General features: G+C 31.6%; 4 protein-coding genes and 1 non-coding gene across 6 annotated transcripts; 3 read left to right on the forward strand and 2 right to left on the reverse strand.

The window, feature by feature from the left end:
- The first annotated feature begins 15679 nt into the window (after positions 1-15679).
- Positions 15680-17035, forward strand: LOC116023200 (calcium-binding protein KRP1-like). Its single transcript, XM_031264186.1, has 2 exons — positions 15680-15927; positions 16505-17035. The coding sequence occupies exons 1-2, from the start codon at positions 15818-15820 to the stop codon at positions 16755-16757; spliced, it is 363 nt and encodes a 120-aa protein (XP_031120046.1). The 5' UTR covers positions 15680-15817; the 3' UTR covers positions 16758-17035.
- Positions 17036-37820: 20785 nt separating this feature from the next.
- Positions 37821-39676, reverse strand: LOC116023339. Its single transcript, XM_031264333.1, has 2 exons — positions 39227-39676; positions 37821-38698 (listed from the first exon to the last, which is right to left on the reverse strand). The coding sequence occupies exons 1-2, from the start codon at positions 39512-39514 to the stop codon at positions 38042-38044; spliced, it is 945 nt and encodes a 314-aa protein (XP_031120193.1). The 5' UTR covers positions 39515-39676; the 3' UTR covers positions 37821-38041.
- Positions 39677-40818: 1142 nt separating this feature from the next.
- Positions 40819-44619, reverse strand: LOC116022161. The gene is made up of 3 exons (XM_031262754.1): positions 44569-44619; positions 43333-43938; positions 40819-42668 (listed from the first exon to the last, which is right to left on the reverse strand). Exons 2-3 carry the CDS (start codon positions 43914-43916, stop codon positions 40919-40921), a joined length of 2334 nt encoding a protein of 777 aa, XP_031118614.1. The 5' UTR covers positions 43917-43938; positions 44569-44619; the 3' UTR covers positions 40819-40918.
- A 2812-nt stretch (positions 44620-47431) lies between these two features.
- LOC116021593 (diacylglycerol kinase 5-like) lies at positions 47432-52652 on the forward strand. Of its 2 annotated transcripts, none has more exons than XM_031262025.1 (13): positions 47432-47684; positions 48246-48453; positions 48741-48863; positions 48940-49068; positions 49194-49279; positions 49487-49610; positions 49997-50045; positions 50628-50710; positions 50842-50909; positions 51318-51392; positions 51546-51633; positions 51719-51835; positions 51962-52652. In XM_031262025.1, the coding sequence occupies exons 2-13, from the start codon at positions 48268-48270 to the stop codon at positions 52301-52303; spliced, it is 1470 nt and encodes a 489-aa protein (XP_031117885.1). In that variant the 5' UTR covers positions 47432-47684; positions 48246-48267; the 3' UTR covers positions 52304-52652. The 2 variants fall into 2 exon arrangements, with proteins under 2 accessions (XP_031117885.1, XP_031117884.1); XM_031262024.1 differs by lacking the exon at positions 47432-47684 and adding an exon at positions 47740-47890.
- Positions 52653-63999: 11347 nt separating this feature from the next.
- On the forward strand, positions 64000-64080 carry TRNAL-AAG. Its single transcript has one exon. It is a non-coding gene; the product is annotated as a tRNA-Leu (tRNA).
- Positions 64081-70656: the final 6576 nt, after the last annotated feature.

The following is a 70656-nucleotide window of genomic DNA, read 5'->3' on the forward strand; positions in this document are numbered from 1 at the left end:
TTTTTTTTTTTTTTTTTTTTTTTTTTTTTTTTTTTTTGTGCAATAGAGGATCGAAGTCTGCTGGCCAAGCTTGAGAAGTTAAATGACTATGTGTATCAGTGTATGTATAGGACCCCCGGTTCTTCGAGGTTTATGTAAGAGTTAATTCTAGCAATGGTCTCCCAATTATGTTAATTTTCTAAATTAAAATTGGTCCTTGTCTTTTAATTTGGACGGAAAGACACTTGACTATTGAATTTATTCTGACAATAGTCCTTCCGTTTGTGGCCAGTTAGTGGGGCGTTATGTGTGGAAATAAATGAGTCTTTTCATTTTATTGCCTTCTTCTTTTCCATAACCCTAGTGCCATTTTTGGAAACTTGTGTAATAATCCTAATGTCTTAAATGAAAATGTATATTTTTATTCTAGATAGACATGACCATTTGTATGTGTATGTATGCATAGGATCCACAATTTTTGAAGGCTTGTGTAGTGAACCTATCCGTAAGTGTTCATGCCTCTTGCTTGTCTCCTTGAATGTGTTTGTGTATGTATATATACGACACGTACTCAATAAAAATAAAAATGTACATTTTAACCCGGTCATGTCCACGGTCACTGCATACACAATTCTTCAAACATTGAGGGTCTATATATATATAGCATACAAATTATTCTAGTATATGGACTTTCAAATCTTACTCCTTAAATTTACTTTCTGATGTGACGGACACTGATCAGTTAATTTTTTCATGTGGTTCCCAATATAAGTATATACATTAAAATTTTGTGTCTAGAAATAAAAATTGAGAATATAAAATGAGATTACACATGCTATCTTCCTAAATTATATATATATACTCCGTATAACTCATCTTGTAAAATTCAAATTAGATTAAGGCCCTGTTTGATAAAATAATTAGTTTATCAGTCAATTTTAGCATATTTGACCATTGTTAGTTGTTTGACTTGGTTAAAAAATTAATATAAGTGTTTGGTTAATAAGCTTTTTGTAACTATAAAATATTAAATTTCAAAAGGCTACTCAAAGCAACCTTTTCAATTAGCTTTTGAGAAAAGAAATTATACCAAACAACTATCAACTAACAGCTAATTTTCCAAACACTTTTCTACACTCAACTAATATTATCTATTAATTATGGCCATGTTTGGTCGCTGCTAGCTGATTGGGTTGGCTGAATGTGTTAGAAGATATGATTAGTTGATAACATTAGCTGATTGTAGAAAGTTGTTTGGTAAATTAGCTGTTAGCTGATAGTTGTTTGGTATAATTTATTTTCTCAAAAAACTAATTGAAAAGGTTGCTTTAAATAGCCTTTTGAATTTTAATATTTTCGAATTACAAAAAACTTATTAACCAAACACTTATATTGATTTTTTAACCAAGAAACAATTAATAGTGATCAAATAGACCAAAATTAACTGATAGACTAATTATTTACCAAACAAGACATATACCTCTTAACTCAATTAACTAACAGTTATTTATCAATTATCAATTATCATACCGGGCCTAAAGGTACAATAATGTGATATGAGTGCCGGTCACATCAGCGGCGCTCCAAAGTCGGATTATATAAGAAAAGGGACATGGATTATCTGTACTACGGAAGTGATGATAAGTTGCACGGAATTTAATATGGGAATCTTTTTTTTTCCCTCGAAACGATGATAACTTTAAGTAATATGGGAATCTTGAACAACTTTTTTTAATTACGTAATTACGTATGATCTAGCAATAGTAGCAGCCCGTGCATGAACAGTGTTGAGCAGCCATCCCGACCCACATGTTCCCATTTCCATGCATCTCCATCTCATCTCATCACATCAATTTTTAATGCTTACAAGCAATAATTAATAAAAGATCCAAAACTCCCACAATCATAACTCAGTAATTTGAAGTACTTCGCAAAAAAGTAATGTTAAATAACCTTACTTTAACCTGAGCAACAGTAAATTTTATCAGTTGAACAAAATTTGAATCAATTTTATAGTGATTTGTAAATTGTAATCAACCAAATAAAGTTACAATAATTTAAGAGTTGATTCCAGTTATGATCCTACATTTATAGGGGACATTTTACTTTTAGTTATTTTTTAGAATATCTATTGTTGGTCCTAGCTAGAATTATTGTGACATTATCATTTTTGGTCTTCTGTTAATAAGCATATTTAAATGGTGTTAAATATGAGAACGTTTCCGCCTATGATTTTTTTTAATATTATTTGGAGGGGAATACCCAAAAATGCATGATGAATTATACATTACAGGTGTCTCGCCAAGTTGGGAGACCACTACTATCATCCTCTAAAAGGCCTAGAATTCTATCTGGTGGATTTTCCAGAATATGCAAACCTCTAGGAAGACCCCTAGACATCTTGGCTAGACTGTTCGTAACTTGGTTTTGTTCACGTGCAATCTGATTCCTGCCAAACCTCAACGTATCGCAATTCTCTTTTGCAGGGCTCGAGAATGTTATGGGCTACAATTGTTGGAGGTTTGGCCGCAACAAAATAGCTTGCAATTTCACTCGAGTCGCTCTCAAAAATAACTCTGTTGAACCCCAAGTGAGATGCTAGTTGATCCTAGATTTATGTGTCATTTTACTACTACGGAGGCTTAGGTTGTAGAGGCTTGCTTCCAAAATACAATTGAAGAAAATAGAGGACTCCAGAAGTGAATTAGGAATTTTGTTTTTTTTTTAAATAGAAATAAAAATATAGCATATCAACTCACTTTGTGTGTGTACAAAACTAAAATCCCGTCGTATTTAACGTCATTTAAACATGTTTGTTGACGGAGGACAAAACATGATCAATCTATAATAATACTGGAATCAATATAAGATTTTTTTAAAAAAATAATTAAAAATTAAATGGTACCTATAAATATAAGAACTAGAATAAAATTAACACGTAATTGTATATATGTGGTCTGTAGCTCATCTCCAGCGTCAGGTGAAACACGTTTGGATGGAAGAAGCTAAGGAAACTGCATTGAACTTTCGTTTTGTCCGACTATACACTATAACCAATTATCTTGCAGTAAGTGTGATTAAAACAGAATGAAATCTTCTTCTTTTTTTTTTGACAAACAAATCTTCTTCTTCGTTCTGTCTTTTACTTTTCCCCTTTTTCTTTTCTTCCGTCGGCTTCCGTCATCAAAGGAAAAAAACAGTTACACAGTTATATATATATATATATACACAGGAATCTAATCGACACATCTTCACAAGAACCAAAAACGTGTCTCCCAAACAGCATTGTTATTATGACAAAACCCTATCGAGTCGCAAATCATATCGTCTCCAAATTCGAGATCGATATTATTTTATTAATAGTTTTAGGTTTCGTTCTATATCTTAATTGAGTGTACACCTATTTCAATCATGATTGGATATACTATTTATATTATTTCTATAATTTTATATATGTCACCAGTTAATTGTTTATAATTTCTTATATTTATTAATTATTTCTAAATTAATTAGTTATACATCAGTGATGATGACGTCACAAGAGTGATCAATCATTCAATCTACTAGAAGAGGTTGGCTCAGCTCATTTAAAAAGATTCCTAAAATATAATTCAAATCATCATCTTGAAAAACTTAAACAAATCAACCTATCTTGGAAGATCTAAACAACTTTAACTTGTCAAGCACTTTATGTTCAAATGGTATGCAGTAATTCTCTCATATGTGAGGTCATGAGATCGAGCCTTATTGAGGCAATGACATTAACTTTTTGTGCTCTCAACAGGTTGAGATCAGGATCATTCTATAAGACGAAATGTCGAGCCTTATTGAGGCAATGACATTAACTTTTTGTGCTTCAACAGGTTTAGATCAGGATCATTCTATAAGACGAAATGCTACGTTTGTCTATGAATGTTATTACACGTGGAACATATGTGAACAATGTTTCATGTAAAAAAAAAAGTGGAATAATCTCATTAGTCCATCTAGGTTGATCAACGTTGAAAAATAAAGAGTGGAATAATCTCATTAGTCCATCTAGGTTGATCAACCTCTGAAAAATAAAGAAATAAAAAGCAGATAAAGAGTGGAATAATCTCATTAGTCCATCTAGGTTGATCAACCTCTGAAAAATAAAGAAATAAAAAGCAGAAGTTTATAAAACTGACATCACATTTTTTTTCCTTTATTTTTTCAATTATTGGACAACTCGGATTAATAGAAGAGCTTATTATTATTATTATTATTTTAACAAAAAGTATCGGTCTCACTTAAACATGCCGCTACATGTATGACTTGAAAATTGAAAGCATATCTTTACAAAAGAATTCCTCATTTTTCATTCCAAGAAATAAATGTGAAATTTCACAAATGAACGACTTTTTCTATTCTTTTATGATTTGAATTTGATTCTTAAATACAAAAAATATGTAAACAAACAAGATAATTAAATTCAAAACTCATGAATTAAACAGACCTTTATATTGTTTTGATACAATGTTCAATTATTCATTATATTGTACTCTACGTACTTCTGGTATATTATATCATCATTGTTTATTTGTATATTACGTCGTTTCTGTCGCTCGTGTTTCTCTCAGAAAGATTGAGACTTCAAGCACGAAATAGGTAAACAATTCTTTTCTTTTCTTTTTATTTTATTTTTTAATTAGAGAATTCCTAAAGGATAGCAGCCATGAAATCTTATTTTATTTTCTTTTTTATATACATACATTAGATTTCTTAACTTGAACTAGGCTAATTTTACCGTTCTTACGCATTCAAAATTCTTGTTCAAAAGTTTCGGGAGGAGATAAATTGTGAGTTGCTCAACTACTCAAGCTGCCTCTCAGCTGGTTATTCCTATCATTGACATTATGCAAAAGCGATTCATCTTCACACTTTGATTAACTTGAAGAATCCAATCTCTACGAGGAAGTCAGTTTTATTAACTAGTAACAATGAAAAGCTAAAGAAATTCCGTAAACGAAGCATGATCCATGAGAATCTATTGGGAATAAGCATATTGAAAGAGTAATTTTGCACAGCTCTCTTAAATTCCATTTCTAATTTTGCCTCTTATAATGACATCGCCTTATTAGATTTTTTAGTACTCCATATTTTTTAACTGGTAAGTGGAATCAACTAATTCATATGCAACTAATGAACATAAGACACATAATGAGTGAAAATTAGGAATAAAGAACACCTCTCTAATAAATAAATTTAATAAGAGCCAACCAAGTTAAGTGTCTAAGTAGAACTAAATAATGTCGGTGTAATTGTTTGTTAAAATGAATGGTTCATATTATTTTGATTTTAATATTTTTTTTCATAAGGTTCGAACCCATCCCAATCAAAATTGACATAATTATTAAACATATACTATGAATATGTAGTGTATTAAAAAATATAATATAAACTTTAATATGAGCTTTGTTCAATTAATTAGAATCACGCATTGAGCATTAATAAAACGGTACACATAATTTACAGTATATATTCAACACAGATGAAAAACTATGCATATTATCATTGTCTTTTTGAAGGTGCACTGCACCAAAGCACTAAAATTGCAATGAAGCACACCAGGGGACTAAATCAAATCAAGAATTTTTTTTTATGGCGGAAATGGCAACAAGAGGAAGCATGGGTCATGCCAATTAATAAGATTTTAATTGTGTTGCAAAAGCTATGCTTGGGTACTATCCAGTGAGGGTGCTTCCCTCTAAAATTGCTATTGTACCAGTTAATTCAACATTTCTGACACAGCTCATAGTTATGTATTCTTGAAATATTTACTTTTATAAAAAATTTGATAATCTTTCATAGATATATGCCAATATATCAAATAATACTTTGATAAATTCTAAAACCCTAATTTAATACACATTAGGTATTAGACTATTCGCGCAATGCGCGTGTGATAACTAGTTTTACAATAATAGAATACACAATTGTTGAAAAATGAGCTAAATTGGCATTTAGAGGTTATTTAGTACTTTCCCTCATTTAAATTCTCGTGAAAATATTTCCATGAAATATATTTGATAGGAATAACTTTACAAAGAAAATTAATTAATATGTCAAAAAAAATAATTAATATGTTTGGTCTTACACTGAAAACATGAGAACTGAATTACCTAGAAAATTAAATAAGATGTTTGGTTCGATTAAGCTTTCATATGAATTTTTTTTTGAATCTCTAATATATATATATATATATATATATATATATATATATATATATATATATATANATATATATATATATATATATATATATATATATATATATATATATATATATATTCTTACTATGTACAAATGTAAAAAAAAAAAAAAGTAATAATTGTGAGTTTAATAAATCACTTGTAAATTAATAAATCTTATTCCAAAAAATTATAGTCTGCAACAAGAATATTCAAAATACAAAATAGTATGTATGTAAGGAAGTGTTGAGATTGATAAATTTCTTTGATAAACAGTGATGGTCAAAGAGACAAATTTCTTATATTTATAAGACAATTTTAACTTGGGGTGTAGATTCCCATTCACCTGAAAAAGAAATCCTACCCCCTTATGTGTGATTTATTTCCCTTGATGTCATTGAATTAGATTCCCACTGACCGAACAAATTTTCCTAATTCAAAGAGTATACCAAAGGTGAGAATAATTTTTACTTTTTAAATTCTCAGGAAATTTTGAACTTTTTTGGCTACTAAATTCATTCTTAAAGTTGTTGTTTTGTGATATAATTTTTAGTAGAGTCCATTTTTTATATGGGTTAGTTCAAAGTATATTCAGATTCTCCAAGTTGAAATGATGAATTTGATATATTATACGCTCAAAATGAATAATAGGTGAATGAGAAATTGATTCTCAAAGTGTACTTATTTGAGTTGTGAAGACTTTTAAGTAGTATTTGGTCTACATAAAAAAGAAGTAGTTATTAACTTTTAAGTAGTACTTGATCTTACCTGGGGCATGGTCTTCACCTTGTTATGGACCTATATATATAGGCACACGTACACTCGAGCCTAAGTTTGAACGTTGACTTTTTAAAATCAAAATTAGTTGTACTCATTAAGATAGCATATTGATATCAACCACTCGACGGTGTGAGAGACATCCTGGATCGTAATGCAAGAAGTATTTCTACTAGAAAAATTTACTAGCTCTTTCGGACCTTCCGGTCCCTCCTTTACACCAAAAAAAAAAAAAAAAAAAAAAAAAAAAAAGCATATTGATATTGTTACAAGAGGTTCACTTTTCTTTTTTAGGTTCATCACATAACCATGAATTTGAGCATTAATAAAATGCAACTTCTAGATATATGTACTTTTTTACATAAAGAGAATTAAATTTGAGATATTATAAAGAGAACTTTACAATTATGAAAAAATAAAGAGATCTTTACATTTATACAATTGAATCCTAAAATTTTTAGGAATAATTATTAACGAATGACATGTCATTCGGAAAGGTAATAAGTGTGCTATTTTTAATCTGAAATAAAATTTCGATTGGAGTATTATAGTCATATAGTGCTTACTGCTTAGTCCCCCAACCAGACAGTTTGGACTTTGGAGGATCAGCTTTGGGTATCCAAACTTTAGAAATTAGGATCTAGGTGATCTATTTTTATTTTTATTTTTTTTCTCTCTCTTTAATGTTATTTAAAAAAAAAAATCTACAATAAATTTCTCTTTAACCTTACGATTTCGTTGATCCCAATGAATTATTTGTCCTTTTCCTGGTGATGACACAAGATTTTAGATAAGAGGAAAAAATTGGCGTACATATAATTGAGATGTATGTAACTTAAAATTAAATTTCATAATGTAGTACGAGCTAAAAATTGACTAGTCACGCACTCACTACACCTGTTATGTCATTTTACATTCCAACAAAAATAACAAAACACGAAACTATTTGGTGGGAAAGGAATTTAACAAGAGAAATGATAAATTACTAAATCATGTGAGACAAAGATATTAAGTTTTCACCAACCATGCACATACAATTATTGGATAACGGAATCGATTGAAGGAATAAAATAAAAAAAAAATTGCACCAAAAGAAAAACGTTGTAAGTACCGATCAAATTTAATAAACAAAACACTAAAGATTAGAGAAATTGACGATTAGCCGATTAGGAATTCTCGTAGTACATTAATTTATGTTCTTATCAATTATTTATGTTTACTAGAGGATTGGTGGGCCAAATTAAATCCTCCCATCATTGAAACATTATGCTGATGGTTATGTGAGACACTGATAAACATTTGATTCAGATAATTTAATAATGCTTAAAAGGAGAAAAAAAAAAGAAAATTTTAAGTTTATACATACATACATACAATATATAAAAATAATAATGTGGAGAATGTTGATGTGGGTGAAGAACAATATAATATAATAAGAAGAATTTTATGATATATTATAACATGCTTTAGTTTGTAAGAAAGTTTTAAAAGATCATAGAAAATTTGTAACAATGTATTTAATTTATAATTTCAGTGACTTTTGTAGACTTTTTAAAATATAAAAGTTATAATAGTTTATGAATATGTTTTACATAGACTTTGTAGAGTTATACAAAATTTTAAAAAGTTTTGAACAAATATTTAAAAGTAATTATTTTAAAATTAATAATTTTAAAAATTATATTAACAAAAGTCATCACTCATATCGCTGTAGCAATCAAATCAAAAAGATGAATGGGAATTTTTTTTTGCGGCAACGACATTCCAAAATTATTATTTAAGTTGAATTGAATTGAAATTATATTCACATCCAAACAAAAAATCCACAATTATTATATAAAAAGTAGATGTTTAAATATATATCATTTTTTAATAATATTAGTTGGTGATGAAAGGGAAGATCGAAATAGAGAATTGTTAGAATATAAGGCGAAAACGATAATTTGCCAACTTGCACTAGCTAATCAATGAACAGTGAATCAGAGTATAAATAAATAGAGAGTTAATTCCAATAATGGTCCTCCGATTATGTTGATTTTTCAAAATTAGTCCCCGATTTTTATTTTGGACAATTTAGGTCCCTTGACTTTCAAATTTTTTCCAATGTTGGTCATTTCGTCAAATTTTGGTTAAATTGAGGTCAAATGAAGGGGTAAAATTGTCCGTTCACTTGTATACTCGTATTTCTTCTGTCCTATACGATATATATATGAATATAATATCAGTCGAAGAGACATTGAATGAGATTATATGACTTCGATTGAGACTTCGACTGAGATTATATTCATATATACAGCGTATAGGATAAGAGAAATACGAGTAATAATACACTAAACATGTGAACGGACAATTTAATCTCTTCATTTGACCTCAATTTAACCAAAATTTGACGAAAGGACCAACATTGGAAATAATTTGAAAGTCAAGGGACCTAAATTGTCCAAATTAAAAGTCAGGGACAAATTTTGAAAAATTAACATAGTCGGAAGACCATTGCTGGAATTAATTCAATAAATAGAGGGGTTCAAGTGTGAATATACTCTTACGTCAATAGAAAATGTTAGATCTGAGCCGTTAATCAAATATAGATCAACGGTTCAAAACAATGAAAATTAAAAAAGAAAAAAAAAAAAAGCCTCGTATGCCGGAGAGAACTTGGATTGCGTTGGGGTTGAGTGCTTTCAATTGGCTTTCATTATCATCACTATCGTCACGGTTTTTGGAGTTCTTGTTTCTGTAGTTCTGGCCAGGGCCATTCCAATCAAAATAGGGGTCCTGTGTAATATTCTAATTTGGTCTCTCTTTTATATGCTTTAGTCATGCTTAGATGCAAAATCATATACCAAACTTTTGATATTAACCTTTTCCGAAATCTCATTTTCAATTGCAATTAAAGTTAATACATTGGCTCTCTCTTACAATGTAAGATACTTGATCGCAATTAAATTTTCAACAATTTCAACATTGAATTTTTTTATTCTATTTTTGTAATGGCAATAGTAATTGAAATAGTCGATTATTCTTTTTTTTTTTATGCTTCTCGAACCCAACCCAAATAGATATTTTCTAGAAAATATAATTATAAAATCCTATTGATACCAAAAAAAAAAGTTATATAAAATTATAGATATATGAAAATCTTATTGATGTTGTTCAATAAATAGTAAAAAATAAATAAAACTTATCAAATTATGTATTACCATAATTAATTGATGTTTTGCAATTTTATCGTTTGAGACTTAAAAGAGTTGAAGAGATGCCAAAATCAAAATTACAAACTTGTTTGAAAACCAAAATTACCCCAAAATCAAAATTACAAACTTGTTTGAAAACCAAAATTACCGAAAAATTGTTATTACAAACTTGTTTGAAAACCAAAATTACCGAAAAATTGTTGACTGACTTCCGATCTTCGAAGAACTTGCCAAATAACTTGCCCTTACATATGCTAGGATTATGAATTTATTCCAAAATCAAAATTACAAACTTGTTTGAAAACCAAAATTACCCCAAAATCAAAATTACAAACTTGTTTGAAAACCAAAATTACCGAAAAATTGTTATTACAAACTTGTTTGAAAACCAAAATTACCGAAAAATTGTTGACTGACTTCCGATCTTCGAAGAACTTGCCAAATAACTTGCCCTTACATATGCTAAGGTTATGAATTTATTCCAATTTATCTCTATGTCAACCTTCCATAACCATACCCAAATTGCCCTGCCTATTTCTAATCATGCTCAAATTAACAACTTTCATTCTTGTTTATATTCGATGCTTTCAAGTGTTTCGACCCCAATTTTCATGTAAAATTTTTACATAAAAAATACTACTATATCTAATATACATATATTTATTTTATTTTTTTACAGTTGGCCCCCCAAATTTTGGGGACCCTGTGCAGTGGCACTGGAAAAACATGCTCAAGACCGGTCCTAGTTCTGGCGGTCAGTACTAGGAAGTTTTACAAGGGTGATATATATAAGAAGTTTTGGGAGAAGGCAAATTGTAAAAAATAGCACTTTAAAAGGAAAGCCACACACCTCAAACTTTAGACCGGCGCACTGTGTCTATATATAGGTGCACGCTCAAGTGAGAATGGTTGCCTAGGAGAGAAATCATAATCACCTACAGTCGTCCACGTGTCCATATTCAACGAGTCAGATGTAATTTTTAAAAACAACGCCGTAACATTTTTATAAATAACTCGAACTTTTGAGCAAGTAAAATGTGTTACAAATATAAGTAACTGGTGCCAGTTTGCAAATAAAAATTGCAAGTAAAATCAGTTACAAGTGTAAGTAATTTATCTTGATAATATTCATGACCCTAATGATAAAGTTTTTCACATAGGTGCACTTAGTGATAACGTTTGGTGCAACTTGTGATAACGTTATGTGCATTTAATATTGATGCTTAGTTACATTTTATTTGCACTTGTAATACATTTTACTTGCACTTAGGTGCACTATATGAAACTATTACTTGCACTTTTAACACAATTTACTTATACTTTGATGAGTTAATTCCACTTTTGGTCCTAGACTTATAGTGGCTTTGACAATTTTAGTCCTCCATAAAAAATTTTGCCACATTTTGGACACTCTTATTGTGACATGGACAATTTTGGTCCTCCGTCTATAATTCTGTCAATTGACTGTGTAAATGGGGGGTACTTTTGTCAATTCAGCGCACTATCTCCTTCACTGCATTAATGCCTTCCAGCTGTGTCTGCAATCATGAAAACCCACTTAGTGTCCATGCTCATTTTGGGTCAAGAATCTTTCAATCTTGGGTTTTCAAAAAATCATCAATATTTTTTCAGGACCCAATAAATCAGCTTCCAAATTCTTCTCAGCTAAGTTTACACAAGATATTAACTTCCAAATTCTTCTCGTACCTGTCGTTCTTCCTCTCTGTGAAGTCCTGCTTGGATGCGCCGCCGCCGAAGAGGAATTTCTACCAAGGGGGTTGGCATCTTTGGGAAGCGGCGACGGAGCAGCCGATTCTGGCTCTAGCCTCGCATTGTTGAATGTTTTGGTTCTCGCAGGCCCTGTAAGCGGATTCCCATGAAACTGGGTTTTTGAATGGCAGAGTGAATTGGCTGGCACTTGGGTTGTCTTTCAGGTCGATCCGAATTGGTCCTCGGAGCAACGGGACCAGGCGCTTGAATGGAACGAGAATATTGGCTGGTGAATACTCGATTACTCGTTGGCATATGTTGGCGGTGACTCCGGCGGTTTGGACCAAAATTATAGTGAAAGTTTATCACCGGTGTTACTATACTCGATTACTTTTGACTATAGGTGATAAAGTTTCAGTATCTAAGCTTTAACGTGTGCAAGTATGCCACGGTAGTACAAGACCAATTCGTATTACCAACGCCGCTGTCGAGGAAGTCCTCCAACTGTTTATGCTCTTGCGGTGGCGGGTCGAGGAAGTCCTCCAACTGTTTATGCTCTTGCGGTGGCGGCGGAGGCTGCCATGTTTTCAATCCAATATACAAAATGCCCTCAATTCAACTACCCAAACTACCCAGATCCAAAATTAATGTACAGAGTGGTGGAAGCAAAAGAAGAGAAAGAAGAGAGATGATGGTGCGGGGTGGAAGCAAAAGAAGAGAAAGAAGAGAGATGATGGTGCGGAAGCATTCTTGGTCGGCGGTGTCCCAGACCTGCGCGAAAGAGGAGCAGTGGCAGCTTTCTTGGCCGGTGCGAAAGAAGCCATTAATGTAGTGAAGGAGATAGTGCGCTGAATTGACAAAAGTAACCCCCATTTACACGGTCAATTGACAGAATTATAGACGGAGGACCAAAATTGTCCATATCACAATAAGAGTGTCCAAAATGTGGCAAAATTTTTTATGGAGGACTAAAATTGTCAAAGCCACTATAAGTCTAGGACCAAAAGTGGAATTAACTCTACTTTGATGATCAATTATTTACGAAAATGCATATCACCGTGTTTTTAAAAAATCAGTGTTTCTGATCGGTTAGATTTGGACACGTGAGCAACTATGACTTGTTCTTAGTTCTCTCCTGGGCTACCCTTCTCACTTGAACGGCCTCCTATATATATATATATATATATATATATATATATATATATATATAAAAGATCAAATGAGAACTGATTTTTAAAAAATACGATTACTTTTTTGTAAATAATTGAACTTTGAAGTTCAAGTATATTGCGTTAAAAGTGCAAGTAATGGTTTCCCTATTAGTTTATGCTAATAATTTTCTTAATTTGCACAGATGGATGTGTAAATTACAGATGCACATCACTAAATTCTAATGGTCAAGATTAAATTACAGCTCTTACTTGGGGGCATGATTCTCATAGGAGTTGAACCCTATATATATAACGATGAAATAACTGAAACAATATACATAGTACATAATTAGAAAAAAAAACAATATTAAACCATAATTATAAATTAAAAAAAAAAAAACTAAGATATAGTCTTAAAAAAGTGATTGAGTAGTTGATCAGGATTCGTGTACATTAGGTTACCTTACAGTGTTGCAAGAAATGTAGTTTTTACTGAAACTGTGTTGAATGCTTGAGATGGCAAATAGACTGGCTTCAGCAACTCAGCTCAACATGCATGTAAGGAGAAAGGCTGTACAGGCAAACTGTATATATAAAAGAATGAAAGTCATTAACTCATGATTAAAAGAAGTGAAAAAGATAGATGAAACTTTGAACTCAAACGACCCATCAACGAATAGAAATATATAAAAGCAATTAAGAATTGGAATGTATGACAAAATAAATAAATAAAGAAATATCAACACAAAACAGTAATATTATAATTTGCCCAGTAAATGTTGTCACATCGATCCACAGCAAAACTGTATGAATATGACAACTACATGCTGCAATCCATGTTTAATCGGAGTGTTAATTAAGCATAATTACGTTCAAGTAAAATATAATTGATCGAATATTTCAATTTTTTTTTNTTAATGTACAGAGTGGTGGAAGCAAAAGAAGAGAAAGAAGAGAGATGATGGTGCGGAAGCATTCTTGGTCGGCGGTGTCCCAGACCTGCGCGAAAGAGGAGCAGTGGCAGCTTTCTTGGCCGGTGCGAAAGAAGCCATTAATGTAGTGAAGGAGATAGTGCGCTGAATTGACAAAAGTAACCCCCATTTACACGGTCAATTGACAGAATTATAGACGGAGGACCAAAATTGTCCATATCACAATAAGAGTGTCCAAAATGTGGCAAAATTTTTTATGGAGGACTAAAATTGTCAAAGCCACTATAAGTCTAGGACCAAAAGTGGAATTAACTCTACTTTGATGATCAATTATTTACGAAAATGCATATCACCGTGTTTTTAAAAAATCAGTGTTTCTGATCGGTTAGATTTGGACACGTGAGCAACTATGACTTGTTCTTAGTTCTCTCCTGGGCTACCCTTCTCACTTGAACGGCCTCCTATATATATATATATATATATATATATATATATATATATATATAAAAGATCAAATGAGAACTGATTTTTAAAAAATACGATTACTTTTTTGTAAATAATTGAACTTTGAAGTTCAAGTATATTGCGTTAAAAGTGCAAGTAATGGTTTCCCTATTAGTTTATGCTAATAATTTTCTTAATTTGCACAGATGGATGTGTAAATTACAGATGCACATCACTAAATTCTAATGGTCAAGATTAAATTACAGCTCTTACTTGGGGGCATGATTCTCATAGGAGTTGAACCCTATATATATAACGATGAAATAACTGAAACAATATACATAGTACATAATTAGAAAAAAAAACAATATTAAACCATAATTATAAATTAAAAAAAAAAAAACTAAGATATAGTCTTAAAAAAGTGATTGAGTAGTTGATCAGGATTCGTGTACATTAGGTTACCTTACAGTGTTGCAAGAAATGTAGTTTTTACTGAAACTGTGTTGAATGCTTGAGATGGCAAATAGACTGGCTTCAGCAACTCAGCTCAACATGCATGTAAGGAGAAAGGCTGTACAGGCAAACTGTATATATAAAAGAATGAAAGTCATTAACTCATGATTAAAAGAAGTGAAAAAGATAGATGAAACTTTGAACTCAAACGACCCATCAACGAATAGAAATATATAAAAGCAATTAAGAATTGGAATGTATGACAAAATAAATAAATAAAGAAATATCAACACAAAACAGTAATATTATAATTTGCCCAGTAAATGTTGTCACATCGATCCACAGCAAAACTGTATGAATATGACAACTACATGCTGCAATCCATGTTTAATCGGAGTGTTAATTAAGCATAATTACGTTCAAGTAAAATATAATTGATCGAATATTTCAATTTTTTTTTTTAAATTTTGTGAGCTGCTATATATGCTCATATTTAGTTATTAACTCTAATTTTTCGTGTCATTGAAACAAAATATAATTGATAAAATAATATTTCATCATAATGACACAATTGATGGTCAGAGATTTTACCATAAATATAACCGAAAAAAAACAGCTTTTGTTGTAAAGTGGTTTTCAAAGGATTCGTCATGATCCCATGCAGCAGCTTCCAGGAAGGACAACCATCCCCTACAAACTAACGAAATATCCTCATTTCAATCCAAACTAATTGAAAGCCACATATTCACTAAACTCCACAAAAATCATTTCTCCTCTTATATATATATATACACACACACAATCACCCACCTCTCTGCTCTGATAAGCTCCCAAAACCAAACAAAAAACATTTTAGCCGTCTACAACCTTAGCTTTTTCCTTCATCGTTGCTGCTGCGGTCGTACTGTTCGTACCACTATCATATCCTTCTTTTTTTTCTTCTTCTTCTTCTTTTTACTGTCATGGCTTCAGGAGCAAATATTGATCACGATCCATATGTATTCGAGGATTTCTTCCCATCAATGATTCGGAGATTGGGATCAGAAGGGTTCATGGGGGAGCTATGCAACGGGTCAGTGGAGATGCATATTTATTACTCCGTATTTTATAGTTTAACCAAACGTCAAGGGGTCAATCCTTGAGTTTGAATATGAATCAGCCTTAAATCTCCAGGCCAGTCATTTATCTATCCCACTTGAGGTGTTGTCTCTTGATTTTGAGTATGAACCGACCAGTTTAAATCTTCAGGCCAGCCATCTATCTATCCCACATGAGGTGTCTACAATTCAGCAAGGGAAAAATCTTGGATTACACCCAAAAGAATAGTTTAATATGAGGAATCTTTTAAGTTTATTATTTTATAGTTTAACCAAACGTCAAAGGGTCGATCCTTGAGTTTGAGTATGAACCAGCCTTAAATCTCTTGGCCAGCCATCTATCTATCCCACCTGAGGTGTTATCCCTCGATTTTGAGTATGAACCAACCAGTTTAAATCTTCAGGCCAACCATCTATTTATCCCACATGAGATGTCTACAATTCAGCCAGGGGAAAATCTTGGATTACGCCCAAAAGAATAGTTTAGTATGAGGAATCTTTTAAGTTTATTATTTTATAGATATGTGCTAATAATGGGGAATTGAACAACAGGTTCTACTTGCTGATGGATGTGAGCACGGGGCTGATAACGTTTGAGAGCTTGAAGAGGAACACAGTTCTGATGGGGCTAGAGGATCTGAGAGATGAAGAGCTGATATGCATGCTAGCAGAAGGGGATTTGGATGGGGATGGGGCTCTGAACCAGATGGAGTTTTGCATACTCATGTTTAGGTTAAGCCCTGGATTGATGGATAGTCCCAAGAAGTGGATAGATGACTATGGAGTAATCCATATGCAACCCTAGCTAATTCATCATTTGGTTGGTGGTGCATGTACTACTACTTATTTCTTTTCATTTCTTACTTCTTAATTATCATATTATCTGATCTCTAATAATCAATGTTAATAATCTTCCTTTAAATACTGCCTACTGAACCAGTGAACTAAGCTCGTGTATGCTTAATTTGATTAGTAGTATAGTGAACATTATACTAATAATGTTCAAGTGTGAAGAAGTTCATTATGTAGTTTGATTGTAAGTTACATCTTATTTAAATAATAAATTTGAATTTAAATTTTCAATCCCCGTCACTCATCAAATCAGCAAAAATTTATTCGGTATTTGTGCAAAATGATTTAAGTGTAATTCTTGGAGTCGGTGGCTTTATTTGGTGGACAACTTGTGAATTTCATGTCAATTTTTAGAGAGCTGTCCTGAATAAGACCTGACTAAGACAGGAATATAATTAGCTAGTTATACCCCGTAGAATACAAATCAATACTACTATACTAGTGCAATACTACACAAAAAAATAAAAATAAATCAATCAATTAATTACTAGCAATTTCAAGTAAATAAATAAATACAGGCGCACTAGTGTAACTACAAATTAGTACTATGTGGATATAGTCAGGTGATTTCATTGGCCCCTACTTAATGTCTTAATCGTTATTCTTCCCGTTCGCACAATATATGTACGTAAATTGTTTGCTTAATACTGAGCCCTTTAATTTATTGTCCCTATTTGATGGATGGTTTTTCTTTTCTTTTTTTGGGTTTTAAATGAATAATAATCTAGCAACATAAATGCGTGATTATTTATACAAATTTATATGTACATTATATTCTTCATGTTACTTCTTAATAAAAAAAATTATTCTGTTTAAAATAATTAAAGTCATTTTTTTAGTCTCCAATAATAATAATAATAATAATAAATATATATATATATATATATATATATATATATATATATAAAACTTTTTTCACATTTCTTGTTTTTCCATTTCCATGCAACCTAGATCAGAGAGCATATATAAAAGACAAGGTCTAGCTAGCTAGGTAGCTTGTACTGTGTTTCAATGAATATTATTTGTATTTACAATATTATAAAATTTTCTTATTTTGCTATATATAGCTATTATGTTTTACCATATTAGGAAAATAAAGAAGAAAATAATTACAAGCACAAAGTAAATTATTCAATTTTGTAGACCATCAATATCATATCATTTAGTCAATTTGAAGGGGTTTTCATTTAAATAGAACATCCACTCTAAATAAATTCTACTTGAAAAGTTTCATTTTCATGTGAATGCCGAAAGATTGTATAGCACATGCATGCATTTACTTAAGTGTGTCGTCTACTCTTTAACGGTACTATGCATGCGTATGATGCTTACAATTTTGTCACCAAACCTTAATGCCAAAATAGCTGTAGGGTTGAAATTAAATGTACAATATGGTACAACGTAATCTATCGACACGGATAATGCATGCCCCGAGTAGTCATACTATATGCATAGTTATTATCAGCTATGGATCCAGAATTTTTTTTGGGCGGGAGTGAAAGATTAAAACAAAAGATATAGTTTGAAAAATAAAAATGAAACACTTGGAAGTATAGACGTAAATATTGTTGGATATGGGCGAAAAATCAAAACACATCAAAAGTTTATAAAAAAAAATTTATAAATAAATATGAAACATAATTAATTTGATAAAATATTTCGAATAGAAAACACATTATAAATCACACATCTCACTATTAATATAAGAGAAGTCTTGCACATCTTATATACTCTAAAGAATAAAATGAAAATAAACGCCTTTGGCATTTCCTACATTAAGGGCATAACTTACCATCTTACCTAACTCATCTTTTGATTACTTATATGTTGTATCTGTATATTTTATTTATAAGTAAGCATGTACTTTATATATGTATATATACAACACACAAGGGGCTATTATATATAGTGTTAGAAAATCATGTGGTCCTCATTCTTCCAAGACAAAGTCTGGACAAAACACCACCATATTTTCCCTTCTTTTTCTCTTATTATTCATACAATTGCCTATTTTTCCTCCTTTTTTTCTTTGTATAAATAGGCTCATGGAATAGCATTACAATCATCCCATCATTACAAGATTTGTCCTTTCATTACATTTACCTCCTTTTCCTCTTCATTGTAATATCTTCTCAATTTTGTAATATCATATTTTGTTATTTTTATATTTTCCCTATTATTTAACTTCTCTATAGTTCTCAATTGTTTGACTATTCACTTCCGCATTATTCCGCTATATTCCTAACATATAGGGATGAGGTGGGGGAGAGGGGGAGCAACTTCCCCCACTGTGATCCGCCCCTGGTTATTGTTCATGCAATGCGCGTAAAAAGGTTATCCAATAATGCTATTATTTATATATAGTATTTTTTGTGTAAAAATATTTAAAGATTTATTGTTAAAAAAATTTACATATTTGATAAAGAAATAGATTAATGCTTATATTAATTTCAACACATTAATGAAATTTTAGAATGGACAAGGTAAGCCATCTCCAATTAACACACCAATACACGAATTTGGTACAAAACTTCCTCCAAAAGAACACAACTAATTGGTGTACTTAAAAAAATTAATTAAAAAAAATTGTTTTGCCCGGCCTTCTTTTTCTTTTTAAATTTCTTTTATATTCCCATTTCATTTTTATATATTTACACAGTTTATTAAATACTTCAGTTTAACATTTTTATTATTAAACATATTATTATAGAGTTTCAAAAAAAAATACATTAAAACGTTTAAAGCAAGACTTATATATATATATATATATATATATATATATATTAAAAATTAAAAAATATATATAACATAATTTCAAACAAATTGTACATTCGAAATTAAATAACTAAAGTAAAAAAATAAATAAATTATGAGAATACAAATTATGTTAATGTATATATGATTAAAATTTCGTGTAGAATTTAGTATAAATAGGTTAAAGAAGAATACAATTTAGCGTAATAATATACTGAAAAGTTATGCTACACAAGATAAGTTTGAAAGCCTTATAAGGTCAAAGAAGAAGAAGAAAAAGAATCTTATGGGGCTGTGCCTGAAATTCCAATCATTTTAGGGACACGAATAGTCATAATTTGAGAGATGAGAAGAATAGTCGTAATCACATTAAAGTTCTATTTAAAATAAAAGTATTTTAATATTCTCCTTCCTTTTCATACACAATAATTAGCCTCAATTTGTATATTTCTTTCACACGAGTCCTTATATTGAATCATTGATTATTGAATAATTTACAATATAATGGGATAATAAATTAAGCAGTGAGATTGCATATGATTGATAGCCACATATATACATGAATTGATGAGATTAGTAGCCACATCAATTGGTGAGCACTTATCAACTTTTGATTGATGGAACGTTGACTCTGAAGCTTTGGCCATATTTTATTAGTTGTTGGACATATACAAATGAATTAATTAAGATTCAATAAAAATGACACAATATTTATGAACACAACAATCAATTATTGTTGTTCGAATTTCAAATGTCTAAGCTACGCACGTACATACGGGGTGGTTACAATACTTTGTTGTGAGGATGATTGAGACACTAGCCTGCAGTAGACGTAAACATGTTGAGTTTTAATTGTCTATTATCATCAATATGTTTCTCTATGTTGCGCCATACTGATATTGGAGGGATTCATAATTAAATAGCGATTATAATTGAAGGAAAGAATCATTAGATTTGAATTAATCTCCATCTTTTATTTTAAAAGTAACAATGCGGTGGGTGCAATACTTTATTGTGCGCTGAGGATGATTGAGACACTAGCTTAGGACGATGCAATAGACATAAGCATGCTAAGCTTTAATTGCCCATTCTCATCAATGTCTCGATATGTAACGTCATACTAGCTGTGGAGGGATTCATAATTAAATAGCGATTATAATTGAAGGAATGGATTATTAAATCTGAATCAATTTCCATCTTTTCTTTCAAAAGGGAGCAATCAATTCCTATATAAACGTACATAATGGGATAAATGAAGGGCTGGCCTTGGGCAAGGGCATGCCGGAATGGGGCCCACCCTTCCCCATCCCCTTTGTATATGTATAGTGTATATATATATAAGTATAAGTAAATAATATATACAAATTTTAAATAAAGACCAAGTAGCTTAGTTGGTAAGCCATGTGGTTGAGCATTTTTCCCTACACTTATTACTTGTATAAGAGTAATTTAATACTTATATTTATAACTACACTTTTAATAAATTTTCATCTTACACCATGGAAGAGTAATGTAATAGTTATATTTATAACATATTTTTTTGTGAGCTTTATAATGAGTAATGATTTGTAAAGGTTATTTAACTTGATTAATTAATTTACATGAAATATATTTTGTGGTTTAGTTATGGAATAAATAAATAAATAAATAATTTTTTTTATGAATCATCTAGTCAATGTAATTTAGAAGTTTCTATTATGTGTTATCGTATTTAAATTACTCTATAAAAATTTTAAGTTGATATAGCTAAAAGAAAAAGTATTTATAAATATCATATCAATATTAAAGATTGAGACTTATAATGTGTTTTCTATTCGAACCATTTTATCTAATTAATTATGTTTCATATTTTGTTGAATAATTTTTATCATGTTTTGAAATATATATGTTGATATCTCGCCCTAGTCAAAAATAGTTTTAGCTCCGCCAAGTTTGTAAGTTTTGTTTTATAAAAATAGTAAATGAAAATATAGAAAATAGAAGTATTTTATTATATGTATAATAATGATAATATGTATGGTGATGGTCGGATTGGGTATATAGGTTCTAGTGATATGTGTAGGTAGATAAGAATTTTTCTAATAATATTACTTTTTTTGTGTGACAAGGAAAACTTATCGTCAATGCATGAAGGTGTGTACGGAGTAAATCCAACTATTGTGTAATCGTTAGTAACTGGTACTAGAAAGATCAAATGTGATAGGTTCTACTAAGAGAATGTTGACAATGCAAGAATCTAACTTGTGACATCCGGCCTGGTATGAGAATCATCTCCACACACTTGGTCACCCCTTTCGTGTTAATAATGTTACATATTTTATTTGGTTGATTAAAAAAAATAATCGAGTTACAACTTTTTTTAAATTTTTCTTTCTTTAATAAAATAAAAACATATGGTACAAATTTTATTTCCTAAATGTGATGATTCGAGGACTTGGTTGAAACTATTGAGACCAACTTTTTATGTTAAATGAAAGAAATGTTTCTTACGTTATTTTGCAAGACATTCATCCCACAATTGTTTAACATTGAATCACTAAAACATAAAGAAAAATTGCTTTAAAAAAATATAATGAAAAATAGTGTTTGGACTCTCAAATGTTATTTTTTAAATAGAAACTCTATTATATGAGTTAATGTATTTTAAAAAAAAAAAAAGGGAGAGTTGTAATTTTCATCTTTAAATTATTAGGTAATGCTATTTTTATTCTAGTTCTTAACCATGTTTTTATTTCGTCCTTAAATTTTTATCCATGTTATTCTTTTCATCTCTAATTATTGGGCCTTATACCATAATTTTTTTCAGTCCAAAACATTTTAATTGGTTGCAACTCTCCACATCTGCATTGCAAATATTTAATATAGAGTATTAAAATTTGAGGATAAAATAACTAAATTTAATGGCATCTTACGCTCCTTGGAGGTGAAATATTAGGAAATTCAACTAATTTGTCCTTAAAACTTTAAATTTAACATTCGCGATGTAGATGTGGAGAGATGTAACCAATTAAAATATCTTTAAAGGAAAAGAATCTATTGTTCAAGAATTAGAGACAGAAATAATAATTAACTAAAAAGCATGGATGAAATTAAAAGAGTAACTTGGTTAAAGAATTAAAGACAAAAATAACAATTACTCTAAAATTTAGAGGCAAAAATTTCAATTTTTTTTAAAAATTATTATTTTTATTGCTTGTCATATGGAGAATAGTATTTCATTTATCTCATTTTATATATCTAGTTCGGTTAACAAGGTTTGATTGAAATTATTTACAATTTATTTTTTTATAATATTAAGTTTAGTATTACTCCGTAGTATATTAAATTTATATATTTAGAAATTATATTAAGAGTACTATTAAACATTAAAAAATTAATATAATAAAAATACTAAAAAATAAGTAAAGATGAAATAATTGATTTGATTAATAAATAGTGAACCTGATAAAAAAATAAAATAGATAAAGTATACAAATGTACATGAAAAATACTATACATAATTCTACTCCAACACCCGAAGTTTTGAAGTAAACTATTGATGAAAATCACTTATTTTTATGAATTAGATGTCACTATCAAGAAATTTAATTTAAATACTGTAGTTAAATATAAAACTAAAACAGAAATGGTCCACAACACAAAAAGCATAAGGACGATCATGAAATGGTAACGTGAAAATTGCAATTCAACCTTTCCACGTGTCCATGCCTAGCTGGCTAGCGATATACTAATTTTGTATCCTTTCAGCTGGTTCGTACATGGTTGCGTCACTCTTACGCCACACTTGTGTGGGTCTCACCGCCAATAATTCACGACCATAACTCCTTCCCTTGGGCAGTTGTGCCTTTATCGCTACCAACCAAAACTAACAGTCTATACACGTCCATATATCTACTATTATATTAATGAAAACAATATACTTTATATCCGTATAGTATATTTTTTTAAAAAAATCACTAGTATATTCTCATAATACTTGCATGGGACAACCACCATTCACAAGACACTACAACAAAAAGTATATATATATATATATATATATATATATATATATATATATATATATATATATATAGTACATACACAGATACACGAAGATGCAGTGGCTAACTGCCAATAATGAACCAATCAAGACCTAATTTTTCAGAGTAATACTTAGAGCAATCTCATTAGAGTGTTTTTAAGTGATTTTTTGTAAAAATAAAAATTTGGTGTGAGTTTTTTAAGTGGATTTTTCTCATGCAAGGAGTAGTTTTTTGCGGAGCTTTTAGACGCAATATCGCGCCCAAACATGGTGCGCGCCATGCAAGGCGTATGAAAGACGTGCTTATTTATTTATTTATTTATGAGTTCTATTACATGAACTTTGATTCTTTACTCCATCACTTTTACTCCCTAACGTGGCAAGATATGATAGGTTATCTTCATCCTGGGTCTCAATGAAAGTGTCAACTTCAAACTTTTGTGTGAGGGAGTACAAGTAGGGAGTAGAACTTGGGAGTCCAAGTAGTCTTTTCCTTTATTTATTTTAAATTTGTCTCTTTTTTCTTAGGAGCAACCTCTAGGAGATTTTTCTTAATTTTTGCAAGTCCAAGTAGAAGAGAGAAACGGGAGGAAAAAATAATTAAAAAAAAAAAAGAGAAAGAAATTCAGTGTCAGATTAAAAAAAAAGGTTAGCTTTGATCTGGGCAAATTATTGTGTCGACCATGAATGCAATATACATTTTTAATATATTAAAAGTATATTATTTTTGTACTCAATGTACATTATTTGATAATATATAAAAAATCATATATTTTCAAATAATGTACTTTATATATACAAATAATGTAATTTTAATATATTAAAAATGCACATGTTATTTATGGTTCACAAAAATGTGTAGACCATAATCCATAGAATAATGATTGTTTAATCAGGGCACTCCTGGGTGCATCTTTTAGCTTTAATTTTTATTTTTTGGATGGAACCCACAAAAACCATTTCTTGCATATGGTACCCAAATTTCTCTCTTAAACTCTCATTCCNTATATATATATATATATATATATATATATATATATATATATATATATATATATATATATATATATATATATATATATATATATATATATATATATATATATATATATATATATATATATATATATATGCTATTTCAAATGACGCTTTAAATGAGGCATAATAAATAAATAAAATTAGTGCTAGAATCTAGCAAAAAATAATTCTTGAGTTTTGTGGTACAGAAACCTAGGAAACAGCTTGGATTTATCGACGCTGCTAGAGTTTGGCAATTACATATTTTAAAAATTGCCTTTTAATGTATTAAAAAAAATTGCCTTTTAATCTTCTTATTTTTCATTTTATCTCCTTTTCCTACTTTTTTCTTCATTATACACCATTTTCAGAAAATCGTTAGATTGCCAGAAGTGTTTCAACTTGGAGAGCAAAAGAAAAAACTAATGAAAATAATTTTTGATAGAATGTGAAGTAGAATCAAGAGGAGGCAAATAGAGAATAATTCAAAAAAAAAAATTAAAAAAAAAATAATTTTGAATTGGATAGTCAAAACGTTCTGATCACTAAAAAAATTGGTTAGATATTTTGATCACTTTGATAGTCAAAACTTTTTTTTTTTGTTGATATTTCTAAATTTTTGCCTACTTTGTTTTACCACCTTAACCGGTAGTTGAAACCTGTTTTTAGAAAATTTCAATTTTCAATCATTTTTTTTTGAATTATCGGAAAAGTGATATGATTTTTGTAATTTTTCACCATGTTATCTAAGGATAATGTAAGAAAATATAATTAATTTTTTAAAAATTTTTTTCAGTAAAGCAAACAATTTTTGAAACAAGGAAAATGTGGACAATTTTATTTTGATGGAGGAAATATAATTTTACCAATTAGACTAATTGAGTAAAAAGTTTACAACTACTATGTAGTGTGATAAATGATAATACACTTGTTATCATTTCAAAAGAGTAGTTACAGAATTGAACTCCGATAGTGGTGTATTATTGAATATTACCTTATAAAGAATTTTAAGTGTTAAAAAAAAAAAGAATAAAAAAGTTTAGTTTGATATTTGTATATTTTCATATTTCTAAGGTGCCAATTTTTTTTTATAAATTCTTTTTATGATTATGAAATGATAGCACATTTCCAAAGCACAAAGCATTAAATTAAATAATATTTCGTACAATAATTAAAATATTATATTAATAATACAAATTAGGTGCACGGTGCACCATAAAAGTTCCCATTCGTAACATCAAACTTTACGGATTATAGTATCCCATGCAATTTCATGATTTAATCCTTCAAATTGAAACGATTGGATCGTACAACACCGTACTTTAAACAAGTTCTTTTTTTTTTTTTTTTTTTTTTTTTGTTGCTGAATTTAAACAAGTATTGAATGCTGCGGAATTTTGCCCCTAAACTAGATTCACTTAACAACAACAAAAAAACTCTTTCTAAATAATTAAGAAATTAGCTTCACATTTTTTGACTTATACTCATGCTGATATATCCTCTTTGTACTTACGTGCACTATTATATAGCACTTCACTCATGCACAACAATTTTTTAAATAACTATGTGAATAAAGTCTATAGCGCTAGTCTAAACTAAGAATACATTGCTTGTTAGTCTATGAGAAAGATTTGTATGGAATGTAGTAGATCCAGTCATCTAGAGGCAACTTTGTAATAACGTTAGTCTAAAAATATAGTCTAAATAAATATTATTTTTAGTTTGAATTTCTTTAAATCTTCTTAATTCACTTTTGGGTAGCATTAACATTGCCTTCATCTTCAGTACTTGTCATCTTTTTTTCATTCGTAGTGTGTCATATCATTCATATGCAATTCGGTTACTGGTGGTATCATACTTAAGGTGCGTCATTTTAAAACTTTAGATGCATGTTTTGTGTTCTTAAAGTGTGAGGTCTCCTTTCAAACGCGCGTTTTTCTTTAATTTTTTATTGATTTCAGCCGTTGATCTAGATTTGATCAACGACTCAGATTAAACCGCAACACCCGAACAAATTTTCGCACCAGATCTCATATATATATATATATATATATATATATATCTCTATTCAAATGTGGTCGCGTCTTCCTGTGCGGTCGGTGCGGTTTACACCACTCAATGTTAAGAAACACATCACAATGAAAATGCTTTAAAACACCACATAACTCCCTTGTTTCTAATTGTGCATTTCTGAACACTGTGTGGTGTATTTTTTATACCTAGTGGTATGTTTTGTGGTGATGTGTACCTAATAGTGCATATTTACGTGGTGCATTTATTAACATTGAGTGATCAGTGGTGCATTTCTTAACATTGAGTGGTGTAAACCGCACCGACCACACGGGAAGGCGCGGTCACACCTGAACTCTACTATATATATATATATATATATATATATATATATATATATATATATAGTGAGGGAGAAGCACTACAAGAATGAAGATATTTAGTGACAATTTTTTTGTGACACATTGTAATTTAGTCACAAGTAATACTCTTTTTGTGACCAAAAAAATAATTCGACACTATTGTGTGGGATAATTGTGATAACTTTTTTTTCGTCACAGATAATATGGTAATTGTGACAAGTAAGTATTTGTTACGAATAAGTTGTCACTATTACTAGAACAATAGTGTCGTAATATACGTTGTCACTATTTATTGTCACTAAATGTATGTGCATTTTGGCGCCATTATAATTATGGCGGGAACGAATATAATTGTGACAAAATATAATGTTGACACAAATTTTTGTACTTTTTGTGACAAATAGTTGTTGGTCACTATTGTTTATACTATATGTGACAACGTTTTTTGTCAATAAAAATACAATTGATTAGTACCATTATTAGAAATGAGAAACAATTGTGAGAACAAAATATTGTTGTTACTAATATTGTCATTTTTGTGACCACCCCCAAAGTCATCACTCACCACCCCCACTAAGCCTAGAACCCATAACTCCCATTTGAGAAAGACACTTCATGCCATTAGATCACAAGATCATTGACTTGTGATCACTTAAAATGCAAGTAGTTAGTGCCTCTTAAAATGCATGTAATTTTGAAAATAAATTTTATAATCACTCATTTTTAAATGTTCTTATGTGACAGAAAAGTACACTATCACTTATTTTACTAATTTGTCGTATCAATTTTTTTGGATGCTTCTTTTGTGGACAAATAGTTGTATCAAATATATAATATAATATAAAATATATATAATAAAAATTTTGTTATGGACCAATTATTCGAATTCGTTAAAGTATAATTTACTTTGTTTGATTAGCTAGGTAACAATTTCTCAAAATAAAAATTCAATTAGTTTGAGTCAAAATTAATCAAATTAATTGAATTATTACTCCTAACCACATTAGTCAATTATTTGCACATTAAGAGTCATCCTCTTAGTACAATTTTTGTACAAGATGGTTGTATCAAATATATAATATAAAAAATATTATACATAATAAAATATTGATTAAATTGACCAATTAATTGAAACAATCAAAGTATTAGTTTGGTTGATTAGGTAACAATTTCACCCACACAGTAATTCAATCTTAAATTAAGAAAATTATTGAACAAGTTTTTTTTTTGAGTACTACTGACTCGGTTACAATGTATTATTGAACAAGTTTAGTTTAGTTTTTTTGGTTATTTATGTAAATTACCAAAAAAATTAAGTATTTAAAATATTAATTATAGTCAAATATTCCATATTGTTATGTATTATTTCCTTAGTAATTATTTAGTATATTTGGAAAGTCAATGATAAAAAGAAAGATCTCATCACAGTCCATTCACTCACGGTAGTAAAAACCCTCGGCTCGTCTCTCCCTCACTGCTCATCTGACTCCTTGGCAACGAAAAGCCTTCTTGATAGGTGATCATGGTGAAATCAAGAGGATGGCACTCCAAATCAAAGGCAACCAAAAGTCAAGCACCTTCCCAATTGTATTCTTGGAACTCCTTGGGTCAAAATCAACATACTCGGAAGGTAATTAACCCTTTGTATATTAGACTAGTATTTCATATGTTGTAGAACCCACTCCCCTGCGTATGCATATGTTTGCTTTTGGTCTTGGTAATGATTTTGATGAAGATTTTTGGGTTGGACTTGGGGCTTTGCTAATAAATAAATGATGGGGCTTTGCTAATAAATAAATGATCATGTAAGCAAAAAAAAATAAAAATGATAAAAGAATAGTGGCGGCGCCTCATTTTTTTTTTAATATATATGTCATCTTACTTCACATGATTGTATGTAACTATGTATTACACGTTTAAATTTTTTTAAAAGTTTTGCGTGTTGAAGTATTAGTGTGTCTATTTACACTTTGAAAATTCATTTGCTATTATTTTCGGTATGGAATATATATTTTGATTTATTAATCTATACATATTAATCTTGCTTTATCAATAACTCAATTTTTTTAATTTATTTATTTATGTGTAGAATGGTCAATCTTAAATACTGAGCTCGTTAAAAAGTTCAACTGATAAGCATAATTCTTATGTGGGTGGGCGAGCCTCAAAATAATGAGGTTTATAATCAACAAACATCAAACATTGCACTTAGAGTAAAAGAACATGTTATTGGGTGCACAAGTGATGTAATTTTTAAATTTTTTGCGTTTAAAATTTAATCTTCAATTCTTTGAACTTGGTCTGTTCCAAATGGAGAGGAAATTTTGGTATGAAAATTATAGTCATATAAATTTTGTGATATCTCTTACTCAATTATTAATATTTATCTTAATTGCAGAATAAACTTCAAGGAGAGGGAGAGAACAATAAAGAAGAGATTCCAGTTGCACCTCTACCACTTGTTGAGCACTTTGATTTGGTATTAAAAAGAAAGTCAAGCTATGAACTAAGGGGATAACTTCAAAGGCCCAAGAGAATATTCTTCTTCAAGCAGAAATATAAACTTCAAAGAAGCGTGAAAAGAATTTAGAAGAAGAAGTTGCAAAATTTAAAGAAATCGCACAAGCAGCAAAATCAATCAAATTTTTACTCAATTAGCAAGCAATCAAGGCTTCGAAATAGGCTAAGCAATGCATCTCCATCAACTACCTCAAGTGAAGAATAATCAAGACATTTTATTTTAAAAAGTTTTTATTTGGATTCTGTTATATTTCTTACATATTAATTTGACGAGTAACATTTATTGAATGAATTATTTTATTTCAGATAATAATTAAATTAAAACATTTAATTATGACATGATTTTGAAAAAAAATAATTTTAAATTATGTGCATTTAATTATGACATGATTTTGGAAAAAAAATTATAATTAAATCATTTTTGTGTAAAGAACAATTCTCACAAATAAATACAACTATTGTGACTAAAGTGTTGTCACAATAACATAATTAATTGCAACGACTTTAGTTGTCACTAAATCAATTTTTTGTAATAACATATTTGGTAACAAATTGTACATTTATTGTGACCACTATTGTTATCACTCAAATACTACTTTTAGTTACGTAAACACTGTCACAAAAGTCTTGAGTAATTGTGACGACTTCTCAGAAGTCGTCACTACTACAATAGTGACGGGGGATATAGTGACCACAGGTGACGACTTCAAAAATTGGTCACTAATTTCAATAGTGACCAAAATCGATACTTTTGGTGACAACTTCTGTTGTCACGAAATGTGAAATTTCTTGTACTGAAGGGCATGTAGTTGTTCCCACGGTGGGTCTACCCTTGCTGAGAAAATAACATTTTTATTTATGATAAATATAATAATTATTTTGAATTCACTTAGCTAGAAATCAAGGATTTTTGTCCAAAAATTATATTTCTAGTCACTTTTGATATTCACAAAATTCCTTCTCAATATTATTATTAGCCACTCGTAAAAGTGGTTGATATTATTAACTATTTTTGGTTGTCAAAAATGGTTAATATTATTAACCACTTTTGATTGTTAAAAAACTAATTAGTGGATTAGGGAAGCGACATCAATTGTGCTTTTCCAATTATTGCTTGTCCAAAAAAAATCATATTTTCTGAAATGCAATCATGGCTAAATAGAAAAATATGTATGTTTCTTTTTCCCGAAGACAAAGACCCAAAAGTAGTCTAAGTCTCTACAATAAACATTATATTCCAAAAAGTTGAAATTTTTTTACAAAAATACCTCCTCCTTTTTTCCTGTTTTTCATTCTCTTTCTCTTATTTTTCATTCTCCTTCTTCATCAATATATAGAACAGGTGAAAATTATTCATTTTGGTTTCCCTTCACTTCTCTTATTTTTCACTATCCTTTAATATATAGAACAAGTAAAAATTCTTCTTTTTTGTTTTCCCTTCTCTTCTCTTATTTCCCCCTTCTCTTTCTTTAATATAGAGAAAAAAAATTAATCAGAAATTGTTCAAATTTTGAATTTAACGCCTAAAATTTTCAACAATCTTTTGTTTTTTTTTGTTGGTAAAAAATTAAGCTCTTTTTAAAGTATTAATGTTTCCAACCACCAAAAGGTGGTTGGTTTTTTTTTTTTTTTTAACAATACATTTATGATCATATTATTTTAATCGATTACAAAACTTAGTGTCGACACTGACAATGTACGATTAGGACCTTGCATTGTGCACAGGGCCCCCAAAATTTGGGGGCCACTTTTAATTTTAAAAAAAGGTATTATAATTATGTATATATATTTATAACCACATTTTTTTAGAGCAAAAGATTAATTCATTAAATCACGAGCAAGAATGTTTACAAGAAAGACCGGAGGGGTATCTAACCACTCTCCGCAACCTGACTCAGAAATAGCCACCCTAGCAATCGTGTATGTGGACAACACAATTCGCAGATCGCTTAACAAACTGCAATTTAACATCACCAATCATAGATGCTAAAGTTTTGATATCATCTACTAATAATCCAAAAGCAGAATTAAAAGAAATAGAATGAAGTGCATTAAAAACAATCTAGGAATCCATTTCAACTTCCACCGTCCCCATACCAGTGTCCTTTAGCTAACTTAGCGCCTCCCGAATACTTAAAACCACCTTTGGTGGTTGATTTTTTTAGAATATTACATTTATGATCATATTATTTTAATCAATTACAAAACTTACTGTCAACACTGACCATGTACGGTTAGGACCAATGCACAGGGCCCCCAAAATAACTATATAACATAAAAAGAAAAAAAGTATTTATTATCAATAAATAAAATAAGAAAAATAATTTCATTAGTTATATTGTATTTATTTTCACTAATGCAAAGATTCTTTACATTCAAATTCATCAATTGATATTCATTATATTGCCCATTATATTCTTTTTACACTATCTTGTAATTAAATATCAAAGTTATAACACAATAATGTTATATATTTATTTACCAAGTATTTTAATTTATTAATACCATGAAAAAAAAAGAAGAGGGGAATAGTTTGAAGTCAATGATATTAACTACTTGGAAATTTGTTGACAATGAGAGTATTCAAATAACCCAACAAATTGAAGCGGAAAAATTACCTTGTAATATGTGTGGACTATATATATTTAAAATGTTCAAATTTATACTACTTTATCTAATCTTATTCCTTAAACTAGGGATTTCCTTATCCACAATATAATAACTCATTCAACAATAATGGTTGAATCAAAAGAACCCCAAGCATAACACCTAAAGGAAAATCCATAGCTTCCTACATCATAATCTCATTGCATGATGTTGTCATGTATGCTACCAACAGCAACCAAATGCAACACACTACCAACAAAAAGGAAGAGGGCAAATAGTGAAGATGAAAACAATGACAATGTTACTCAAAAGAGAATTAAGAATACTTTAAAAAGTCCAAATCAAAAGTAGTATTTATTTAGCCTATCGTTTTTAGACCAAGTATTTAGACTATCGATTTTACAAAGTTGCAATCATTTATTTTAGTGACAATTTTAATGAATTTCCTATATTATCTCGGATTCATATACTTTGAGTTACATATTTAAATAAACAAATTTGATATTCAATTACCTATGTATAAAATTTTCTTATATAATATTGCATTGATATACTTTCAAATATTTATTTAAATATAAACATTGGCATTAACTCATTTGCACAATGCGCGTGTAAAACTAGTATATATTTATAACCACCTTTGGTGGTTGATTTTTTTTTTTATTTTGGTAACATTTATGATCATCTTATTTTAATCGATTAAAAAACTTAGTGCCGACACTGACCATGTACGGTTAGGACCAGTGTATAGGACCCCCAAAATTTGAGGGGCCACTTTTTTTTTTTTTATAAAGTTATTATAATTATATATATTTATATGTCGTCTGTTTTGGCATGTGTATGTGCAGCAAGCTAGCAAGTGTACGTAACGTAAATGTGAAAGGAATTAAATTCTCTTATAATAAAGAAAGCCTAGGGCCTAACGTACATATAGAGTCATAATCCTATACATCATGAGAATTATTAAAGCTGGCATATTATAAAATTTTATATATATATATATAAAGAGAGTAAAAAGTTACTCTTATTCCTATTATCTTGTAGCAAAATTTGTCTTCATAGCGTGAAGAAACTTATCTTAGCAATTGTAAATTTGAAATGTGTTGTTCGTGCCTATGTCATCCGTCAAAATCTTTTATTCTTCACAATAAAAGGACTTTAAACTTTCAAAGCATGTAAGTTTTTTTGAATACTCAAAGCATGTAAGTTAAATATTTTATTTCTTTTTTTTTTTGAAAGAAAACATCAGAATATTCATTAAATCAAATGCGAAATACATGAAGGAATAGAAGATAACCAACTAGAAGGACCAGGTTGGGAACGAGCCGCCCTTGCAACAACATGGGCAAGCTTATTCGCTGATCTAGGAATAAAACCAATAGACACTACTTCAAAGTGTCTTTGCAAAGACCTGCACTCATCAATCACACAGCCAGCATATGAAAGATCTGTTGAAGAGCCATTAATGAAATAACTAACCTTAATATTTTTTTTGGCAAGTGAAGTATAATCGTTGACCAGCGTTAAAATTAAAATTTTGGCTTACTCGATTCAGGTGTCACTTATTTATTTGTATATATTGTCATTATGTTGTTTAAAAAATATATATCTAGATTTGAGAAGTGTAAAAAAGAAAAGACGAATTGAGCAACTAATTTATTTACAATTATACGAAAAAAGAGACACATGTGTTAAACTTTTGCACGAAACCCTAATTTTTTTAAGAACGTCTTGACAAAAGTGATCGAAATTTCACCACTTTTGAGCTGGGATTGAAAAGGTAACACATTATGGTGGCTGTGTTTTCACATGCCAAATTGTATGATATGATGTAAATTAAATCTTCCAATAGGTAATTGGGTTGGATTAGCCTATATAAGCTTAACGGATAAGCTCAAAAACATCATGTCGAATTATGTCACACACTTGAGCTGGATCTCCTCAAGACTAATTGACAAAGTTTGCTTTCGAATCTAATAATAATCTACACACATTATTAGTGTAGCTACCATCCAGCTTATATATCACATAGGTTCAAGACATCAAATCCCATCGAATCTAGCTAGCAGCCAGCTTCATTTAAAGACGTGTTGTCACTACCATTTCAAATTCTATAGTTGTTTTTTTTTTTTTTTCAAATTAATTAATAAAGTAAGAATATGGTGGGTTTAATTACTTGATTTATTTTTCTTTTTATTTCGTGAATTTGGGCTTTAATATTTGTTTTGGATTGAATTATTTAATATATAGATAGTAGACTCTTTTATAAATACTAAGAAGGGTTGAACAAGTATTTTTATCCATATATTATAATAATATACCAATCATTATTCCATGGAGTTATGGATCATAGTCCATACATTTGTGTGAATTATAAATAAAAATATATATTTTTAATATACTAAAAGTATATTATTTGTATGCATAAAGTACTTAATTTTTTATATATTATCAAATAATTTACTTTCAGTACACAAATAACGTACTTTTAATATATTAAAAATATATTTTTCATTTATATATAGTCTACACAGTTATATATATCATGTTCCACATCATAATTTACTGCCCGTCGCTCTCCTTCCATTAATACTAGCTATTTCCCTGTAGCTATACCATCAAACCTAATACATAAGAAAAATCCAAGAAAATTTATGGAGATAATTAAAACGTGGGTTGGTGTTAATTAGTACTCCAAAATAAGAGCAAGGACAACGTCGATAATGTTCAGAAGATGACAAGTACGCTTGTAATATCAAAATAATTGCTCGATTAGTATAAAGATTAATAGATTATGTACTTATATTGTGTGTTTTTAAGAAAGAATATGTATGTCCATCTAATTAAACAAAGCTACAAATATTTATACTATAGGCTTCCAAATAATATACATTCAATACACAAATAATGTACTTTTAATATATTAAAAATGTATATTACATTCATGATTCACACAACTATATAGACCATAGTCCACACAATAATTTCTCCCAATAACTACTAGCAAAATGATAACAAACTAAGCAGACAATGAGCCTATTGACTTTCAACTCAAAGACCAAATCCTATTCATTTTGGGCCTATATTCTTATCATTTTCAATTAAGAACACTCCACGTCTCCACTATCACTTTATATTTGCTTTGTACTAGAACTCGGCCATTTCTCTCGGAATGCCAATAAAAGGAAAATACTACTTGAAATCCTAAAACTTAATTAGTTTTTACGTTTATATAAAGAGGATTTAATTATTGTTTTTTATTGCATATACTAATATTTTATATATGCGATGCGAAAAAATATATATTCAATATTAATACTCAATGTTAAAGTCCTAGTTATATTAAAATATTTTTTAAAATAATAGTATATAATTTTTTTTGAAATCATAGTTGTAGAATATATATTATATTCAAAATATAGTTGATAATTTGAATAATAATTATGGTATGATGATTAATATTATTAAAGTAAGAATTTTACATATGATAAATTACTAAATATAATTATAGTAACATTTAATTAAAATTTAGATGAAACCAAATTAATTTATTATATTACTCCAATATATAATGTCTACGTACATTATTACAATGGAAGAATACAATAAAAGATATTGTGTCCGCCTCCTAAGGATTGGATTAAACTCAACACTGATGGGGCCATGAAGGCGTCCTATGGGCTCATGAGTGCTGGGGTCTTTTTGGTGATCATCTTGGTAACTGGATCGTGGGATTCACTGTGAATGTGGGTAACACAGATAGTTTCTCTATTGAACTGTGGAGCCTAAGGGAGAGTTTATGGCTCAATAGACAAAGGGGTTTTCATAAGCTTCACAATGAGCTTGATTCTGAAGCTATTGTTAAGGTTATGAACGAGAATTATCAACAAGGGGAATTTATTTCCTTCCTCATCATGGATTGTAACTTCCTTGCAAAAAGCTAAGACTATGCGGTATTCACTCATATGTAGAGGGAAGGGAACAAGTGTGCAGATTATCTAGCCAACCTTGGGCAAACAGCTACTTGGGAAACTAAGATCTTGGAAGACACACCAAAAGGGATGAGCGAAATTCTCTAGGCTGACGCAGGAAGAGCAAGATTTAGAAGGATTATATAGTCGTCCCAAGAGTGGTGTCGTTTTTACCAAAAACAAAATATAAAAGTTATTGTGCATGCATGTGCATGAGAATAATAATTGGGAAAAGATAACATATGTTATAACGGTTGGAATATTTTTGTCCAAAAATTATATAGTACAACTTTAAAGCATGATGTATAAAAAAATTAACAGTAAAAACATAAATAAATCAGGAATATAATCTTGATTGATGAGACTTATTATGTGTTTATATATTTTATCTATATGTATTTTTAATAAAGATATGTTTGTTGTTTTTAAAAAAAATAAAGATATGTTTGCCTAGTTCAATATGTAAATGATACTTCTTATACATAGTACAATATTTTTGGTCTAATATAGTATTTAATTAAGTTAATTATTTCTGTAAAAAATGTATAAAGGTCAATACAATTCGTTAAATTCATTTAGTATTCAATACTTAACTAATAGAATACTTAATGGTATAAGAGTATTTTTGGCATGAAAAAATTAAAGGATATAAATTGCTTGAATCTGTTATAAAGATTATTAATATGGACATTATGACCATTCATGACAATGTTTTGTAACCGTTATTCTATTGATTTGTTACTAGTCTTTTCTATGTGTGATGCGCAAAAACATATGTCCAATATTTATATTTTAAAAAATAACTAACAAATTCTCACTAATACCTAATTGTAAAAAAATTATTTATTATATTAAAATCCAATATATAATGTCTACAAATATTATTATCATTAAAAAATATAAGAAAATATATGGTGGATGCATTTGCATGATAAAGCTAATGGAAAAGAAAACAAAAGTTATAACGGTAAGGGTATTTTTTGTCTAAAAAATTGTATACTAAAACTCTAAAAACACAATGTACAAAATGGTTAGCACTAAAAATATGAATTGGACATAAATTAAAGATATATCTTTGATTGAGACTTATTATATTTTTAGATATTATATATTGAACATTTGATAGACTAAGAATGATTTAAAAAAAAAAAAAAAGAATGAATTGGAATTCCCGTTGTTGATCTCTATTCTCTGTATTTATCTTCTTTTACAATATCTTCTATTTCTCAAGTTCACCGGTTAGGAGTTAACGGGCACAAAAATATACAACATAATCTTATTAGTTAGATTAATTAGATTAAGATTCCATTTAGTGTTATTTCATATTTTTTTTGTTACTTAGATGATCTCAGTTTCGCCGGACTAATCATAAGTTTATAGGATTCTACCCCTTGAGCCACTGTAGAGGTAAATCGCGAGTCACACAATCAGTACACTGATCAGACCCGAAAATTGAAATATTTATAGAATAAAATAACCCGGAAACTAAAATAACCCTAAATACAAATGTAAATAAAATAACTTAGTGTCCCTCCCACTTATACGTACTAACGATCTCACAGAATGTTGTTGTTTTTACGAACAAAATATATGTATCGTTTTTTGAGTTCATCAGGTTGTTGACCGGATAATCCTCCTACCTATTCCGTGCACACTTTTGTATAGTGGTTGCATTGTGAATTTTTCTTGTCAATAGAAAAAATATGACAAGTATAATTATATTCTTGTTATAGTTATTATATTAATAACAATAACATCAACTTGTTTTATATAACTTTTTCTTGTTAGATAAGACAATATTTGTAGATATACAATGAAATGTCATTTTCCTATAATTTGGAGATTACTAAGAAATTAGAAGGAAAATATGCAAACCGCAAGACAAAGCCATTATGAGTCAGTGACGAAGTGCACTGCATTCTTGTTATTAAAAAAAAAAAAAAAAACATTAAAAAAAAAATATATTTTCTTGTCAATTGCCAACTCCTAGCCGCCGCCGACTAAGACTTGTTTGTTCCGACATTCGTTCCTTAACAAGTTTGCTCGAATAAACCTCGTCGGAGTGAATCTCAGGCGAGTGGGAAAAACGAGGTACCATGTAAAGCCATGCAGAGGTGCAAAGAATGGCCAATGTTTTGCCCCAAAACACCAACGCCATCAACGAAATAACAATAAACCACATTAGATTTGAATTATTGTAACGTTTCGTTACCGCCGTCGTCCTAGTCACCGTTCTTGCCGGTATCATTGAAAACTGTTCCTTCACCGCCGCCTTCACGGGTTTCGGCGGTTTTAGAACGAAATGTCCCCTGAAAGAAGCCTCTTCGTTTACTACGCTTGCTTGTTTCGGGTCTATGAAATTAATGATGAGTGGGCGCGGCGATGGAATCTTTCTATCCGAGGTTGACCTTGAAGATTTACCGGAAGTTGACGCCGTCGTAGATGACGAAAACAGCGACGTGTCCGAGGAATCGCTTGTATTGCCCCCCAGAGATTCATCTGTGTCCCATCTTTCCTTGGAGAATCTTTTTCCCTTCCTCATCTTATGATCTGTTTCCGGCGACGAATCGCAACTCGTCGATGGTGCGGAGATTGATGGAGACGACCCTTTCTTCCGAAATTTCCTCATCTGCAAATTAAAAAAAAAAAAAAAAAACTCCGCCGTATTTGTCATAACGTTCTCAAATCTCAAAGGTAATGCATTAATTATTAATTACATCTATGAAGAATTAATTTCTTTTTTTTCTCCTAAATTTATAGGTAAAAGTTCATTTTTAGTTATTTTTTATCAGGATATTCATATTTGTTCTTAGTATTATCAAAGAAAATTGTTAAAATGTTAGTTAAATACAAAGACATTTCGATTATTATTGTAAAAGTGAGCTGACCTTTTATATTTTTATGTTTTTTTTTTGAACAAATTTGTAATTGAGGATTTGACAGCATTAAAACTATTTTGTTGTGTTCTAAAAAAAAATTATTTTATTGATAGAAGACAAAAATGATCAATGTCACAGTAATATTATAACTAAATGTAGATATTCTGATAAAAATGACTAAAAATGAATTTTCACTAATAAATCTAAGATAAAAAATGGAATTAACTCCAATTCTGAATGAATGCATAAATTATTTTTTAAAAAAAAATAAAAATTACCAGTGATTTCTCGAACAAGACGGATTTGATGACGCGAGAAAAACTTCTACCAGATTTCTCCCGGCTTTCTTTCGCGAATCCTCCATCCGGCGACTCAAATTTCCGGTCACCGAAGGACGACGAAATCTTTAAAAATCCGGCGAGAACGTCACCGCCGCCGTCCGACCCATAAGAGTAACCATCCGTTTCGGTGCCGCCGGCACCGGACCGTTTAGATTTACCGGGGACATTGGTTCCAACTAACGGTTCAAGACACTTGAAAAGCTTTCTTCTCGTTCTGGTCTTCATCACCAAGCCCCGGCGCCGGCCACAATCACACCCGACAAGATCGATCGGATCTCCAGAAATAAATTAACGGAATGTATTCATTTGAGGGACGGAGTGTGGTATGGGTGGGGTCGGTCTGCGAATGAGAAACCGAAGGGACGTGACGGCATGGCAATGGAGGTTATGGCATCAATATTTATGTCGGAAACATTGGACTTAATGGCGTTTCGATAACAACGGCCGCCTTTGACGCTGTCGACGACCATTATGTCTTTCTTTATTATTCCTTCATTTAATATTCTATAATAATTCTTGTATTTCATATTTTTACTCTTTCAAAATTACCATTTCTACTAAATTTTTATGGTAAATATGTTTTATTGAATTGAATGATATAATAATTCCATTAATTTAACGTATCCTACCTCAAGTTTAATTACAGAAAAACTTCTAATTAATTACGAGTAAAAAAGTATTCAAAATCTTTTATAAGTTGGGACAATTAATATTGAAATAATATAAGGGTATGCTTGAAGACACATAAATTATTTTCTTGAAAATAATTTTTAAAAAACTAATTTATTTTTAAAAAAAAAATTTTAATGTTGTGTTCAACTGAAAGTCATAATTTTTTTTATTAATTTGCTCATTTTTTAAAACATGACTATAAATATGTTACAATTTTGTTTTTTTAAAGAAAGTTACATAGTTATTTTTATAAAGGGATAATTTCATTTTTGGTCGTAGATTTATAGGCGTTATTCCACTTTTAATCTTTTTTTTTTCAAAATATCCCATTTTGGTCCTAGTATTATTGTGGCAGGACCATTTTTGGTCCTTTATCAACAAAATTGTTAAAATTCTCATAAATGCAAGGGCATTTTGGTCTTCAAATAGGGATTTTTTGGAAAAAAAAAAGTAAAAATAAAAATATAGTGGATCAACTTACTTTGTAAAAAAAAAATATCAAAATGCCCTTATATTTAAGGTCATTTTAACGATTTTGTTGAAGTAGGATAAAAAATGGTCATTCCACACTAATACTAGGACCAAATGTAGATGTTTTAATAAAAAAAAAAGGACTAAAAGTATACTACCACCTATAAATCTAGGATCAAAAATGGAATTAACTCTTTTATAAAATATTAATTAGTTTATTATATTAACAATTATTATTTATTTTAAATTAAAATTTATGATGGCTGTAAACATTAATAATAATTTTAATAAAAATTTTAAGGGAAATGCCAAGTGTGACTCTTTTAAATTATACAGGTAAAGAAAGTATTTGGTATTATATGACATTCTTCATGAAAAAACTTTTAACTAGTGCCCATAATGTATACGCTTGGCGTAACGTAACTAGGCATTATTCAAATTAATAAACTCCCAAATAAAAACAAGCATTTACATGCACACTATCATTCAGAAATCAGAATCATGTTGAACCGCCGTGTCTTCATCCTCCTTTTTGAACTGTTTTCCGATCCCAAAATGCGCCATTAACAACCGAACAAACGTGAGAAGCTCTCCGCCTTTAGTCAGATACTGAACGTCTCCTCTGCAATGGCAGGCTCCATAGCAGAGCATCTCCACCCACACTCTCGCCATCATTTCCCACACGTGATTCTTCTGGGGCGCGTCGGGATTATGCGCCGCCGCCGCCGTGGGGTTTTCCGCATCCTCGCCGCCGTCGAGCAGCTCTTTCAGCATCCTCGCGAGCGTGACGGCCTCGTAGAGCAGTGATTTTCTCGGCGGCTCGTAATGTCCTTCGAAGTTACGTTTTGTTTTTTCTTCTACTAGGAATTGGCATACTTCTTTCCTGGCTTCAAATTCCTTTTTCTTTTGCTTTCGTTCCCATTCCGTTATCTCCATTCTCGTCTCCGCGTTGTCTAGTTTAACGTTCTGGGGAAGCATTTTTTTCATTTCCTTCCAAACTGAGTTTATTTGGTACTCTGGGTACCTGTAAAAGGATTTCATTTGTTTTAGTTCTTCCTTTTTTTTCTCAATTTCTTCCCTTCTCTTCCTTTTCCGCTCCCACTCCGGCATCTGGTCTTCGTCGATCTTTTTCATTCGGATGTATTGTCGGAGATGGAGATGGGTGTCTCTAACTTCTTGCCAGCATATATCTCTGAATCTCATCCCCACGTTTCCCGGAACCGCCGACGTTATTTTCCCCTCCATCATCAAAAGGTAGGCCAAATATTCCGACACTTTCCTGCAAATCTCCACGTTGGGATCAAGTTCCTCTTTTTGCGCCGTGAAATAACAAATTTCTGTTGCGATGTGCCACATCAGCACGACGTTATCGTACTGCGCGCCCGCGATTTTCTGCCGGATTTTTTCCCTGCACTGCTGGCAATCCTCCAGGACGCTTTCGCCTCGGTAGGAATAAATCTCCTCCGCGTTCTCGTCCGTGTCCGCACGCGCCGCCTTCTTTTTTATCTCGTTGAAGATCATGGCCTTCAAGTTCTCGTCCACTCGGTCGGTTTTGGTGTTCTTGGAAGCTTCCATTCTCTCGGTGAGCCCGAAGAACTCGAAGATCTTTTTGGAGATTTTCCATTGTTTCTTCAACGAGTGTTTGATCAAACTGTACTGCTGAATCTCCTCCGACCACCGCATTTCCGCCGATATCCACCGCCTCACCTTGTTAACCATTTTCGCTCCTCTCTTTCTCGCTTTCATTCTCCATTTTTCATTGTTCATCATCAGAGCTATGGTCCAGTCGCAAAAAAAGTGCTTTACAAGAGCTATCAAGTCTAAAACAGCCGCAGAACCGACTAGGCAGTACGTGACTTGAATGTCGTGGTGGCTGACGTTGTGTTTGGGGTGGAAGATGAATACGATGAGAGTTGATATGATCAGAGCGGCGCAACCGACTCGGAAGAGGTAGCCGGGGATGTTCCCCTGAACGGCGATCATCTTGGTGAACATGGCGTCGTACATGAAGTTGAGTTCGACCTGTGTGACCTCGAAAGCTTCCTTGTAAGTTGGGAGGTGTAAGAAGAAACTCCTGCTCTCTTCTCGCAGGGTGAAGCTGAACACATGATCGACGATGACGGCTTTATATTTCTGGTATAACTCGTATCCTTTCGTCACAATCTTGATGTCCCTCTCGTGCTTGTCGGTTTCGGTCGCCAGTCCTATTTCTTCCTCCTCAAATTGCAGGCGTTCCCTGAGATATATATGACCGCCATTCAGTTTGGATTTTAAACCGCTGCTAATCGTTTCAATTTCAATGTTTGATATTTTTGTAAATATTTTCTCAACGTGGGTCTAAGCTTGCGGACAGACTCATACCCGTCCCACTTTGAAATGAGTTAGGAATTAGGACTACAAATAATTTCGTCCGCGGAAGAGTGGGTCTGACCCACTAAGGCCCACAACCGCTAGGCCCTATGGCCTCACCCACACCCGCCTCGCATTGGGGTGAGTTAGGACTACAAAAATTTTAGTCGCAAAAAAATGGGTCTAATCCGCTAAGGCACACGGTCATCGGGCCCTATATATATATAATTTTTTTACTTATTTTATGAACTTTGAAAAAAAAAAAAAAAAAGTCAACAGGCCTAGCAAGCCGGCCCACTTGACAGTACTATATATATTAAAAAATCTACGAGCCCACCAATTCACGTGGGGCTAAGGTTGCATGAACTTAGCCTGCGGGTCGACTTGTAAAAATATGTTAAAAATTAGATCCAAAGTGGAACGGACTTAATGGAACGTGACGGTTTGGACATTACGTCCCCTCGGATTCACAATTTTAATAAATTGAAACCAAAATATTGAGTTTATGTTCTAAATGTATTAGGTTGCAATTGAACCATGGTGATCCTTACTTGGCACTTCTGTGGTCCACGTTCTCGCGCATGGACTTCCTCATACTCACCGTCGACGCCAGGTTAAGCGAGCGTATATTTTCGCCGTACTTGATGACTCCGGCGGCGAAGGTGAGGATCGTGGGGATCAAGAACTCGTCATTGGCGTGTATCTTGAAGCGGTAGAAAACGAACAGAACAGAAAGAAGTTGGACTATAAGGGTCAACAGGTAGCGGAGCCAGAGATCATTGTCTTCGATGGAGAAAGCGGTGATGGTGTCCGGCCCACCGAGGTGGAGCAAGAGAAACGGCGCCCAGAGAGCGACGACGCTGTTCTGTTGGTTGGACTCGTCGGTGCCGTAGTTGTTGATGAGGCCGATGGCGAAGGTGGCTACGTAGTGGGAAAGCAGGTAAACGAGCCAGAGGATTACGAGGGTGCGGGATTTCTTGCTCCGTTTTCGAAATGGCGCACAGAAAACCAGAAGGACCTGGAAGGCCAGGCTAGCCACGACGGCGACTTGGACGTTGGAATCGCCCCAAAAGTTCTTCAGAAACTTCAGTATTTCCCCCAATGGAAGTGATGAATTCTTCGGCGAATCAGGCATTTCTTCGCCTTCCTTCTCTTCACTATTAAATAAAAAAAATATATAAATATGAAAATAAATTTTTTGTCAGGCCATCAGGTGTCCTGATTAGATCTTAATAGAAGGCATATTTAAACTACTATCATACTCAGACTAATCATCTTTAAAAAAAAATTACTGTCACCTTATTTTTTTATATTTTCAATCCTTGGTCAACCTAAATAGAGGAACATTATTAATCTGGATCCCTTTTTGAAGCACAAACAGTTAATATCACCCCTACACTGATTCTCAAACCTACCCCTTTCATATGAGAGTGCAACTGGTGGCACTAGACCACAAGTCTTGACTCTCTCCTTCTTCTTAATTCTTTTTCATTTGAATGGTCCATGGATTCTTTGTTTTTATTTATTTTAATAACACCAATTATTTAATTTGGTTAACTCATATTATATTTATTCAATTCAATAATAGTCATTGTATATACAATGCAATTTTTTTAATATCATACATTACCCCAAGACTCTATATTGACTTCATAAAAAATAGAATGCTATATATGTGCCAACAAAAATAAATAAATTCAAAAAAAGGAAGAAAGAAAAGAGATAGCATTCTGCAAATAGATGTATAATGTGTAAATATAGAAACTAGGGAGAAAATTAAAGCTTACCTGATATATTAAGTGTACGTCGTTTTCTTGGATGCTATGATCTTATTCTTCGTATGCATGCATGTGTTGAGCTATCGTTAGTTTTCATCTTTATGTAGAAAAAGAGCAACCATAATCCTTGCTGCTGCGCTGTAACTGAAACCTTGCTTCCACAACTAATATACGTTAAAATGAAGTTACTCTCTCCCATCACGCCATGCCCTTATTCCCTTTTACTCTTCTACCAGGTGTTTCACGAACCTAGTTGGTTAATTAATGTTGTGTCTAAATGGGCCGGCCAATAAAATGCGAGGGAAAAGACGATGCATATTGGGAAATGATGGAGAGAGAATGTTGACGTGAATTTGAGTGAAGCCAGGCAATAGGTAACCCTTATGGAGATACAAACTTAAAATTTTGTAGCTACTAAATTAACTACTTGACCAATTAAGCGGGATGTTGTCTCAGCTTTTTATTATTTTGGTCAAATTACTTTCCATATTTTTGCTTTGTAATCTTTGCTTAATTACATTTTTCCCCATGCAAATACTAGAAAAAGAAAAAAAAAATTACAAATATTTACCATATTTTAACTCATCTAATTGGCAAATTATGTTATGGATCCGGGTTCACCTTGCAAGGTGGACCCAGGTCCATGTTCATAATTTTAAAACTTTATGTTCACAATTTTAAAATTTTATGTTTATAATTTTAGAATTCTATATTCACAATTTTAAATCTCAATATACAAAATTACATTACTCAATATTTAGAGTTTTTGAACTCTATATTCACAATTTTGTTATATAGATTCAAAAATTGTCTTATACTATTGAATATGGAGTTATGAAATTGTGAACATAGAATTCTGAAATTGTAAAATAAGATTCTGTAATTGTGAATATAAAGTTCACAAAATGTGAACATGGACCTGGGTCCACCTTATAGTGTGGACCCGAATCCATGGCATAACAACCGCATCTAATTGATCTAAACCTAGCCTAACTCAGACCTAATCCCAAAAAAAAAAAAAAAAAAAAAAAAAAAAAAAAAAAAAAAGAAGAAGAAGAAGAAGAAGAAGATACAGTGATATGGATTAGGCTTTACACCAAACAAAGAACTTGAGAAACCGGCCTATGGATGAAAGTATAGGCCTAAACCGTCTGAATGCTCACATATACAATCACAGTGTTTCTTCAGTCCAACAATGCCTTTCTCTTCCTTCCAGAATGTTGGCCCAAAGCCCAACGGTTCCTACTTGGAACCTAGTTTTTTTTTTTATTTTTTTTTTTTCATTCTTTTAGAAAGAATCTAGTTCGGTGAATAGCCAATGTTCTTTTTGACCTGGTCACCTGGTAAAGAATGAGAATGAATATTCAATTAAGTTGACATGAGACCAGCCAGTCAGCCACCATCAGTTAAACTACTCAAACGGATAATATTGGGTTAGAAACTTTATCATTTTCAAATTTAATTGCTTTGTGCAGCCGATGATAAATATCAATAATATATTAATATCTACACGTCTCATAAAATATTTTAAATGGTATACAATTTAATTTAAAATATTTAATAGAAATAACATACCATTTGATTTGGTTATTGACTGTCACTTTAGAACTTGCTTAACAAAAGATGCGTAAATATAATTTTTCAAATTTCAACCATCTACAAATTAAAATAAAAATGTTTCTTTATTTATTTAATTAATATTAAGTTGCATTGTATATAATAAATCGATGGATATTTATTTATATTTGATATAAACTAATAAGACTAAAATCTAAACTGGATAATAAATATATTAAATTAAATTACACATGAAGTTTTAAATTTTTATTCAACATTTATTGGTATTATTTAGCTTATTAGTTAATGTGTAAAATGTGCTTGATACAATAGGAAGGATTTGGTTTTGCAAAATATATATAATCATTAGAATAGTGACAGTGAATTTTCTTCGTCACTTAAAACAATAATAACAATAATAATTTAATAATAAAATATTTTCATGCACTTTTAATTCATTATATATGTTAGCTGCTAACACTAAACAACTAATTTGTTAAACACTTTCTTACAAACCGCTAATATTATAAAATCAGTCACACTTATTACCTAATATTTAATGAAATTTGAGGATATAAAAGTAATTTCAGATGGCTAACATGCTCAATTGATATTGTTCTTATTTTTTTATTAAAAAAAACTCTTAAAAAAACATTTAGACTTGTATTATTTTTTAATAAATGTTTCGACTTTAGAAAGTTATATCCTAAATTTCATAAACTCACCTCCCAATTTGCGAAAAATCAAATAACCAATTAAGTCCATATAATTTCGAGATTCAACACTTAAATATACATTTCTATACACAAAAACATCTAATTAAAACCTTTCATTGAACTAAATTTAGATTAGAAAACATCTCTAAATTAAAGACCTCTTTCTTTGCTTTCAAAAGAAAAAGAAAAAACCTTTTTTTTTTTTTTGTTTCTATTTATAGAAAAATGAAAAAAATTTCTAAGTTTCTGAGCAGACCCTACAACATACACTTTACGTTGGGGGATTTATTTGTCTCGGAACAAATGGCGCGTTTTTGGGAAGTATGGAAACTCTCATGAAACAGTTAACTAGGCCCCACCACTAGGCGAAAATTTCATGGTCGTGTAGCCACCGTTGGATTTCCCATTAGAGCCCCGCGAAACTTCTTCTCCGTCGTTAATTTCTGGCGGAAAAAAGCTTACCAACTTGTCATCTTCCTCTTAAACCCCCTAAAGGCTTCAAATTTCTCGTACGCGTTTCCTCCTTTTCTGTTACTTAATTATATTTTTCTACGTCGCTATATCTTCGCGTTTAACGGCACGCGGATTTTGATAATTCATCCTTCTTCATTAAACATTTAAATTTTTTCAAAATTATCCGCCTAATAATATATATAATATCTCAATTACAAGTGCGAACTAGATTACATGTTTGGTAGGAGAGGAAGTTGAAGTTGAACATCTTCATTGTTTGAAACTCTCATTGCACTTTACCAGTGCACGGAATCTGCGTTAGGCAGCGAGGAAGTTGGGCTGAATATCCGCAGTACTTTACCGAATTGCAACTGAATATAGGGAAGAATTTCTCGGCAGGTAAAGTATCTAATTTTTATTTTTTAAAATTTCTTCTTCGATGTGCCGCGTGTACAGTAAGTAGGGGGGAAAGAATAAATATGCCTAGTTGATGTGGAGATTCTGAACAAATTTTCTGTGAATAATATGATGCGGAGATTGGCGAGAAGATCGCGGTCCACAGTGAATGATTTGAAGATGTCCTTTCGCAATTTCTTCCATAAACGGTGCTTAGCTTATTAGAACGCAAACGCTTTTGTTTTGGGGAGGGGATCGGTTTCCTGCTTTTTGTTTAATTTTGATAGTAATTACGTTACTATTTGACTTCAGCTAGAGTTAAAATATGCGGATTTCATTTTGTACAGATTGCTGCTGTTTTACCTAGATTACTCTGTTGAGCTGTTTTAGTTCTTTTTAGTTAATTCATTTGTGAAGTTGAGAATTGGTATTTATCCATGGAATACTCTTGAGTTGGCTCACATTTATGATATTTGTTTGTGGAGGAGTAAGGATGAGTTGGAGCTACTGGCTACATATAGCTGAATTTTAGTGCTTAATGTAAATTTTGATTAAACCTTGCAGCAAAAGTGCAGCAGTGAGCGGCATGGAAGCTGAGAAGGTTTTGATGGATTACTACATTCCGGATTACATACTTTTGCCCGGAATAGAAGCAACGTTGAATCATGACTTACCTGCTTGTCCTGTCATAGTGTTTATCAATTCTAGAAGTGGTGGCCAGCTTGGGGGCGAACTTCTGTTGGCATATCGTACTCTTCTCAACCAAAATCAGGTCCATTTATTTTCTTTTGTGTTTGTAACTCCTGTTTTCTGTTTATTGACTATAATAAACCGTGACAATGTTGTGAGCATAAATATAAGATCTGCAGTCCAACTATCAGCTTAGGCTTTTAGTTGAGATGGAGCACATACTTTAATTTGGTATCAGAGCCATGCAAAAGATCATGGGGAGACTTCCACTTGTTGCGCTCGGAAATCCGCTTTTAGTTGAGATGGAGCACATGCTTTAATTAATGTGTGTGGATTCCTGAGCTTTAGCAAACTATTTTTTTTTTTCAGGTTTATGACTTGCGAGAAAGGGCTCCTGACAAGGTGCTACACCAGCTTTACTCCAACTTGGAAAAGCATAAGCAAAATGGAGATAGCTTCTCTTTGGAAATTGAGAAAAGACTGAGAATCATTGTGAGTCCAGTCATTACTTTGCTGGTCCTTATGACTTGTTCTGTTCTGTGTATCTTATATGGACTTGGTAAAATAGGTTGCAGGCGGGGATGGAACAGCTGGCTGGCTTCTTGGAGTGGTTTCAGATCTTAAACTAGCCTGCCCACCACCAATTGCTACAGTACCTTTGGGAACAGGAAATAATCTCCCATTTTCATTTGGTTGGGTAAGATTTTGTCTGCTGCTTTCATTATTAGCTTCTTTATCTTTGAATGTGCTTGCAGATTCTAGAGAGTAGTCATTTATCAGTGGTAACATTGTACCTGTATAAAGCTTGTTTATACTTCACAGGGGAAAAAAAATCCTGGTACAGACTGCAGTTCTGTGAAAGCCTTCTTGGATCAAGTAAGGAATGCAAAAGAGATGAAAGTTGACAGGTAAAATGTTTTATTCTCTAGAGGAACGAATAGATAATTGCCGGACATATGTCAATTATTGACAGTTCAAATTGGTTTGGGAGATAACAGTGAAATGTTTTAGCTGAGATAGTAAAATTTTGTCTCACCACACTTATCCATAATTTCCTTTGTGGTTCAAACTGAAATTTTCTGAGTTGGAATTACATAATTGTCTTCTTGTTTCAGCTGGCATATTCTTATGCGAATGAAGGCTCCTACAGAAGGTTCTTGTGATCCTATTGCGCCTCTTGAGCTGCCACATTCAATGCATGCGTTTAAGCGGGTGTCTCAAACAGATGCCTTAAATGAGGTAACAAGTTTATGTCCTCTTAGAGCTTTCTTTTTATGGCACTAATTTGCATAGCTGTAAATATAAATTTGAGCTAAATGCAAATAAAATATTTTTAATAGTACTTAATTACTGTTCCTAAGATCTTTTCTTCTAGAGACTCAAATATAGCACTTTTAAATGATCATGGCTCAGTCTGCAGAAAGAGATGTTTAACTCAATATAATATGTCATTTTTTAAGATCTTGGCTGCGTAGCTTTAGAAATAAATGAAACTGAAGCTTATACTAAGGTCAAATGAAGAAAGGGAAACTAATCTGATAGCTGAATGCAGGCATTATTTTGACCGTGCCATGCTTGAATTTCCTTCATCATTCTCTATTAATGCATATTCTACTTGTTTTTAGGATGGTTACCACACATTTCGAGGAGGATTCTGGAACTACTTCAGTATGGGTAAGTTTATAATCTTCCTCTACTTTACTCTGGTAAATATTTCCTTAATTCATTTTGAAAATTCTCTTTAGTTCATAAAGAGTTTATATATGACTACTTTACTTACCTAGAATCCATGTATTCTCTAAATTTGCTTTATAAATAGTGCAAGATGCAAAGTGCTTGTGCTATTAGTTAAACATCATTTATGAAGTTTAGGCTATTTCATTCTATTATCTGTATTTGAAGAGAGAATGAGGTGGGTTTTGATATTATTTTAGTGTAGAGTCTACTGTTTTCTCAGTTATTTTATTAGAAGGTCCTGTTTTAGTTTAGCTTTGAGTGCTGCATTAAAATCGTAGAATCTACACAATATCCACAATTTTTGTTGCTACACTGTTTAGCTATGTCACCATCACCCCTATCTAAAAGTGAGCTCTTCCCATGTATTGAAAACACCAATATCTTATACCTATAATTAACTTCAAGTCAGACTGTCAGTAAACAACTTTACTGGGCCTCTATCAGTATCCTGTGCATGGAGATACTTTTCATTTTCATTTTATCTTGTGTTTTCTTGATTTTCATATGTTAATTGTGCAGGGATGGATGCACAAGTTTCTTATGCATTTCACAGAGAGAGAAAGCTACATCCAGAAAAATTCAAAAACCAATTAGTTAATCAGGTGCTCAACTGCCCATTGCCCTTTCAAAATGATTCAAGTTTCATAATGATAATTAAAGCTTATATTACTGATGTATTTGAGTTTCTTCTGAATTTCCTTTGTACTGATTTTTCTCCCTCTATTTCAATTAGACTACCTATGCAAAGCTTGGCTGCACTCAAGGATGGTTTTGGGCTTCTCTTACACATCCATCTTCAAAGTTAGTGTCTTTATGGGGAATAAACTGTTTTTGTTACAACATGCATTCACTTGTCATTCCTTGAACACTATACTATTATCTGTTCATCAATTCATACCGGAGATAATTAATGGGCTTATGTTATGGCAGTATTGTTTTCTTCATTGGATTTTATTCTAAGCATAAGATGTTGATGCTGTGAACCAATACCACATCAACTCTAATAGGGATATATAAAAATTGCATCTTTAGTGTATAATATTTCCTTTTTAATTATTTGCCATGGTCTCGTGTAGATATTGCCTGTGGAAGGAGACATTGACATCTCTTTCCAATACATTAATCATATGTAGTTGCAATTTGATGATGATTGTTTCTTTTTCCTTAATTGTCAATGTTAACACATTACTGTTGGGTTGTCATTGGCAGAAACATTGCACAGCTGGCTAAGGTTAAAATTATGAAAGCAACAGGTGAATGGATTGAACTCGAAATACCTAAAAGGTAATGCATATGGTGATTTCTGGCAGTTAATAAACAATCATCCGGCACATTTTAAGAGTTGAATTTAATATATCAATTATGAAATACATCAGTAATACTCCACACATTTTGGGGAGGTTTTCTTACTAAGGGTCTTAAAAATAATGTGTGCAGCATCAGGTCTATTGTCTGCCTCAACCTCCCCAGCTTTTCTGGTGGACTCAATCCTTGGGGAACTCCCAATAAGAAAAAGCTCCATGAGGTTAATTTTGATTTAATAAATGCATATCTACAATATAGTTATGTGTACTTCTTTCAATTAACATTGTGAATGGATATTTAAACAGAGGGACTTGACTCCTCCCTATGTTGATGATGGTCTCATTGAGGTTGTTGGCTTTCGGGATGCTTGGCATGGCCTTGTTTTGCTCGCTCCAAAAGGGCATGGGAGACGTCTTGCCCAAGTAAGTTAACTTGTTTTATTAACACGAAGTTTATGACTAATGCTTCTTGCTCTAGCATATGACAAATATGTTTCATTGTTAAATAGCCAACGTGATGTGATGTGATTTGGTTTTATATATGTGTAGGCACATAGAGTTCGGTTTGAGTTCCACAAAGGTGCTGCTGACCATACGTTCATGAGGATTGACGGCGAACCATGGAAACAGCCCCTTCCTCTAGACTCAGACACCGTTGTTGTGGAAATTTCTCATTTTGGGCATGCCAACATGCTTGCTGCTCCTAACTGCCGATCTAGTAGTGTTCATGCTCCACACCACACTCTAGATGATGGTGATGATGATGATGATGATGATGATGATGATTATGACAGTGATGAAGATGATTTTGAGTCGTCTGAAGAGCGGAGGAAGTTCGGTGCGGCCAACACTTTTCACTATTCGGATAGCGTTGATGGTGCACAAAGCTAAGCTGTCTGGGATTGCTACTATACAATCCCACTGGTTTCTCATTCTTTTTTACTCTGTTGGATTGATTCCTTTATTCCTTTCTGCCGCGTATCGGAGAAGCAAGATACAAGTCAACTGTAACTTTAATTTGCCACGATATGCGGTTAGGCTTCTTAGGTAGTTAGTACTTAGTAGTAACCCATGTTTAGTCTGGTCCCTGAACGAACTCATTTGCTCTCGAAACCTTAGCTTATGTGTATATTGCCCTCTCAGTTTATCACAATGTGTATTATTATTTTTTTAAAAGCTTGTATGAATTGCGGCAAAAAAAATATATCCTACTCTAATTCCATTATTTATTTACTTGGGAGATCTCTCTGTGTGCTAAAGGTACCTTGTTTTGTAATGTAATTGGATAAGCATGAATAACAATGAGATAAAACCTCACCTTGGGGCCCACACCCCACATATACACGTGTCATCTCACCTCACTAGCCACAAGTCCGGAGCAACAAAGATAATGAAGTACAGTATTATAAAATATAAGGAAAAGGGTCAAATACACCCTCCAACTTTTGCTAAGGAGTCAATTAGGTCCTTGAACATTTGAAGGTTGCAATTAAATCCATAAACATTCTATTTTGGAGCAATTAACCCACTGTTGGTGACTTGTGATTGCAGGTCAATTAGGTTTCCGATGACCCTACGGCGAACCTCCAGCTAAACTCCGACAAACCTTAGCACTTATATCAAAATTAGACAGTCACTGCCGAAGAAGTTCGGTCGACGGAGATTGGCAATCTCCCATCCACGGAGAAGCCATCTCCGTCGACTGGAATGGCGACCAGCGCCATCTCCATCAACTGGAGGTCGCCATCTCCAGTCGATGGAGTTGGTCGCCATCTCCAGTAGACGGAGATGGCGACCAACTCGTCGCCATCTCCAGTCGACGGAGATGGCTTCTCTGGTGGCCACCCTTCGCCGGTGATTAACTTTGTTATAAATGCCTAAGTTTCGCCGGAGTTTGGACGGATGTTCGCCGTAGAATTGTCGGAAACCTAATTGACCTGTAATCACAAGTCACCAACAGGTCAGTGGATTTATTTGCTCCAAAATACAATGTTTGTGGATTTAATTGCAACCTTCAAATGTTCAAGGGCTTAATTGACTCCTTAGCAAAAGTTTGATGGTGTATTTGACCCTTTTCCCTAAAATATATAAAATTTCGCACCCACTGTATATGGTAGAAACAATGTGCGTCCCAAATCAATTGGTGAAACCAGCTGTTTCATACAGACTGATTATTTCCTCTCCTTTCCTACTTAAGGGCCTGCTGCCATCCTGCCTCTCTCATCAAACCAGACCTTCAAAAAGTTCATCGGATACGACTCTAAAATACCTTATCATATCATTACTCTGAAATTTGATCTACATCAAGAAGAGGAAGAATGAGTTCAGGAAGCAGAGCGTGGATTGTGGCGGCCAGCATGGGAGCTGTGGAGGCCTTAAAAGACCAGGGCTTCGCAAGGTGGAATCACGCTTTGAGGATGATCCAACAACATGCGAAATCAAACCTCAGGCCCTATTCTCAGGCTACGAGGCTGTCTTCTCCCTCATCGGCGTTGGTCTCCAGCAAGATGAGGGAAGAGAAATTGAAGAAGTCGGAGGAGTCTTTGAGAACTGTCATGTATTTGAGCTGTTGGGGACCTAATTAATAGTTGAGTTCCTATGCGTCCCTCCATATTTAATCTGTGTTCGGTCCCTGTATAGATATGTGTAATTAGAGATGAATCAATGATTCTTCAACTCAGCTGTTTCCTGGCATCATATACACGCCTAGTTTGCCAATTCGCATCCACTACTCACTTCGTTTCAAATCGAATCTTATTTTAGGTTGGTGTATTGATGATACGCTTCGAGGCTTAAGTACTTAAGTGGAAATTAATGATAGAACACAATTATATATATGCGATGGTTTTGGGCGGTACGTGCTATTTTATTTTGGATAACTAATAAGCAAAAAAAATAAATCCATCAGAATGGTTTAATTTGTTTGGAAGCCTCCCTGTTTCAACGAAATTGTTCAAGCACTTGCATTCTCATCTCATCTTAAGAAGAAAAACAAATTGAAAATCATCATACAAGTAATTTGAAGACAGTTGAACAATTAAATGGGCCAGTACAGTTCATATGAGTTTACTTTAATTTGTTGCTCCATACCATACATGAGTCCAATAATTATATCATGCCAATAATTATATCGGCATAATTATATCATGGATTCGGGTCCATTTATATACTGAGTGGTTACAGATAGTCCTAACAATTTATGAAGGTTTGGTAAATTGTAATTTGCCGGTTGAAGAGTTTAGAGTTGTGAAAAGAAATACTTACTTAAAAACAATTGTAATAACAGTAAAATCGAAATGATAAATTATGTTTTATGTACATTTACATAAAAATATAAATTAGCATATGCTTATCATTGTCGGTGCCCACGTACACGTGTCCGCTCATTTCACTACTGTTCGAGTGTGCGGTAATAAATAAATAAATAATTACATACATGCACCAAACCAAACAACACCCCCCACGAGTGGGATATAATTTATAGGAAAACAGGGTGCTTCTATCGGTGAAACCACCTGTTTTATGCACACTGATTATTTCCCACTCACACTCTTGTCTTCCCTATTTAAGAGTCTGCCCCTCGGCCCTCAACCCTCAACCCAGATTTGCAAATATCAATCGATCTCCTTACTTCTGATTTCAACTACTTCCATTCACTCCATCGTTTCCAGTTCTGTCAGTACTACTGCTTTGAATTTTGATCAATACTGCTCGAGAGGAAGAAGAAGAATGAGTTCAGGAAGCAGAGCGTGGATAGTGGCGGGCAGCATGGGAGCTGTGGAGGCCTTGAAAGACCAAGGTTTCGCAAGGTGGAATTACGCTTTGAGGATCATCCAACAACATGCCAAATCAAACCTCAGGCCCTATTCTCAGGCTACGAGGTTGTCGTCTCCCTCCTCCGCCTTGGTCTCCGGCAAGATCAGAGAAGATATTAAATTGCAACAAGCCGAAGAATCTTTGAGAACTACCATGTATTTGAGCTGTTGGGGACCTAGCTAATTAATTTCTAATCACTCTTCGCTCCCTGTACTTATATGTGTAATTGGATCTCAAGCAATTGTCAATTGATTTACATTACTTCTTCAATTGCATAAGTTTTTTGGTGATCTATCAATTCCGATCCGCCTTTACTATCCCCTTTTCTATTTTAATTTTAGGATTTTCTTAAGGACTCAATTCATTACATACAAATCTTGGCTAGCAGTGAAGATGTTGATATATGAAGAGCAGATTATTTTTTTTTTTTAAGAGAATATAGACTTCTGGCAAAATTACCAAAAAATTTAATGACATTGGCAGTCCCAACAGTTTATGACACCAAAATAGTATAATGTCACATGTTGGTTGTATGGCCTAATAACCAAAGGTTGGACCAATATAAACCTACAAATTAATGTGAAATTTGCAAAAGGAGAACTTGGGAATGATCAAGATTGTTATGTATTTTGTAAGAAATTTATTATACTCATCACTAAATCATGCTAATGAAAATTAAATTTGTAAATATCTACTATACAAATTTGATGGATCCAGATATTTCATAAAAGCAAACTAACTTCTATTAGTACATAACTTTCTTATTGTCAATTTCTATAGCGATATAAAATAAGATTCTATGTCTTTGTGCCCTAAAGGCATCTACAATATAATAGAGATTTTGGCGTAACTTTTAGAGAGATTTTGGCTAAAGTGAAAGAGAAAATGTTTGATGTTATTGTAAGAAAACTTGATTTTTTGTCTAAAAATGGGTCCCATTAAAATAAAGAAATAGTGCTACTCAATTGTGTGAGCCTGAAGTGCCCATCGAACACGTTAAACTGTATTTTTTTTTAATTTTGTTTTTCAATTTTTTTTCTTTCCCTCTCATATTCTTTTTTCTAATCCAAAAACTCTTCAAAATCTATGTCTATTGTGAGCCTACAAAAAGGCCTAGCTCAACCAGTGGACAAGGACCGTGATTAAGACTGAAAGATCGTCGTTAAACCTATTCAATATGAGAATATTTTTAAGTATTTTTGAGATACGTAAGTTTTTCTTTATTTTTTCATAATAATAAATTAAATCAAAATACCTAATAAAATTAAACTTAAAATATTGTAATTATCAAATTATTAATGTTTAATAACTAGCCAATAGTAAGTGTTCCACACCCTGACATGAAAAACCTACATAATCAATTTTATTTTGCCACATTAGTCGCGAATCAATTTGGTTGGTGACTCGTTGTTCAATATTTACTTTGGTAAATGGTAACTGCTCTGCAGTTTCCAATAAGTATGAATAAATAGACATGTAATGGCCTCATCATCAGTCTCTATTTACACGTGCCAATTCACTATTTCAGTGCCAGACTGCCAGTAGCCAGAAATCAGGACTCAGAAGCAAACACAAAATAAATAAATAAATAAAATGTCCACCCACCATATTCTACAAAAACAGTGTGCTTACTGCTTAGTTTCCCAATTGGCCAATTATATCGGTGAAACCACCTGTTTTCTACACACTGATTACTCTTACCGCTTTTCCCTTCCCTTCCTATTTAAGAGTCCGCCTCTTTTTCTATCCCACATCAAACCAAACAATCAAGCTGCAAGAACATCATCACATCTTATTACTACATCTTCTATTGTTTCCAGTAATTTATACTCTGAGTTTCGAAGAATGAGTTCCGGAAGCAGAGCGTGGATTGTGGCGGCCAGCATGGGAGCAGTGGAGGCCTTGAAAGATCAAGGCTTTGCAAGATGGAATTACGCTTTGAGGATGATCCAACAACATGCGAAATCAAACCTCAGACCTTACTCTCAGGCTACGAGGCTGTCGTCTCCCTCCTCCGCGTTGGTCTCCGGCAAGATCAGAGAAGATAAATTGAAACAAGCCGAAGAGTCTTTGAGAACTACCATGTATTTGAGCTGTTGGGGACCTAATTAATAGTTGAGTTATTGCGTCCCTCTATTTTTGGTCTGTCTTCGATCAGTCCCTGTACATATATATGTGTGTAATTGGAGATGAAGCAAATGTGAAATTGATGTATTAAATCTTCAATTGCACGAGTTTTTTTGTTGGTTGATCATAAATGCCACCTTCACCTCTCTTTTCTAGTTTAATTTAAAGGTTTCTTAAGAGGAATAGTAAAAATTTGAGGTTTTCTTAGAGTTAATAGTTGCAATCATAACGCAGTTCATCACAAATCTTCAATAGCATTGAAGGTGTTGTGTTGATAGGTATAGATCAGAGCTGATTTTGGAGAGAAAATAGATCGGTAAAATTAGGGGAAAAATGTGGCAATTTTCCAGAACCAGAAACATCAGCCCTAGAATTGTAGACACTGAGAAAGGTGATTGGAGAAATTCTTCAAACTTGACTACTGAATTTGAGTTGGATGACTACATAGAACTTCAAATAACCAGAAGGCCAGAGAATCAAAGACTTGAACTAGAAAATACAACATCAGAAGCACTTGAAAGATAGCATAGGGTGGAGGTGCTGTAAGTTGTGATTACAAAGTCAAATTGCAGAGGCTATCATTTTGCTATTAACATAGGGTTCTAAAAGAATAGTAGAAAGCTAGGACAGAATTGTCCTAAATCCTCTCAGAAAAAGAGGAGCAAGAGACAGAGGGCAAATAAGTACAATTTATGGTTTGTGGAGGAGGGTAGTGAACAGAAGGTTATAGCTCCCAAATATGCATTGCGCAGCAGTAATCCCAAGAAACATTTAGACTTGAATGTCAACAACTCCATTCTTCCAGGGCTACCTAAGAGTCAAATTAAAGCTGCTATTGCTGATCCAAAATCCTTCATATGTTTATACAATTTGTTTCCATTAGTGAAATCTAAAAGGAAAAGATCCAAAAGGTTCATTATCCTTCAGAAATTCCTGCTTACCCCCCACAATGGGTAGTGCTCTGAAGAGACAAAAAATGCCCTTGATCTAGACCCAGAAACAATAATAATGGAGACGGATGCCTGAAGATGAAGATGAAAAAAAGAAAAAAGATTGGGAGGAGCAGAGGGAAATATTCTTCTGTAAACTAACGTCTAAAAGAATTCATTACTTTACTTGCATGCATGTTCTCCAACTCCAAGGTATGCCTATAAATGCATTTGAAGGGAAGGAAATGGTTATTTCTACAATTAGAGCTCTACTACTAGATGTCCATCTTTATTATGGTAAGTTCAATAAAAAACAAGGCTAAACTGTTAGCCTCTCCTAAAATTAACTCTTACCTACATCACTTACAATAACTGCTCTAATCTGATGAAAACCTTCCTTAGTCATATGGATTTTATAGGGTGATTGTTTGATGTATCACTGTTGTCTTACATGGGATAAACTTCTCAGGTGATAGACAGACGTTTCTCACCGTGGAAAGGATCAGTTGTTGGAGTTTTCTTAACTCAAAATGTATCCTACTATCTCTCCAGGTAAACTTTATCTTTTTGCATACAATTAAATAGTCTTTTAGTTTCATCTAGTGACATGTAATTTGAAATATTAGTGGAGATTTTTCTACAGCAATGCTTTTATATCTCTTGCTTGCTGCCAAATTCCCAGTACCATCGAGATCTTGTGATATTCAAGTGGATTCTCCATGCAGTCAAGAATCGACATCAAATCCTACCGGACCTAATAGCCAACAATCACATGAAACTTTCATCTCTTCTGCAGAGAATGAGCCAGGTTCACTGGGGATGACAGAGTGGTGGAACATCCTCTAGGCCAGTAAATCATGAGTTTTCTTATTCCTCTCCTGGTAACATCCAATAGTCACTCTGAGAAGATCCACCTTCCTGAGGAGGTTGAATTGCCCGGTTGTCAAAGTGTAGATGGCACAAGATTATGTGGTTGTAAGAGTATATTATCACATCAAACACAGAAAGATTAGAAGATATGAATGTGACACATGTTCATAATGGTTGCACATTCTCTTTTGATGTTAAGATGTGATTGTGGAGAACAAAAAATGCCCGGAAGAATTAAAAAAAATCTACTATAATTCAAATAGAATTCCCGGAAGAAACTTGGGTTCAATTGATTGATGCAGTTAGATGTGCTCCTGTGGGAGAGATTGCAAAAGTTATCGAGACTCAGAGAAATGAATAATGTTCTTGCAGCAAAGATTAAGAAGATGAACCCCACTGCCTAGGGATCTTCATATACATCTACTAGAACAGTAAAGTTTGCTCCCATTCATCTTCTTACTTCAACAGCAGATGCTGATATTGTCTCATATTAGGTACCTTAGATGGACTCCATTCAAAAGTATCTTTGGCACGTCTTTGCACATTGGATAAAAATATATTATGTGGGGTGGGCTTGAAGAGTACTGAGTGTATGGGGCTTTTGACACTTGGTCATCATGCTTTTACTCACAAATTCTTCTATTTGATAAGTGTTTTGCTCAGTGTTCATATTCTCGATTCTTATTCATCCCATATCGAATTTGGCAGAACTTAATTTATATTTGTAAAATTTTTTTAATGTCAATAATAATAATATTCGTTAATTTGTATAACTAGGTATGGAGATGGACGAGATCCAACATTGTTTTCAGAATGGTATGAAATCTCTTTTATTAACATCAAATATTTATATAATTCAAAAAATCAAATTTTTTTATATTGTGTTTACCATGTCAACCAAGTTTTGTGTGTGTCAAAGCATTTGACCGGCAAATACGGAACCTCATACATCTATCAAAACGATTCCATGAACTTACAAGTGTTGTTGGAAAGAAAAAAAATCCGAATGATGATTAAGGATGAACATTGTAAACTATTTCAAGTACTTATATAGAGAAAATAGGTTTGTTAATTAGTTGTTAATATTTTAAACATTTCACATCCTGACATTCTTTTGGCACCATCTAAATTGCCTTATTAAATATTTTCCTTATTTCTATTAGCTTAGCAAACCTTTTCTAGAAATGCCATATTGTTGCAAATTTTAAAATATTTCGATGATGTGCTCAAATTTTGATTTGAGTTAATTCTAAATTTACTCTCCAGTTATGGTATCATTTTTACAGTATTGTAAACAAATTAAAAGAGGCTAGAATTGGATGTAAAAATGTCACCACAGTCCACAGGGGATACATGTTAAATGTGAATACCAGCTTCATGAGTAAGCAAAGAAAATATAATGTAGGCATTAGCTAATTTTTATTTATTTATTTTGTGGGTCAACTATTATTTCACACTGAAAAGGTAGTAAATTATGATGCAAATGCAATGTATCTAATATCGATTCACCAACTTCTCATTCTCATCTACTCTCTGTCTAGTTAGATTGGCATTTGTCTATAGGGTCCAAACCAAGTTAGACTAGGCATTTGACTCTAACCCCTAAGACACACTACTTAGGGAGTTGACTATTGTGGTTGGGAGGGGTAGAGAAGAAACCTCTAAACTAAAGTGTCCTATTAGTAATTGCTTGATGATGTTTAAAGAGTGCAAGGAGCTCTATTTATAATGTCTGTACCTTGTAAAACGAGTGATTGTAATGTCTTGATCAAGTATGTCCACCCATAAAATTAGTTGTCATTCCTCGACCAACCCTATCCACCCACTTGCCATCACAAGTTGTCATCCCACACCCTTCGCATTAGCTAAATTTACCTCTTGTACTTGCACAAGAAATATAGTAGACTAGTTGAAGTAAGACTAGTTAGAGGATCGTTGTGCCTTTTCTCTTTCTGCAGGTTTTAGTTTAACTTGAACTATGAAACATTTTAGGCCCTCATCATCTGGCCAAATTGTCATTGAGCCCAAACCCCATAGCTCCAACAGCAGGAAAGTCTGAAATCGACTCGAAAGTGTATACTAGGTAAAACTCATCTTGTGACTTTAACAAATTACTAAGTTAAATATCCCTGGAGTTACTCATTTCCCATTATTCTATATCTTAATTTTATTTTTTTTGTCAGTTATGTGCATGACGTAATAATTTTATAATCTGTTGGTGAAATTTAAGTTTGAGATATTTAATCTTATTCTTTCACATTTAGTTGTAAATGTTCAAAACATTTTCACTGTGGTCCTTGTGGATAGTTAATTAAACTTTACATTTTCGCTTGTGAGAACATTTTGAATTAAATATAGAATAATTTTGAAAAAATAAATGCGACAAAATAAATTATTTTACATTAAATCTAAAATTGTACATATATTTAAATATTTTTTGAACTGTGAAAATGTGAAATTAACCAAAATATTATCTTAATTTATGCTCTCTTTTAATATGATGAAGGTGATAGCAATGAGTCAAGTATGATTGAAAAAAGTAATTTGAAACTAATCATATTAATTACTTGGAAAGATTTTTTGACAAAGAGAGTATTCTCTTTTTTTTTTTTTTTTGAAGGAAGAGAGTATTCAAATAACCTAATAAATTGAAGTAGAAAACTACCCCATAATATCTTTGAATTACATCATAGCTGTTCACTTTAAAGGTAAATTGTATTTCTTTATTAAGATGATTTGAAATGTATAATTTTTTACTACATTATCTAATCTTATTTCTTAAAGTAGGTATTTCTCTATCCATAAAAACTCTTTCAATAATACTAGTTGAACCAAATGAACGCCAAGCAGAATACCTAAAAGACTGGTATGTTTTTATGTTGATAATAATATATAAATGTCAATTAGATCATTATCTCACGTAGTTACATTTAAAACTCATTATTAAAAATGTCAATGTAGAACAATAGAACAACGTGACACACTTGACACTTGAAAAGATGTCGAGACTATAACAATGTTGCAATTAATTTGGAAAATTTAGAAAATGAAGAAATTTCAAAAATAGTAGTCTATCGTTGTTGCATTCATTGATTTTGTATGTAAAATACTTATTGTTCATTCATTAAATATATTAGAACTAATAGAAATTTATAATTCATTTCATCTTTTAAACTCAATATGCTTAGATTAAAGAGCAAATTGTCATTTTTGTCCACTGACTATAGGGGTTCTGTTAATTGCAATCCACGACTTTTAAAACTGTTAATTATATACCTTGACTATTCAATTTTTATTAATTTTGATCACTTCGACCAAATTGGCGGCCAAATTTCGCCGGAAAAACTTAATGTTTAAATAAATACTCTTAAAAACACGCTAGCATTGTTTTGTTGTTAAGAGTATTTATTGGAGTATCAAGTTTTTCCGGTGAAATTTAGCCTCCAATTTGGCCAAAGTGACTAAAATTGATAAAAATTGAATAGTCAAGGTATAAAATTAACAATTTTGAAAGTGGTGGATTGCAATTAACAGGACCCCTGTAGTCACTGGACCAAAATGGAAATTTGCTCTAGATTAAATGCAAAATCAGCATCAATCTTAACAACAAAAACACTTGGTATATACTATATAGGTTGTAACCACTTTTTAAAAAAGGTTTATGCACAAAGTGACAAACAATTTAACTCCAAGGTTAGTACTAATTCAATAAAACACACACACACAAAATCAATTTATACACTCATTCATATTAATTCCAAAAATATAAACTTGAAAATGAACATGTGCAAAATGGATGTGAAAATTATTGATAAAGCTTAACACGTTGTAATATCAGTATTCGGATTACCTCCAGAGTTATTGTTGTTACTATCAAGTAAACCAGTTATTAAAATAGAACAAAAGATACTACTTATTAACCTTCAACAAATATAATAAATATTAATATTTTATTCTGTACTTCTACATGAAACATGTAAGGGAAAAACTACTATTGCAAAATATCAATAAGCGTTTGCAGGATCAAGAGTTCATAGTGCAGCTAAGATCCCAGTCATATACACAACAAAACAAATCCGATTCACAACTTCCTACACCATAATCTAATTGCATGATGTTGTCATCTATGCTACCACTAGTAACTCAATTATAAATGTCACACTACCAACAAAAAAGTAGAGGACAAATAGGGAATACAAAGACAATGACAATGCTACCAAAAAGAGAATTAAGAAGACTTTAAGTTCAAACCAAAAGTGTAGTATTTATTTAAACTATTGTTTTTAGACTAAGTATTAAACTATCGATTTTACAAAGTTGCAAACATTTATTTTAGTAACAATTAGAATGAATCTCCTATATTATCTTGCATTCATATACTTTGAATTACCAATTTAAATGAACAAATTCAATTTGACATTCAATTACCGATGTATAAAATTTTCTTATATAATATTGCATTGATATATATACTTTGAAATACCTATTTAAATATAAACATTGGTATTAGCTATTCGTGCAATATGCACGTAAAATTAGTATTAATAACAAGTCAACAACAACAACAATATGATAGGTTGAGTGGGATTCAATTAGAGTTTTGTATATAAAACTTGTATCCAATCCGACCCACTACGAATTTAAGTTGGTAAGACTCACACCCTTCTATCACAAAAAATTTCAAATCATGCAACGTAATTCTGGGTAAGTATCCACGGAATGGATTAAAATTATCATCATGAATACAACTGTGTATTTGAATATGGATAACTTTGGCATATGTATTAGCAAGTTGCACGAGAGGAGCTTACTTTATATGTCTTCATTGCAAATGTAAAATTCAATGTTGAGATGGCCGAGTTGGTCTAAGCCGCCAGATTAAGGTTCTGGTCCGAAAGGGCGTGGGTTCAAATCCCACTCTCAACATTTTAGATAATTTTCTAATTATTGGGAATTATGTGTATTGATCATAATTGTTTAAACTTATTATAAACTCATCATCTTCAACAATTTTTTTTTTTTTTTGCTTTTAAATAATAATCTTAATAATCACCAACTATATAATAAAACGAGAATTTTCTAATTATTGGGAATTATGTGTATTGATCATAATTGTTTAAAATTATTATAAACTCATCATCTTCAACAACTTTTTTTTTTTGCTTTTAAATAATAATCTTAATAATCACCAACTATATAATAAAACGAGAGAATATTTATTTTTCTTTGTTTCTTAAAATAATAATTTCATTAATCGCTAATGGTATAGTAAAAGAGTTTTTACTCAAAATGGTCCCTCGACTATTCCTCATTCTCAATTTTGCATTTCGACTTTCAATTGCACCTAATGTGGTCCCTCGACTTTCAAAAACTCACCCAATTTGGTCCTCCATTACATATTCCGTCAAATCAGTGTTAAAATGGAGGGTATTTTCGTCCATTTACCTATTGTTAGCCTAATAAACATTGAGAAATAGTTGAGGGACCATTTTGAGAATAGTCAAGGGACCATTTTGGGAAAAACTATTTTATTTATTTCATTTTTGTTTATTTTCATTTTTTAGACTCTATAAAATTAAAATTTTTATACATTTTTTTTCTTACAAATATAAATAGTTAAAATCGTGCAATCCATCCTAAAATTTTTTAACTTTTTTACAAACTATTCCTATGCAGATTTACAATAAGTTTCGTAAATTTTATAAATACTCATTTTTTAAGCACCGATTAAAATAATTCTTAGTCACATCCGTAGTACTAAATATATTACTTTGGATTTTTTTATAAATAAGATATAATATTATTAAACTCAAATAATTAAAAATAATGTGCCCACAGCACAAAAGATTTTATGATTGACTTAAAAATTAACTATAAATTTTATTGTTGAATACAAATTGACAATTATTAAACATTATTTATAATAATTATTATGTCCCGTGTAATATACTAAAATTATTAGGTAGGATTTTTATAATTAAGGTATAATTTAATTAAATCAAAATTATTAAAAATAATGTGTCCACATTACAAAATAAATTATACTTGCCTTAATAATTAATAAAAAAAATAAGAAGAAGAAAACATATAAAAGATGTCATACAATATCTTAAATAATGTAAATTAATATAAAATTTAATAATTACTTCGAAATCAAATACAGAAAATATTGCAGGAAACATTGACGAGATTTTACTTTTTGGCTCACCTGAGAAGTTTACTAGAAAAATTTACCTTTTGGTCCAATATTTTCCCTACATTTTACACTCTTTGGGTGTCTACGCTTGAAAAAAAAATATTATTTTCAATGGTAAAAGTAATATTTAATGTGATACATAGTGATTGATTGTCTATGAACATAAAAAAAAAAAAAAGTATATGACTATTTATGAAATTTACGGAACTTATTGTAAAACTTCATAGGAATAGTTTGTATATTTAGAGAGGAAAAGTATGTAAAGAAAGTTAAAAATTTTGAGGTTGGATTGCGCGATTTTAACTATTTATATTTGTAAGAAAAAAATGTATCGAAATTCTAATTTTATAGAGTCTAAACAATGAAAATAAACAAAAATGAAATAAATAAAATAGTTTTTCCCAAAATGGTCCCTTGACTATTTTCAAAATGGTCCTTCAACTATTTCTCAATGTTTATTAGGCTAACAATAGGTAAATGGACGAAAATGCCCTCCATTTTAACACTGATTTGACGGAATATGTAACGGATGACCAAATTGGGTGAGTTTTTGAAAGTCGAGGGACCACATTAGGTGCAATTGAAAGTCGAAATGCAAAATTGAGAATGAGCAATAGTCGATGGACCATTTTGGGTAAAAACTCTATAGTAAAACAAGACAATACTTTTTCATCAACTTTTTAACATTAAATATTATACAATGTGATATGAATTTATTTGATTAATTTATAACAAAGCAAATCAATATGTGATATATAAAAAGTTTAATATAAATTTAAAATGTACCATATTCAATATAATTTTTTTAATATAAATGACATTTTTCATTGTGCCATTACATATAAACCAATTGAATATTCAATATTTCTCTATAGCCTTTGTTTTGGCTAAAATCAATCTTAATATGCACCCATAGACATGTATGTCAATGTTTGAAAAATCGTTACTCTCATAGACGGAGCTAGTGTGGGGCAGCTGTCTCCCTCTTCCCACCCTATCCTTTTATATATATGTATGTATATATACACATATAGAATTAAAGTGTATAGGTCTGACTAAAAGGTTAGTCGTGCGATTTGAATTTAGATCCTTTAGTGATTCTTGATGTGAAAAACTACATGTTAAGACTAGTCTGAAAGATTTATGTATTTATAATAAAACAAAAACAAAAAAAAAAAATAAAACACTCTAAGAAATATCTATTATTGATGCTCTAAATAAAAAAAATTTATGAAATTATATTTGTAACCTTGTTTTTTTGAATTTAGCATTACTTTACCATGATCCTACTAGTAGATCCTAAAACCACAAATTGAATCTTAAAACTGATAATGACTTCTACTAAGGAGTGACATATTTTTATATTTGATAATCAGCAAAAGAGGACAAAACTATAATAACAAAAAGATATGGATAGATACACGCACCAAATGCCACCATATTGTAGAAAAACAGTGTGTGCTTCCCAAATCTATTGGTGAAATCCCCTGTTTTATACTCATTGTTTAGTCTCGCCTCCTTTTCCCTTCCTATTTTAGACTCTGCTCTCGTGTCCCTTTATCAAACCAAACCTGCAAAACTCTTCATCAGATCAGACTTTATCATCATCCATTCACTCCATCACTTTCAAGTAAAACTTGGAGTTTTGATCAATACCACTCCAGAAGAAGAAGAATGAGTTCAGGAAGCAGAGCGTGGATTGTGGCGGCGAGCGTGGGAGCAGTGGAGGCCTTGAAAGATCAAGGCTTCGCAAGATGGAATCACGCTTTGAGGATGATCCAACAACATGCGAAATCAAACCTTAGGCCTTACTCTCAGGCTACGAGGCTGTCGTCTCCGTCCTCGGCGTTGGTCTCCGGTAAGATGAGGGAAGAGAAATTGAAGAAGTCGGAGGAGTCTTTGAGAACTGTAATGTATTTGAGCTGTTGGGGACCTAATTAATAATTTAGTTAATTGCGTTCCTCTGTTTTCGATCAGTCCCTGTACATGTAATTAGAGATGAAGCAATTAATATAACCATTTTTCAACAGAACGTCAAGTTCGCATTGCCTATCTATTTCAGTTTTTGTCTTTACGATACACATAAATTATTTGGAAGAGACCAATGCATATGAACAGCAAAGCCATGTTATGTGCGAAAAATAAAATCCTTTACTTTTGATTGAAGGAAATTAATTTCTTATAAGTTGTTTGGTAGACATGAATTGAAATGCAATTGTACCATAATTTTTTAACTCCTAAATTACAGTGTTTAATTTGATTAGAAGGACTATTTGTTAAATTGGATTCATACGTACCCCGTAAATTCCAATTCAACATTGCAAAAAGAAAAAGGCATAAGTAATGATCCTTACTCATATACTCAAGCTCAATCCCATGTCATTAGATTCTTTATCTTCGCAAGCCAATTGAGCAACTATGGCCACTAGGACACTAGGTCCTATGGCTTTATGGCTCCATTTCGGAAACAATCTTAATATGTTTGTTTGAATCTTTAAAAAAAAAGAATTATATTTAATTTTTTTATTAAAAAAACATAAATATAAATCTATTACAAAGTAATATCTTATGAATATTAATTGTTTTAATAATGCATTATTATTATATCAAAATAAAATTATTAATTAAATTTTAGAATACTTATAAAGATTAATAATAATTATAATAAAATATATAAATAGAAAAATTTTAAACTTAATGTTTGTTATAATAAAAAAATAAATTAATTAATTGATAAATATAATAATTTTGAATTATAGAAATTGAAGATTTTTTTTTTGAAATGTGACCCAACCCCGACAAAGATTTTTATTATTTGGTTAGCACGGCCTAACTCATATTTAATTATGTAGTGATAAATATAATAACTATGAACCAAAGATATAGAAAGAAAAAAAAAAGTCGTTAGTTATAGGTCGGGTCGAGATGTTTATTGTTTTGTCAGGTCCAATCCAATAATATTTTAATCGATCATTTATAAATATAATAAGTCTAGACTAAAAAAATTAAAGAAAAAAATTAAAGTTTTTAATGGTTTGAACTTCCGGGCCGAGTGACCGTGTCAATATTTTATTATTTGGATCAACTCAATCATCCATAGCAAAATAACATGTCATCGTTGTATTATATTCAATCATTACATAAATTCTTTATTATCCAAGAATGATTTTTTTTTCTATCCATAGTAGCTATTCAACCTGATATGCCAACATTGATTAGGATGAGATTTTGACCTTATGACCTTCGGTTTAGAATGGTAACAATGATACTATCAAACTACAAGTTTTTTTGTTTTTTTTGAAAAAAAAAAAAGAATTGTTAACTTGTTTGAGTAGATAAAATAGCATTTTTCTCTCAGATCAAATTGTAAGATAATTGATAAATGCGTCCATCAAGCATCAACTAAACAAGGACAAAAACTATAATAAATAAAGAAAAATAAAATATATTTTATCATATCAATCATATACGGTAAACCATCAACTAAAAAAGGACAAAAATTATACTCCGTAATAAATAAAGAAAAATGGATAGATGCATGCACGCACCAAATCCCCCCATACTGTAGAATAACAGTGTGCTATCCAAATCTATTGGTGAAACCGTACCGCTTGTTTTATACACTCTGGTTTTGTGTCGCCTCCCTTTTCTTCCTATTTAAAAACCTGCTCTTGTGTCCCTTTACCAAACCAAACCAGCGAGATCTCACATTATCAACATCCATTCACTCCATTACTTCCAAGTAAAACTTGGAGTTTTGATCAATAGTACTCCAGCAGAAGAAGAAGAAGTATAATGAGTTCAGGAAGCAGAGCGTGGATTGTGGCGGCCAGCGTGGGAGCAGTGGAGGCCTTGAAAGACCAAGGCTTCGCAAGATGGAATCACGCTTTGAGGATAATCCAACAACATGCGAAATCAAACCTCAGGCCCTATTCTCAGGCTACGAGGCTGTCGTCTCCCTCGTCGGCGTTGGTCTCCGGTAAGATGAGGGACGAGAAATTGAAGAAGTCGGAGGAGTCTTTGAGAACTGTCATGTATTTGAGCTGTTGGGGACCTAATTAATAATTCAGTTATTGCGTCCCTCCATATTTAATCTGTCTTCATCGCTGTATGTATATGTGTTATTAGAGATGAAGCAATCAGTGTAGCCATTTTTCAACTGAGCTTTCCCCTGATCATCAAACACCACCTTACCTATCTCTTTTATCTATTTCAATTTTGGGCTTTTTCGGAAGGCAAAAAAATTAGCTAGGAAATAATTATTCCAAAAAAAAAATTATACAAATAAATTATCTAGGAAATAATTAATAACCGTCACAAAGATACAATTTTCACACATAAGTGAAACCAAGATAATTTCTTACTCAAGTGTGGAGAAGCACCAAAGTGGTTGCATTTACTACCAATAATAGTACAGTGTCTAAAATATGTGCGAAATCAGCTTTCAAGTGCTGAGCCACTTCATATAATCACATAATAATTATATATTGAACTGGATCAATTGAGTTGGGATAGATTAGGCACCATTAATTACAATGCCAACCTATTAGAAATATTAGAAATATTTTTAAATAATAAATTAATTTATTTATTTAAATATAATAAAATTGTTGCTTGATTATAATTTAAAAAATGATTATTTATAATTTTTAAATGGTTAAATAAGTCTATACTAACAAATAATGTGAAATACTCCGTATCATATTCGTACTATAAAATTCTTAAAACTATATATATATATATATATATATATATATATATATCAAGTAATAAGACTCTGTTTGAAAATTTAGAAAATATTTTTTTAAAATAATTCATTTTTAAAAAAAAAAAGTGATTTATTTTTTGAAAAATAATTAAATTTTTTAATGTTTGGCTGAGAGTTAAGAATTGCATTTTTTTTATATATATTTGGTGGTGGTGGTGGTGATGGTCGTTGTTGTGGTTGTGCAGTGGTAGTGGTAGTGGTAGGGGATGGGGGTGGTGGTGGTCATAATAATAATCATCACACAATTAGTTTGAAAAGAGATGAGAGAAATGATAAATACGAAAAAATAAATAATCTGAAAAATGTCATCCAACCAAAAATTTAAGGAGATATTTTTTGCTAAATTGAGAATTTTTTTTCTTGATTATAATGGATTTTTTTTTTAAATATCCAATAAACATGAAAAATTCAGAAATTTATTTTTTTTAGAAAATCCAAAAAATTAAAGTTAAAAAAAGTTGTAAACATTGTGATCATATTTGGATAGTTAACTTACCGATCAATTTGTTCTCAAAAAAAAAAAAAAAAAAAAAAAAAA

Source organism: Ipomoea triloba, chromosome 6 (assembly GCF_003576645.1).
Source record: "Ipomoea triloba cultivar NCNSP0323 chromosome 6, ASM357664v1".
Taxonomy (NCBI): domain Eukaryota; kingdom Viridiplantae; phylum Streptophyta; class Magnoliopsida; order Solanales; family Convolvulaceae; genus Ipomoea; species Ipomoea triloba.

Excerpts from the sequence above, each read along its gene's own strand:
- LOC116023339 (XM_031264333.1), bottom strand. The coding sequence starts at position 39,514 with ATGAAGACCAGAACGAGAAGAAAGCTTTTCAAGTGTCTTGAACCGTTA. Across the intron at positions 38,699-39,226 it reads TCTTGTTCGAGAAATCACTG|ATGAGGAAATTTCGGAAGAA; the intron begins GTAATTTTTATT and ends TTTAATTTGCAG.
- LOC116022161 (XM_031262754.1), bottom strand. The coding sequence starts at position 43,916 with ATGCCTGATTCGCCGAAGAATTCATCACTTCCATTGGGGGAAATACTG. Across the intron at positions 42,669-43,332 it reads GTGGACCACAGAAGTGCCAA|GGAACGCCTGCAATTTGAGG; the intron begins GTAAGGATCACC and ends TATATATCTCAG.
- LOC116021593 (XM_031262024.1), top strand. The coding sequence starts at position 47,811 with ATGATGCGGAGATTGGCGAGAAGATCGCGGTCCACAGTGAATGATTTG. Across the intron at positions 49,280-49,486 it reads AAAGAGATGAAAGTTGACAG|CTGGCATATTCTTATGCGAA; the intron begins GTAAAATGTTTT and ends TTCTTGTTTCAG. Across the intron at positions 51,393-51,545 it reads GAACTCGAAATACCTAAAAG|CATCAGGTCTATTGTCTGCC; the intron begins GTAATGCATATG and ends TAATGTGTGCAG.
- LOC116023200 (XM_031264186.1), top strand. The coding sequence starts at position 15,818 with ATGGCTTCAGGAGCAAATATTGATCACGATCCATATGTATTCGAGGAT. Across the intron at positions 15,928-16,504 it reads ATGGGGGAGCTATGCAACGG|GTTCTACTTGCTGATGGATG; the intron begins GTCAGTGGAGAT and ends ATTGAACAACAG.